The following is a 69,633-nucleotide window of genomic DNA, read 5'->3' on the forward strand; positions in this document are numbered from 1 at the left end:
TCCTTACCCAGCGTAAGTTGTACTCCCGAGGGGGAACAATATAATGTCGCATGTAATCTCTTTAACAAATCCAATCCTAACAGGTTTTCACCACATCCTGTCGTTAGGATAAGGGGTGCTTTCAGCTCACAAGGTCCAACAGAAAGGGCCATAGGACTTGAGATCGGGTTCCTAACCGGGGTGCCAGAAAAACCTACTGAAACATTCATTTTGCCAGACAAAGGCGCGCCAGGGAGTTTTGAGCGCATAATAGAACTCTTTGCAGCACCAGAGTCCAGCAGAAAGGGCTCTGTTACACCCGCTGTAGTCACCTTAACATACGGCCCGCTCTGATCCACTGGCACTGAAACAACTCCCTCTCTCTGTCTATGGCTGTCCTAGTAATCATTACCGTCCGTATTATCATCTTCCACATAATAGTCATTATTATAGTACTGCGCTGTCTTGCCAGTTGCATTGGCTTGCTGATCAAAACTATTCATCGTATTTTGAGGCGGAAGAGGACGCGCGTTCTGGGGAACATTTCCACGCCCTCTACCTCTTGCAGCTTGCTGGCCACCTCCACCTTTTGCGCTATAAGCATTATTCGTGCGCTGCAACAATCTAAGACAGTTATTTTTAAAATGACCTTCCTCCTTGCAATATGAACACTGATTGGGACCAATAGGGACACGTGGTTGATAATACCCATACATTTGCTGATTATTCTGAAACTGTTGGGGTTGCTGATAGATACCCTGGGTTTGCCTATAATTATTCTGACCTCCACGTGGCGGATAAGCCTGCTGTAAAAGAACCTCCGTTTTCAATTCTTTCGTTTTCTTGTCTGTTCTATCCTTCTCATCTTGATCCCTATTTTCGTAATACTGTGCAGTAGCCAGTATTTGCGCTGAAGAGGAAACGGCCCAAGAACTCTCCGAATCTTTTAATTTTTTACACAACTCTGGAAGCAAACTATGCACAAATTTATCAACAAATAACCGTTGACCACCTTCTGTACTCATGTCTTGACCACTGTGGTCGATAAATGTTTCTTCAAACCTGGTGAAGAAATCGGACACTGTTTCATCTTTCTTCTGTTTGCATGCGGATAATTTATCCCAATTTACACGTATTGCGGGCATTAAAGTCTTCATATAGTTAATTATTCTACCAGGGAGTTCTGCTACCGCGGGTTCAGGCTTGGCACCACCAACCTGTCTATTGTCTGCATTAATGATATTAGCCCATGTGTCACCTAGTTCTGCAACATGATCTGTATTACGAATCAATCGCCACAAAGGCTGTGGAACAACATTCCAGAACAACATTTCTATGTCAGCTAGATTCATGACACAAGATTCTGCAGTCTGTGATAATTCCTTATAATATCCTGCAGGGTTCTTACGGGGGTCAGGCAATGTCTGCTTAAGCGCTAAAACTTCAGATCGTTTCCAGGGAACCCAAACACGCTGAAAATGAGCTGGCACAGCAGCAATACCATGTGTGCCATCAGCCGCAACAGCTTCCTTCCATACCGGAGGGACTTCTGTCATAGGGTACTGTCGCACCTTTTTACCTGAGGAGTCAAGCCCAAACAGTGACTGAGAAGGATCCCCAATCCTAATAGATAGCAATGTCGCAACTGCTTTCCTAACATCGGGACCCACAATCGTACCTTTTCCAAATTCAAATCGCACTTGACACAACTCCTGCGGGTTTGAGTCTAAATCATTATCTTCCAATTCCTCACATAGGACTTCACACATTTTCTCAAAAACGTATCTCTGTTGTGGTGCTTCCCATTGATGAAAAACATTTACAATGGACTCTACATCATATCTAGAAGGATAAACAATCCATCCACGCGCCATGCGGTCCAGTTCTCCTTTCTCTCTAGAACCAGGCATGTGACTGCGTAACTGCTTACGTTGTGAACCAGGGGTCGCACTAGATGACCCAAAGAGGGGCGATATAAGACTAGTGACTGCACTAGCTATTCGTTGTCGTGCAGAAGGAGAAGTCGAGGCAAGAACCGGGGGAAAAACAGAGGGAAGAAAAACGGGTGTAGATACAGATACAGAGGTAGTAGCAGGTAGGGCACCAAGGGAGGCAGCTGATGTGCTAGGTAAAGTCGCAGGGAGCGCAGAAGAGGTAGGTAGCAAAATCGGCGTCCCTTGGGTAGGCTGCGCTACAGGGATAGGAGCCGGCTGAGGAGGAGATGGCGGCTGCGGGAAAGCTTGCGGTGCATTAGCTGGAGGCTGTACATTTAATGGTTGTGGAGGTGCTGTAGCATTTTGCGCATACGGGGGTGGCGAACTTAGCAAATGCGACATTAGGGGGTCTTTCTCCTTTTCTTTTAATGCATCTTGCTGAAGGGGCGGCAAAACTGGGTAACATTTATCAATGACTAGTTTGCGTTGCCTGTGCAACTGCTCATTCATTTGGTCCTCTTCATTATCTTTAAACTGCAAAGCTGCTTGCATTATCGACATACCTCTCTCTCTTTTATTTTTCTTTGCTAATTTAATTTCTTTTTTTTTGGCTTCCTTTCGCCATAGGCGGAAAGAATCAAACATCGCCGGCCGGGCTTTCTTCTTGAATAATTTAACCTCTAGGTTATCTAGGATCTCTGTGTCGAAACTACATTTTGGGGCCATTTTAAAACACCATCCTTTCTGGTGGTATCGGGTCCATACTTCATTATACGTAATGGGGCCCACGCCATGTTTCACATAAAGCTCATAAGTTGGAGTTCCGATTGGAGGAACCGGACACGAATCCTCCAATCGGGAATCCCTTTTACAACCAAAACAAAACAAATTTCCAAATGTACTAGAACCAGGCATCTTCGCTCACTAGTCTAGTTTCAAACTTCAAAGGATTATCGAATACGATAGTCTCGTGAATACACGAGTCCTCTGGCTTTGGCACTTGCAAGACCCAAATCAAAGCGATCCCGAAGGATACCAAAATCCCGAAGGATACCAAACAAACTGGGAGACGCTCCACTTATACTTAACTGAGGTATCGATGACTTCACCAGAAGACTCTCTCAATTGTTTCGCTCTACCAAATCGTCAAGGGTCCAAAACAGGGCGATAGTCAGGGCAGCAGTCCTTCGTAGCCGTCGGGACGCGGAGAACCTCGCAGAGAAGACTTTCGGACCACGTCGACATGCAGGGGTCGATGAAGGGGCGGCCTTCCTCCATAATTTCCACTCGAAGCTCCTCACGAACCTCTGGCTTGGACCAGTACTGCTGAAATCGCCCCGAGTTGGGCGCCAACTGAAGTACTGGGTTTTTAGAACCCAGCGGTGCAGGGGAACACACCCTAAGACTTCGGGTTCTTCCTGTTTCAGACCCACAGAAACACAGAGTCTTCTAGATGAAATCAAAGATCGTATTTATTGGCTGCAGACCAATCACAGGTATCCGAGAAGTACAACATGATGTATGTTCTCAGGAGACTGCTCCCGAATCAAAAACCAGTCTTTACTTATATACACAAAATTACGCTTGGGGGCAACACCGCCCCTATTTTACAAGTGGTCATTCAAATATTTTAGTTTCAAAGAAACAGCAGAGTCATAAAGACAATCCCACATTTCAGTTCATTAAGCATACAATCATTGTACCCAGCAAGGCTCAGAACCCTCATCAGATAACAGCGGACCCCTAATAAAACGGGCACCTCCTGCTCGTAAAACAAGCCATAAAGTAGGAAACAGAGTCAGGTGTGAAATAGCTTAGTCAGAGATCGTGTGCGAACAAGGACTTTATGATGGGTCGAGCCCTGATGCTAATCACATTAGGCCGCAAGAAATGGAACTGGCCGGACAGGATTGACCTCGGGCAGCAGAGTCAGTTTGCACAGGTCAGAGAGAAGTCACAGAAGGTGTACGTGTCCTTTAGGCCTAGGCATGGCCTTAGTGCGCAGCCTATGTGAGGGCAACCACAAAAAGGCTACTGTTCTAAAATGGAACCCAAGGGTTCAATATGTGGTATCGTATGGACGGTGAATTCATCAGTGAAACATGGCGAAAACACTCATGCATACTGCGTTACTCATTTGCGGTTCGATGATACCAAAATTGGCATGGTGGGACCATGCCACCTACACGGTTCCGAATTTTACAGTACCACACCACATATCACGAAAACCCGATGCACAGTCAGAATGTTAAAATAATTTGAAATAAGGTCACTTCTGCTGTGTGGTGGTGTGCATATCAAAAATGAGGTACTCCGTGGCTCACAAGGTTGAGAACACTGTGGAATGCACTCAAATGCCAACTCTAGGGTAGATGTACAGTGCTCAGCCAATGTATACTGCTGCAGCTGGTCAACTTGTTTGAGTCCTAGCATCAAGAGACCACCGACACATTGTATGCACACACAGAGGGAAGTGCAATGTAATAGGAAATAAAATAAATAAATCACAGGGTAAGAAAGTGCAAGCAGAATACAAATACAATACAAAATACTAGTAATTGTGGGAAGTAAGTCGCTAAGTGGGAGATTTATAGATGCGTGGCTCATACCCGGTAAGAATTATGTCATTTACTTATACACAGAATACACATCGTGTAGTGAGGCCTTTCTTATTGGTCATGGCGAAGGGTAGAAGTCAGAGGTTCGTCATTATCTTACCAAAAGCCAGGATTACATGGAGAAAATCACATCTGGAACACAAGCAATGAGCTTAACATACCTAGGGGGGAGTAGGAAAAAGTGTTCGTGTGGGCATAGGCCTTCTCAGAGACTGATACTTCATTACGTTTCAGGTGATCTTGGTCAGTTTTTCTTTGGAGTTTGCGGAGAGGCACCTAAATCTGACCCTTAAGCCTGACAGAGAGTTAAAAGTGTATCTTAAGGTAATGAAATGGGACACAAGGGCCCTGGTAGAATGCCAGGAAAGAATAGACATATTCACTATGATTCAACTTTTCATTTTCATCCGTCCTGACATTTTATGGTGGTAAATGTTCCGTTGTCGTGTTAGGAAAACATTTGAGAAGAATGGATTAGCCCACGACAGAGGTAGGAGGGTGGTTGTAAAAGTAACAAAAGAACTCCTCCCTTGCTGTGCTGCCAAAATGATAACTATGCCAAGACAGAAGGCTGTATTGCAGTAGGGAAATACATTTTAATGAATTATGTTTTACCATTGTTGTCACTTCTTATAACCGGGCATACTTTCAGAATCAATGGGCTTTAGGGGTCTATATACATTATAATATTCTATGCTAATATTTGTAATATGTCAATCTTGGTGTGAAGGGCAATATGCCGAAATCATTTAAATAAAATGCCAAATTCTCGTATGACAGAATACCCTGTAGACCTCAGCCTCTATTCTCACCAATAAATGACAACAAAGAATCAATTTGGGAGTACTGTTTTTAGCCCCGAGAGATAACCTGGTCCATGATTTAGGTACAAAGCATAACAAGCATTGGCATAGCCAATAGGTCTCGCCTTTGGGACCTTATAAGTGTTTAGCCAGGCAACAGTTGCATAACTAAATACTTATAAGGTCCCAAAAGCGAGACCTATTGGTTATGCCAAGCTGTGTGATCGCAATCGCGATCAAACATCAAAGCGGCCCTGCGGCCGCGAAAGTGAAAGTAATTGCGGTAAAGCGCGGCGCGCGCGCCCGCGCACATGCACTGTAGCTCTAGGCTGGCCTGGCAGCACTTTTTGGAGCCCTCTCAATAAGTCTCGCCAGACCAGCGCATGCGCTGGGTCAGGCGAGACCTAAAAAACAAAGAAGGGGTACTTCGTCTCTCGGGATAAGGCTCAATTCAAGCCAGACCCTCTAAATGAGGGTGCAAGAGCGAAAACTTGAAGAGGAGCTTGGCAGGCCTGCCAAAGGGAACTAATAGGTCAGTGTTTCTCATTTTTCGCAATTTTCAAGTACAGTGACAATGGGACTCTTCTAAAACAAACTCATCCTAAAGAATTTTGAGTGAGAAGGTCAATGTCGGAATATGCCCACGTTTTGGCTTCATTTAAGTAACTGGCAAGTTCAGGCTTTGTAAGCAATAAAGGAAACTAAGCAGACTGATATGAGGGAACATACTTTTTCTAAAGCTGTGGTATGCTGAGAACCATGCAGCTTAATATGAAACTAAACTTGGATTCTCAAATCCGGCTGCACATCCCTATACATTTGCTCCAACATTCAACGCAAAGTTACTACCTTTTCGAAACTGAATTATGTTTCCAAAGAAATCCTCCGGAGGCAGATCTAACACATGATAGAGGGCGCGAAGGTTTAAGGATGCTGGGCAAGGCGCAGGTAGGAGGTAGGAGTCCAATGAGGGAGGGTGTGTTCAGCCACAAGCGAGGGTGTGCTATCGAACAATATACAAGGCTTTGCACAGAGCATCGGAGGACTTGTAATTCTCATTTGTTTCTTCGGGTGCTTCACTCAGGGCAGCAGAGCACACATGGATCCTATTTGTTTGTCTTTGTTTATTCTAACTGAGTCTTCTTCCCGCCTTACTCTAGGTGGTCTGTTCGGGGTCAGCCAATCCCCCTCCCCCCCCTGTACTCGCAGGCACAACATGGCCCTGGTGTAAGCCCTCGTGGGTCAGAAGTTTCCAGTTATGGGTCAGGGAGGGGAACTAATGTAAAACACACCCTGGCTGTGCCTGGAGGGTGTCTCGAGTGATTCACACTCCATGTTAGAGGCGATCTTTTCCTCTTTCCTTGATTGAAATCTGTAGGGAGGGGACACACGCAGACTGATCTCCCCTTTGAAAGCACAATCACTGGTGGCTCTCAGCAATGGGAGTGATTATTGTATCTATGCCCCGGAACGCCAGTGTCCAGACGCTATTCTGTTTTTAAAGTCTGCATGTATTATGCAGTTCCAATGAATGCTGTATACAGTGATACCTGTTCTATCACATTGTACTCAGTCATTCTACGAAATGTGCCAAAATATTACATTTCACAACCCAACCTAACTTAGTTTATATGCACTTAATTTTCCTTAAATGCTGAATGTAAAAGGTATCCATTGAGACATGTCGCGAGCTGCGATGACGTAATACTGGATCGTGTAATGCTGGACCAATCTTTTCTGAAGCCTTACTGGATTCTATACTGTTCTCGACAGTGCAGACTCTAAAACAAATAAAGACTAACTTCAGGAACACAACAATAGTAACTTCAAAGTCCTTGTCAATGCGCAGAAAAAGATAGACAGACAATCTATGTGGTATCAATCTACTTGTGACACCTAGAACTCTCTCCAAGACTCCTTAGTATGAAACTGCATCCTGTGACTCGAGCAAAATCAGATATAGAACACAAATGTGCAGAAAAGAATCTCATATGACGCCCATCTCTTTAACGATTTCATGAATGAACCAGATCATGTAGACACTACCAAACATCCGCTCAATTAATACAGCCCAGTTCCCTGTTTGTTCTACAGTGCAGACTTAAGAATAAAAACCAAAGGTCGGACTCATCAGAGAAGACTGATGCAGCCAAGTTCAGGCTCCTCCTCACTACACATTAGGCTAAACGATGCACATTCACCAAAACTGTCAAACTATTGTTCTGTTTAAATTATCTTTCATAAGGGGACTGAATTATGTCAGATTCGCATCACCTTTCGATCTATACTTTCGGGAAAGTTCTTACCCAGTACAAAAGTTGTTCAGCATCTGAGAACCTGGTCCTGGGATCTGCAATGGGGAAGGGACCACAAAAAAGTGATTTGTGTTTTACTGGAAGTAGGCAATACGGCCATTCAGTAGAAGGACAAAGTAGGAAAAAATCAGGAAAACATACCAGGACTAGATCGTGGCCATTTACCCTAGCAGCACAAGCACTGGCATAGCCCATAGATCTCGCCTTTGGGACCTTATAAGTGTTTAGCCATGCAACAGTTGATGTTGTTGCACCACGGATATTGTGCTGCATAACTAAATGCTTATAAGGTCCCAAAAGCGAGACCTATTGGCTATGCCAATGCTTGTTTGCTTTTGCTTCACTGGTTTTTGACTTAGATGTGGCTGTGGGCCTGCTAATCAGACCCACAGCCCATCTGTTCTCTCTCTAAATTCATACTATGTACTTTAGGTGCATAACCCAATTGATAAGGATCACCTTATTGGGCCCTGTACAGTGTACCCTAGGTACCCAGAGCATAGGTGTACCCTAGGCCTACCAGGGGCTGTAGCATGTATTATGCCACCCCTGGCCTGGCCTTCCAATCAGACACAACTGGCTGATCATTCAGCTGGGGCAAGGTTGTGTAATCACCCCTTGCTTAGGTATAGTATATCTATATCTACACATAAAATAGACACATGTGTACCTATCAGCCACTCCTATGGCAGGCCTTAACAATCCTGGAGGCAGAGTGCTTGGTAACATGTAAGATGGTGCTCTAGCATGAGCTGAGCTTGTCTGCAGCTTTCGGAACCATGTCCTTATAGCTGTTCTATGATATCGCCTACCATATACTCTTAAAGTACCTTATAATCTTAAACGGTTATGGTAACTATGGTTTGGCTTTATCAAAACATGTCGTGTAAGGTGTCTAACACTTTGGAATAATACCTCCATACCATTTCTGGCGATGAGGATATTATTCCTCCCTTCTAGAGGGAGAAGACATGTTAAACCTTACTTACCCGGTTAAAGTTAACCAGAGCCCAAGCATCACAAAATGGATGCTGCTGCCACAGACACTAGTCTGACCTCCTGCTGCTGGGAGTCCTTCCAGCGAGGGAGGCTTGGACAATAGGTTTCCTGCCTTGGGAGGTGCTAGCACCACCCCAGACAGGACTTAGTGTATTGGGGCAGGGAGGGATGAAAGAAACGAGACACTGCCTGGGGCACACCAGGTGTCCCATGCATAGTCCAGTTCAAACCGGCGCTGGGGCACTGCAGCCCCAGCTCTGGTGCAAAACTGGACAAAGGAAAGGGGGTGTAACCACTCCCCTTCCTGGTCCCACCCATAGGAGGGACCTTGCAGGTAGCCCAGCCCACTAGCCCAGTATATTAGAAGGTAGCTGAGCCCTGCAGAATTAAATTATCCTGAAATCTGCAACTTGAACAGAAACTCTGGACCTTCGACATTCGACCTCAGGAAGAAGACTGAAGAATCTCCCTTGTGGCCAAGGAGTGACCACCCTGGGCAACCAGGCACCATCCAGCGCCCGCTGCTTGCTTTGCGACTGATCCTACGAGGGACGACTGCAGCGATTGACCAGCGCCGTGACTTCCAGACACCTCTGAACCAGATCCACCTCTACAGCAAAGCTGAGACCCGTGGAGGCGACGAGGGACGTGGGACTGGCGACTTGGGAAAAGTGGCTAGTAACTGACTAGCGTGACTTCTGAGGCGTCCTCGAGGCTGTGCTTGGGGGATTGAGAAGCCCCAATCCCGAGCACCATCTGCAAAGAAGATCAGCTCCCCACACTTCACGTGTTCTGCGTGTGGCCCTTCTGCACCTGAGTTGCTCGACGTGTTGTCTGGTTGATGGCCCGTTGGCTAGTGGCCTTTGTGACGACGAACCTTCAATTTTGCTTTACTGGTCCGGCTCCCTACAGACTGGCACTCGCTCCCCTGTGAAAGGGAAGCACCCCAGACCTTCCTGGTCTGCACCAGAAGCAAGTCCTCCATCCTGCGTGGGTTACGCTTGCCAAGGCTTGTTGGGTCCTAACTCGACATCGACGCCGCCGACAGCAAGAGCCTTCGTGGGACAGCTTGACTCCTGGTCCTGGTCATCCTCGACACCTCCTGGTACCCGTGGCTGCTGCGACAAGCTTCACCTCTTCACCTGCATCTTCACGACATCGCCTGGTTTCTTCCTGGTTCCTTTCCGGCTCCTGGCTGGTGACCTAGACTCTGTCCCTTCTGCTTGCAGGTATCCTTTCTTCTTGGTTCCAACCTAGGAATCCACCGGACACTCTTCACTGACTGCCTGTTAGCAACTTTTCTTCAGGCATCCATAGGAGTCAACGACGAAACCCGAAGTTCACACCTATGCACCCGCAGCCCGTGGGCTAGGTAACTTGAGTACTCCGATGCTCACAAGGGAATTGACTATCCTAGGGTCTAGTTTCCAAGTCTCTAACTCCTAGCTACTTCAGAAGTGTCCTAAAACTCTTAATTTCTAACTGTTACTGTTTCTATCGACTTTTAAGCATTACGCGTAACCTGCACCTGAATCCCGTGGGCCTCCCACTGCCTAACCTTTGGTAGTATAGTGTAGCCCCAGCGATTCCCTAGGCCTAGGCCTATCCCATGTTCGTGACAGTGGTCCTTATGCCACTTACTTAGTATATGGTTTGCGTGGCCCCTAGGGCCTAACTGTATTACTTACCTGTGTGACTTATGTATGCTTGAATAAGATTGTGTTGTACTTACCTCGAATCTCATAAAGAGTGCTGAGGGTATTTTGACTAGAATAAATACATTCTATTTTTATATATATCTGTTGTGGTGTCCTTTCATTTGGTATTCAAGGGATTACAAATGGTATAGCAGCTGGCTTCACATGCCATACAGAGTTTAGCCTAAGGCTGCTCTTGTCCATGCTACCACTAGGATAGTTGGTCTATAAGGTTGACTTTACAACCAATCACCATGAGGGTTGTTTGGACTGATACAAGGTGTACACTAGAATTAGTGACATCATATATCAGGCCAACTTCTTACATTGGTGAGCAGCGGTTGGGATCTGAGCTTGCTGTTGTTAATACCATTGTCATCTTGAGATACTAAATTGAAAGGTCACAAAGATATTGTCAGGTACATATAACATAGCTTATAAATACTTACGTTCTACTGAACTTAGTTGTTGTAGGTTGAAGGGCCTAGCACACCCTGACTACAACTACTAGAGAGGTTTAGTAGATACAACTAGTGTAGGTAGGTGCACACACCACACCCTCACTAGATCATGTCTCTGAGAGGAGATCAAGGTGATTCTCCCCCAGTAGAGGGATATCCTAGAAAGATACCCTCCAGATATGATACCCTAATTTTCAGGAGATGAGACACTTGTGTACCTCCAGAAAGTTAAAACAAGGTTCAAACCCTACCCTCATTTATCTAGTGGAGCTCTTAGAAGAGTATGATGCTCAGAAAGCCTCCCAGGGTGTTGCCCTAGGTACCACTGAGGGTCTGCCCTCTGCAAGAGACTCCCCTCACCAGACTGAGCAAGATGAGTCAGAAGGGACTTCAGAAGATGAGGTAGACAGCCAGGTCCAAGTTAGGAGACTTAGCCAGGCTAAATTAAGCCTACATGGGGCTCAGGGTGGGATCCCCCCATTCAGACCCTCAAGTAGACTTAACCAGAGAGGTGGGAGAGGAAGATCCCCTTCTAGGGAATCTGTCCACTCCCATGTCTCTAATAGCTCCACTGCCTCTTCTCATAGGGGGATGACTTCCCCCCAGAGAAGAGAGCATCAGGCCAGAATGAGGGAAGCCAATCTGAGGATTGAAAGGGAAGAACTTGCCCTTGTCAAAGAGAAGCTTGCTCTGGCCAGAGAGCAACAGTTAAGTGGATTAGACTCCACTGGTGGCAGCAATATCCCTAAGGATAGAGATAGGACCTATGATAATAGAAACCTGAGCAAGATTGTCCCTCCCTACAAGTGTGGGGATGACATCCACAAATGGATAACTGCTTTGGAGAGAGCCTGCAAAGTACAGCAGGTACCCCAAAGTCAGTGGGCAGCTATCTTGTGGCTCTCCTTCTCTGAGAAAGGTAGAGACAAGCTCCTCACAGTTATACATAAACAAAGCAAACCCAGTGACGGACCAAGGTCAAGCACTTGAATTCCAACTGTTTTCCTTCTTAATAGAGAACACTATGTTTGTGTACGTGGTGCAATAACTTCCAACATCCGTCGTTGTTAGATGCGGAGCAGAACCAAAACATTTTAACACAAAGGAAGGTGCACTCAAATAACAAAGTCCAAATTGATATATATTCCAAAGAATTTTTCTTGATCTTCTTGTTTATTAAAGAGAATAGACAGCCAACGCGTTTCGTTGCTAAAACACAGGAACTTCTTCAGGGCAAGGAGTAGGTAACACGAGAATAATCCTGGTTTTGCTGTGTTGCTCTTTTGCCGGTTATCATGCCGTCGGATATCTTCTGAATACTAGGATTATTTGGTCCAACAATGGATTCCTTATCACTATGAGTGAATATTGTGCACAACACGCGACTTAATATTAACAAGAGATTTTGCCTTCACTTTTAAGTTTGTAGACGTGCTATTATACACCAAATATGCGATACGTCATTAGGATCTGGGTATTCCCTGACTCAACGAATATGGAATAAGATTATTCTCGTGTTACCTACTCCTTGCCCTGAAGAAGTTCCTGTGTTGTAGGAACGAAACGCGTTGGCTGTCTATTCTCTTTAATAAACAAGAAGATCAAGAAAAATTCTTTGGAATATATATCAATTTGGACTTTGTTATTTGAGTGCACCTTCCTTTGTGTTAAAAAGCTCCTCACAGTTCGTGATGAGGATGCTGACAATTACACTGTCCTGAAGAGTGCTCTGATTGATGGGTTTGGCCTAACCACTGAACAATACAGGTTGTTGTTCAGGGATACCCAGAAGACACAGACTCAGGACTGGACTGACTTTGTAGATTGTGCCACTAAGGCTTTGGAAGGCTGGTTATTGGGTAGTAAGGTTAAGGACTATACAGGATTGTATAATTTGATCATGAGAGAGCAAATCCTTAACAACTGTCAAAACCAGCTGCTGCATCAACACTTGATTGACTCTGACCTAACTTCTCCACAGGTATTGGGAAAGAAGGCAGATAGGTGGGTCAGGACTAGAGTTAAGCAGAAAAACCAGAACCAGGGCGGTGATCAGAAAAAGGCAGACCAGAAGGGTAATGAGCAGAAAGCAAAAGACCAGAAGTCTTCACCAGGCCCCCAAAAGGCTCAGGGGGAGGGTGGTCCCAAAAAGGATAAAAAGAAAGATGGCCAAAAGAAACCTTGGTGCAACTATTGTAAGTCAAATTCCCATTGGTTTAGTGAGTTCACCAAAAAGGACAAGCCCCCAACCACCCTTGCCCCTAAGGCAACTGTATCCCCTAATCCAGCTGTAAGTGGTGGTTCCCAGCAAAAGGGTGTAGTAGGGTTAACCCTGGGAACTGAGGAGGATTCTGGCCTAGTCAGGATACCAAGTCAGGCTGTTCTGATCTGTGATGGGGACATAGCTTTGTCCTCTACTGTGGGTCTCAGTAACCTGGGCAAGTACAGACAGACTCCTTTTATCAACCATAGAATTTCTCAGACCTACAGGGACACTGGGGCTAGTGTCACAATGGTGACAACTGCCTTTGTGGACCCTGGACAGATCATGCTAGGTGAAAAGTACCTAGTGACCAACGCTAGCAATGCCACTACCTCCCATAGTGTGGCAATTGTTAACTTCTCCTGGGGAGGGGTAACTGGCCTCAAGAAAGTTGTGGTGAGTTCAGACCTTCCTGTAGAGTGTCTGTTGGGAAATGACCTTGAAACTTCAGTTTGGTCTGAAGTGGAGTATAGGACCCATGCAGAGATGCTGGGAATAGATGCACATGTCCTTGCTGTGACCCGGTCACAGGCCAAAAAGTGCAACACTGAACAAGTGCTGGATCCTGGGACGATGGACCAGACACATCCCAAGAGAAAGAGCAGTAGGGTAAAGGCTGTGCCTTCACCCCTGCCTCAGGTGGAGGATCAGCCCTCACAGGAGGATGATTCTGAGAGCCCTGAAGGAACTGTCCTAGAAGAACTGGAACCTGATCAGGTTGACTTTCTTGGGACAGGGGGACATTCAAGGGCAGATCTGAGGCAGGCACAATTAGACTGTCCTTCTCTTGAACCCCTCAGACAACAGGCTGCTGCTGAGGCTGCAGGGAATGCTCAAGGTACCCATAGAGTGTATTGGGATGAAGGGCTGCTGTACTCAGAGGCTAGAGACCCCAAGCCTGGTGCATCCAGGAGGTTGGTCATACCATTGAGTTTCAGAGGCTTCCTTCTTACCTTGGCCCATGATATTCCCCTTGCAGGACACTTATGCCAGAACAAGACTTGGGACAGGCTTGTCCCTCACTTTCACTGGCCTCACATGTCAGAAGATACCAAGGAGTTTTGTCGCTCCTGTGTCACCTGCAAAGCCAGTGGCAAATCAGGTGGCACCACAAAGGCCCCCCTAATACCACTACCTGTGGTGGGGGTTCCCTTTGAGAGAGTGGGGATAGACATTGTAGGACCAATGGACCCCCAAACAACATCTGGGCACAGATTCATACTGGTGATAGTGGACCATGCCACCATGTATCCAGAAGCTATACCCCTGAGGACCACAACAGCACCTGTTGTGGCAAGGGCCCTACTTGGAGTATTCTCCAGGGTGGGGTTCCCAAAGGAGGTTGTTTCTGACAGAGGTGCCAACTTCATGTCAAGATATTTTACTGCAATGTGGAAGGAGTGTGGTCTAAACTACAAATTCACTACACCCTATCACCCACAATGCAATGGGCTTGTTGAAAGGTTCAACAAGACCCTAAAAGGGATGATAAAAGGTTTACCAGACAAGCTTAGGCGAAGATGGGACATTCTTTTACCCTGCCTTCTGTTTGCTTACAGAGAGGTCCCACAAGAGGGGGTTGGCTACAGCCCTTTTGAGCTTTTGTTTGGGCATCCTGTAAGGGGACCCCTATGTCTAGTAAGGGAAGGATGGGAGAGACCTCGCAGACAACCCAAGCTTGATATAGTGGATTATGTGCTTGGCCTCCGCTCAAGGATGGCAGAGTACATGAAGAAGGCTTTTAAAAACCTTGAGGCAAGCCAAGAACTCCAAAAAGCTTGGCATGACCAAAAGGCTGTGCTGACTGTATACCAGCCAGGGCAGAAAGTGTGGGTGTTGGAGCCAGTGGCCCCAGCAGCACTCCAAGACAAATGGTCTGGACCCACACTATTGTTGAACAGAAGGGAGAAGTCACCTACTTGGTGGACCTTGGGACTCCCAGAAGCCCCCACAGGGTGCTTCATGTCAACAGATTGAAGGCATATGTTGACAGGGCAGACATGGGCTTACTCATGGCTACAGATGAGGGGCAGGAGGAAGAGAGTGACCCTCTCCCAGACCTGTTGACTCAGAACCCTGATGATGGTTCAGTTGATGGTGTGGTCTTTTCTGACAGCCTCACTGACCATCAGCAACAGGACTGCAGACAAGTTCTGCAGGCCTATAGACATATGTTCTCACTGACCCCAAGTCAGACAAACTGGTACACCCATGAGGTGGACACTGGTGACAGTCTGCCTGTGAAGAGTAAAATCTACAGGCAACCTGACCATGTCAGGGACTGCATAAAAGTTGAGGTACAAAAGATGTTGGAGCTGGGAGTCATTGAACCTTCAGAGAGCCCTTGGGCTAGTCCTGTAGTTCTTGTGCCAAAACCTCACACTACTTGCGTGGATTACAGAGGTCTCAATGCTGTCACTAGGACAGATGCCCACCCAATACCCAGGGCAGATGAGCTCATTGACAGATTGGTAGCTGCCAATTTTTTGAGTACATTTGACCTCACAGCTGGCTACTGGCAAATCAGGCTAGCTGAAAATGCAAAAGCCAAAACTGCATTCTCAAACCCAGGAGGACATTATCAATTTGTGGTAATGCCCTTTGGCTTGAAGAATGCACCTGCCACTTTCCAAAGGTTGGTGAATCAAGTCCTTACAGGCCTGGATGACTACTGTGCAGCTTATCTTGATGATATTGCTGTCTTTAGCTCCACCTGGGAGGATCACCTGGTCCACCTGAGGAATGTTTTAGAGGCCCTGCAAAAGGCAGGCCTCACTATCAAGGCCACTAAGTGCCAGATAGGGCAGAGCAAGGTTGTATACCTGGGCCACCTAGTAGGTGGGGGTCAGGTTCAACCACTGGAGAGCAAGATCCAGACCATAAAGAACTGGACTCCTCCAATTACCCAGACTCAGGTCAGAGCTTTCTTGGGCCTGACTGGGTACTACAGAAAGTGTGTTAAGAACTATGGGTCCATTGTGACACCACTTAACGACCTGACCTCTAAGAAAATGCCAAAGAAAGTTCAGTGGACAGTAAGCTGTCAAAAAGCATTTGATGACCTGAAGCAGGCCATGTGCAGTGCACCTATTCTGAAAAGTCCAGACTACTCCAAAGAGTTCATTGTCCAGACAGATGCTTCTGAGTTGGGTGTGGGAGCTGTTCTTTCACAACTGAATGTAGATGGTCAAGACCAGCCCATTGCTTTTATTAGTAGAAGGCTGACCCCTAGAGAGAAACGTTGGTCAGCTATTGAGAGGGAGGCCTTTGCTGTGGTTTGGGCCCTGAAGAAGCTGAGGCCATACTTGTTTGGCACTCACTTCAAGAATCAGATGAAGGGTGAAAATCCCAAACTTCTTAGGTGGTCCATTTTCCTACAGGGGATGGACTTCACATTAGAACATAGACCTGGGACTGGCCATGCCAATGCAGATGGACTCTCCAGATATTTCCACTTAGAACATAAAGACTCAACTGGTCAAGGTTAGTTTAATGTCCCTAAGTTTGGGGGGGTTGTGTAGGAGAGTAGGGTCTGCTTTCTATGGTCACCCCCATTTTTTGCTTTTCATCATCATCATTTCAACTTTATTTCGGCCACTTGGGCCATAAAAGAATAAAAGAGATAAACATACAATAAATAACATGTTATGCACCACATTAAAATACTCATTTAGAGTTAGCAGCATAGCAACATTCAGATCAGTCCATCCTCAATTTTTGGGCTTTACATGACGGTTGCGGCTGATCCACATAGCTGTTAAAAATTTCGCTACCGCAAATACTATTGGTGGTGATAAGTCAGTTTTTAAAATCCTATAAGCTGAAATGTAATGCTTAAAACCCAGGTTTTTTAAAAGTGGAAGAAGCCAGTATCTCCGTGGTCTGTGGTAGGCTTGGCAGAAGAAAATTATATGCAAGTCAGACTCTGATGGGTGGCCACACGCTGGGCATAGAGTTGTTGAGTTAGGTGACCAGCTGACAGTATGGGCTCTAAGAGGCAAAGTACCGTAGCGCCATTGTAGGTAAAGCTTCCTGGTTAATGTTGGTTCAATATCATCTAGGACTGGTTCCCGGGTGTATGTATCTTTAAATGCCAGGAACTGTTTAGTAAGGGACCCAGCCCTAGCCTTCATAACTAGGGCACGTAAATTGTGCTCATAGTAAGCTGAGGAGATAGTTTTGCGGGAAGACATTGGGCATGTATTAACTGGGTCAGTCCACAGATCAGATCTTCCTATTAATTCACAGGAATGTTTAATATAAGCAAGCCATGGTACTTGATCAATTCTTATAAGGCGCAGAATATCTTGTAGCTCTTTTCTGTAATTCTCAAGCTCTGGGGTACGCCAGAGGTTTGAGGCCTAGTTCCACCGCAATGGGTTTTAAGCCCAAGTCCAATCTTAAGGGTAATAGCGGGGTGCTTGATGGTAGAGCTGTCAGCTGCCTCAAGAAGTTGTTCTCTACAACCTGTATTTTCTGGATAGGTACATGTCCCCAGATTTCGCCCCCATATAGCCCAGCCGCCCTAGCCTGGGTTTTGTAAATGTGAAGGCGTGGGCCTAATGGTTTGTAGCTCAGCCCACTCAGCATCCTGGAAATGGCGCCCGTCATCTGGGTTAGCTTCAGATTCACTTTTGTCTGATGTGAATCCCACCTCATTAGGGGATTAAAGATAACCCCCAAGTATTCAAAGGTGTACACCCTCTCAAGACTGGAAGTCCCTATCCGCGGGCTAGATCGGGTAGAGGCAGGTGGGTTGAAGATCATATATTTTGTTTTTGTAGTGTTGATCTCCAAACCATGCGACTTGCAGAAGTCGACAAAGCCGTCAAGGACCCTTTGTATACCCATAGGTGATTTGGAGAGCAACAGGGTATCATCAGCAAACATAATTGCCGGTACCCTGTTGCCCGCCAACCTTGGGGCGTCGATGTTACTAATCCCGTCAAGATGGTTAAAGATCCCGTTGACAAAGAGGCAAAAAATGGTGGGTGCAAGCACACAACCCTGTCTAACCCCCCTGTCAACGGGAAAAGGATCTGAAAGGGTACCTCCTCTGCCACATCTTACCCTTGCATAGTTGCCCTGATGTAGTTTTTCCAGAATAAAGAGTAGATCAGCAGGAACCCCTGTAGCTGCCAAAACTGCCCAGAGTTTGTCCCTAGGGACTAAATCAAACGCCGCCCGCAGGTCGACGAATATTGTGTATAGACTGCCCCCCTCGATTGTTACTGTTTTCCAGTAGAGAAGATTCAATCGGAAGATCTGGTCCACCGTCGAAACCCCCCTTCTGAAACCTGCCTGAAAGGGACTCAAGATGTTATTGTCATCGATCCAGTCCTGAAGCCGGTTCAGAATCACTCTACCAAAGATCTTTTGTGAGACATCTATGAGGCTTATGGGTCTGTAATTGGCTGGGAGCAGAGGAGAGCCCTTCTTAAAAATGGGAACAATCTCTGCGCCCAGCCAAGTAGCAGGAATCTCCATGCCTCGCAGAATGTGGTTAAATAATAAAACCAGATATGGAGTCCAGACATCCACCTCCTGCTTAAAAAGGTCACCTGGGATACCATCCAACCCTGGGGCCTTGCCTGAAGCTAATCCAGCTATAGCCGCTCTAACCTCCTTGAATGTAAACAGGGAGATTTCTTTAGGATCCTCAGTGCATAAAGGGTAGAAAGCAGCCTGCTCCCCATCTGGTAGTTGGTATAGCCATTTAAAATGATCAGACCATGCACTAGGTGAAATGTTCGGCTCCAGTGCAGGGGCCAATTCCAGTGAGCCAGTGTTCACTGTTCGCCAAAATGTTCGTGAGTCCCCCCTGGCTAATGATACAGAAAGGGATTCCCATTTCTGGTGTTCCCATTCTCTTTTCGCATTACAGATTAAAGTTTTGTAAGCGGATCTCTTGGCTCTAATTATCTCGCTTCCCAGACCTGCTTTGATAGAGGTCAAGAGGCTTGATTTTGCAGTACGACAGGTCCTATTATACCAAATTGGGCCAGCTGCACAGGCAGTTGGCCTCCTTAGGGTACGAGTAAGTGTTGCAGATACTGTCTCAGAGAGGGTTCTATGGCACTGCCCTACTTGTTCATGGTTACTCTGGTTTATATCATTAACCATGATTTCCTGAACTTTTTCGAGTATAGGGACAACCCTTTGATAGAGTATGGGTATCCTCTCTGGGTTAGAGATGAATATCTCCCACTTTACTCTTCGTTTATTTTGAGTCAGGCCAAGACCGGTTTCCCGGGAATCCCTCAATTCCAGCCTAGAATCTATACCAGGATGAGCAAATTCTAGTTTCAGTGCATTATGGTCACTGTCATCCCTAGGCAATACCCAGAAGTCAATGATACTTGACCACATTGGTAGTGGGGCCAGTATATGGTCCAGTCTTGACTCCCTACCCTTGCTGTTAAAAGTGAAGCTAGCTGGGTTATCTGAGGTAGACCTGCCGTTACATGCCCTCAGACCAAATTTTAAGGTTAAGGCGGTAACTTGTGTAGCTAGGGGGGTCCAAGCTCTGGGGGCTGTTGCTCGCAGGGGGGGTATGGACCACTCCATGTCCTCCTCCATTGCTAAATCCAACAGTAATCCCGGAAGGGGCTCATAATGGGAGTTAAGATCTCCTCCTATCGAGAAGTGAGTGCCCTGTGGAATGTCATCTAAAACTCCTGAGAGCTCCTCTATCGTACTTGAAGTCTGGGAAATCTTGGTTGGCCTGGAGTATACATTAATTAGCAGAAGGCTGTTTGCGTTCGGCCAGTCAAGCCGAACCATAAGAATGTTCGGCGAATTTTGTGGATATACAATAGCCTTACAGCCCAGATCGGTGGCTACCCAGGTAGCCAGACCACCTGAGGGGCGTCCAATGCCGGCCCATGTTGCCTGCACAGAAAATGCAGCGAAGCCTGTTTGGGTGAGATGTTCTCTCGCCCAGGTTTCCTGAAAGAGGCAAATGTCTTGGGCCTGGATAAATTCTCTCCATTCTGGGCAGTTGGCTTTATTTACCAAACCTGCCACATTCCAGGACAGGATCTTGAGGGAGGGACGGTTAGATATTTCCGGAGCAATAATTGCAGAGACATCGTTCTCCCCCCTATCCTGGCCTGGAAATTCCAAAGCCCGTGATTTCGCCAGTTGGGGTGCAGATACCTCATGCGGGCAACACGTTGGGAGAAAAGAACCCATGTTTTTATCCCTAACTTGATGTACTCCAAGTATTTTTATATTTTCAGAAGGAGTAGTTGGCCTAAACGGTTTGTTAATAATGTCATTGGGCCCTGTTGTTACCGCCCCTTTCGACTTTATTGGTCAATCGACCATATCAAGACTGCTAAATCTATTATGAGTTAATAAGCAGTCAAAGCGTGGAGGCTTGGGGTGTGGAATTGCTCTAAAAACTGAGGGGGCCTGATTTCTAGACCTTCTGGACACAAGTTCCCAACAATCTTCTCCCCGTTCAGGATCAACGGTTGGATAAACAAAGGATAGAGGGAGGGAATGAATCTGTGATCCTTGGCGCTGATAGGGCCAACTGCAAATGTGCGAGACAGTAAGAGGATCTCTAAAATTAATCAGTGCACAATCTCCCTGGATTGACTTCCTGGTATGTCCTATCGAGGGGATTCGTCTTACCATCAAAATCTCGCTAAATATTCCTTCTGGCAACGGCCTATTCCTAGAGAGCCAGTGGATTACCTTATTCTTCAGTGCCTCCGCCGGCTCTCTAGTAGAGGAATTTAATTTGGGGATGCCAGCTAAAATTACAGTATAAGGCATTGCTTCTGGTGGTAGATCGATAGTTCTATAGTTATGATCAATGCCATTAGTGCCCATAGAAGGTGTGTCTTTCTTCAGTGGGCCACTTGAGCCGAGGGCTTTAGTTATGGGGCTATAGTTTGGGGGCACTGCAGGGACGTTGGAAAGCTGCTGCAATTGGCTGGGATGTAAGGTCGAGCTACCCAGCGCCCCTTTGGTGTCAGATGTAGAGATGTTGATGGGATGTGTGGATTTATTTTGTGGGATCTGGTTTATTGTGCCAGAGCCCTCGTCGACACGGGTAAAATCCATCTTACGCTGCACTAAGGCCTTTTCTATCTTAACTAGACAGTTTAAGATGGGGTTAAGTAAATCCCTCAGAAGTGTACCTATATTCGATAGTGTTAAGCCCTCATCTCCCGCGGCATCAAATGTAATTAGTTTATTTTTGGACTGAGCGCCGGAGGATGAGTTGGCTTGCTTTAGGGGTTTCGTCGTGGCTTTTCTGGCTATACTAGCAGTATTGTTGCCTCGAGGAGGGATATGTTTGAAATTCTTAGTTTTAACTCATCTTATGCTTTGTGCCCCTTTTTTTGTCTTAGGGATTGCCCCTTCCCTCTCGTAAGCGGTAGTTAATTTATGCTGGTCTGTGGAGATTGGAGTTGGTCAGAAAGACTAGGTTCGATAATGGTAGGAATTATGGACGAACTAGGTAGTGGGAGGGATAGTAGACTGGGATCAGAATGGATGGAAAAATCATGAGTTGTTAAAGAGTCATTTAGAGTAACAAGTAACGAATCTTCAACTGTATTAGTCGCTATTTCTGTTGCCCCCCCCCCATCAAACGTTGTGGCCCTGGCAAGAGGGGCCGGAGATGTTACATGTTGAAGAGGGCCCAAAGAGGATCTTCTAGCCCACTCTAACTTTTGGGAAATTCGCCTTTATAATATTGAGATTTCATCTATGAGAAGGGATCCCGCTTTCACAAAATATGTGTCCAGAGTACCTGAGGGGGCCCCCTTGGCCGCCGAGGATTTGCTCCTAGTTGTCCTTGATGACATCCTCAGTCTCTCGGGTGTAGGGAGCGTATCAATAGGGATCAGCGATTGATCGTGGTCCCTCACCTTCCTCATCCGTCCTCGAACGGCCTCAAACGGCCCGCTCTTTGCCCGGTCTTAGCCCCGTGCTGAGACCCGCGCGCGTCCCGCTAGCGCGTGTAGGCAGGGAGACGTACATATAATGGAGGGCAACGGTGTTGGGGGAGGAGTTGATTTCAAGAAAGCTGGGATGAAAGTCCAAGGAATCCCTCCAATGGGCAGCAGCACCAGCCAAGTTCACAGACGGAGCCCACGATACTGGGGCTACACCGCCTGTTTAAGGTGTTGGGGGAGGAGTCAGGAAGAGGACCAGGTGCGGCTGATCTGCTTCGTGCACAGCACCCTGGTCCTCGCAGTCCTGAATACGCCGGTTCTTGCAGGGTCAGCACACCAACAATGCCCCAAGTGACAGCAGCAGAGTCCCGGTCCCTCGAGCGGCACCCGCGCGGTGTTGATTTCAAGAAAGCTAGGATGAAAGTCCAAGGAATCCCTCCAATGGGCAGCAGCACCAGCCAAGTTCACAGACGGAGATGTGGCTGTGGGCCTGCTAATCAGACCCACAGCCCAGCTGTTCTCTCTCTAAATTCATACTATGTACTTTAGGTGCATAACCCCATTGGTAAGGATCACCTTATTGGGCCCTGTACAGTGTACCCTAGGTACCCAGGGCATAGGTGTACCCTAGGCCTACCAGGGGCTGTAGCATGTATTATGCCACCCCTGGCCTGGCCTTCCAATCGGACACAACTGGCTGATCATTCAGCTGGGGCAAGGTCGTGTAATCACCCCTTGCTTAGGTATAGTATATCTATAGCTACACTTAAAATAGGCACATGTGTACCTATCAGCCACTCCTATGGCAGGCCTTAACAATCCTGGAGGCAGAGTGCTTGGTAACATGTGAGATGGTTCTCTAGCATGAGCTGAGCCTGTCTGCACCTTTCGGAACCATGTCCTTATAGCTGTTCTATGATATCGCCTACCATATACTCTTAAAGTACCTTATAATCTTAAACGGTTATGGTAACTATGGTTTGGCTTTATCAAAACATGTCGTGTAAGGTGTCTAACACTTTGGAATAATACCCCCATACCATTTCTGGTGATGAGGATATTATTCCTCCCTTCTAGAGGGAGAAGACATGTTAAAACCTACTTACCCGGTTAAAGTTAACCAGAGCCCCAGCATCACAAAATGGATGCTGCTGCCACAGACACCAGTCTGACCTCCTGCTGCTGGGAGTCCTTCCAGCGAGGGAGGCTTGGACAATAGGTTTCCTGCCTTGGGAGGTGCTAGCACCACCCCAGACAGGACTTAGTGTATTGGGGCAGGGAGGGATGAAAGAAACGAGACACTGCCTGGGGCAGACAAGGTGTCCCATGCATATTCCAGTTCAAACCGGCGCTGGAGCACTCCAGCCCCAGCTCTGGCGCGAAACTGGACAAAGGAAAGGGGGTGTAACCACTCCTCTTCCTGGTCCCACCCATAGGAGGGACCTTGCAGGTAGCCCAGCCCACTAGCCCAGTATATTAGAAGGTAGCTGAGCCCTGCAGAATTAGATTATCCAGAAATCTGCAACTTGAACAGAAACTCTGGACCTTCGACATTCGACCTCAGGAAGAAGACTGAAGAATCTCCCTTGTGGCCAAGGAGTGACCACCCTGGGCAACCAGGCACCATCCAGCGACCGCTGCTTGCTTTGTGACTGATCCTATGAGGGACGACTGCAGAGATTGACCAGCGCTGTGACTTCCAGACACCTCTGAACCAGATCCACCTGTACAGCCAATCTGAGACCCGTGGAGGCGACGAGGGACGTGGGACCGGCGACTTGGGAAAAGTGGCTGGTAACTGACTAGTGCAACTTCTGAGGCTTCCTCGAGGCTGTGCTTGGGGAATTGAGAAGCCGCAATCCCGAGCACCATCTGCAAAGAAGATCAGCTCTCCACACTTCACGTGTTCTACGTGGGGCCCTTCTGCACCTGAGTTGCTCAACGTGTTGTCCGGTTGCTGGCCCGTTGGCTAGTGGCCTTTGTGACAACAAACCTTCAATTTTGCTTTGCTGGTCCGGCTCCTCCAGACTGGCCCTCGCTCCCCTGTGAAAGGGAAGCACCCCAGACCTTCCTGGTCTGCACCAGAAGCAAGTCCTCCATCCTGCGTGGGTTACGCTTGCCAAGGCTTGTTGGGTCCAAACTCGACATCGACAACGCCGACAGAAAGAGCCTTCGTGGGACAGCTCGCTTCCTGGTCCTGGTCATCCTCGACGCCTCCTGGTACCCGTGGCTACTGCGACAAGCTTCACCTCTTCACCTGCATCTTCACAACATCGCCTGGTTCCTTCCTGGTTTCTTCCCGGTTTCTTCCCGGCTCCTGGCTGGTGACATAGACTCTGTCCCTTTTGCTTGCAGGTATCCTTTCTTCTTGGTTCCAACCTAGGAATCCACCGGACACTCTTCACTGACTGCCTGTCAGCAACTTTTCTTCAGGCATCCATAAGAGTCAACGACGAAACCCGACGCAAGTTCACACCTATGCACCCGCAGCCCGTGGGCTAGGTAACTTGAGTTCTCCGGTGCTCACAAGGGTATTGACTATCCTAGGGTCTAGTTTCCAAGTCTCTAACTCCTAGCTACTTCAGAAGTGTCCTAAAATTCTTAATTTCTAACTGTTACTATTTCTATTGACTTTTACGCATTACGCGTGAGTGTTTCCACTCTGCACCTGAATCCCATGGGCCTCCCACTTCCTCACCTTTGGTAGTATAGTGCAGCCCCAGTGATTCCCTAGGCCAAGGCCTATCCCATGTTCGTGACAGTGGTCCTTATAACACTTACTTAGTATATGTTTTGCGTGGCCCCTAGGGCCTAACTGTATTACTTACCTGTGTGACTTATGTATGCTTGAATAAGATTGTGTTGTACTTACCCCAAATCTCATAAAGAGTCCTCAGGGTATTTTGACTAGAATAAATACATTCTATTTTTATATATATCTGTTGTGGTGTCCTTTCATTTGGTATTCAAGGGATTACAAATGGTATAACAGCTGACTTCACATGCCATACAGAGTTTAGCCTAAGACTGCTCTTGTCCATGCTACCACTAGTATAGCTGGTCTATAAGGTTGACTTTACAACCAATCACCATAAGGGTTGTTTGGACTGTTACAAGGTGTACACTAGAATTAGTGACATCATATATCAGGCCAACTTCTCACACTCAGCAAACCACCAAATTTGGAAGACTATAATCTCTACTGATGACGGTTAAAGAACCAGAAACATGTGTCTAGAGATCAGCACTATCTGCGCGAACTGTGGCGAAACACTTGAACACTCTTGAAGCAAGCAAGTAACTGAATCTGCATTTACCACAATGCCAGGGGCGAACCTTGCTGGGAGCTGAAGCGGTGTGCTCCCACCCCTATTCCTGTTTATTAGTACTCCCGTGAGTCATTGAGCTGACGAGCTCGTGGATGAAGCAACCGCATGCCTGTGAGAGGTACCTAACCTGAGAAAGTTGTTGGCAGCCTACTCAGCAAACCCCAAATTTGAAAGACTGTAATCTCTACTGATAACGGTTAAAAAAACCAGAAACACGTGTCTAGTGATCAGCACTATCTGCACCAACTGTGGCGAAACACTCGAATACTCTTAAAGCAAACAAGTAACCGAAACTGTATTTACCACAATGCCAGGGGCAAATCTTTCTGGGAGGTGAAGCGGTGTTCTCCCAACCCTGTTCCTATTTAATAGTACTCCTGTGAGTCATTGAGCTGCCGAGCTCATGGATGAAGCACCCGAATGCCTGTTAGAGGTACCTGACCTGAGAAATATGTTTGTAGCCTACTCAGAAAACCCCAAATTTGGAAGACTATCATCTCTACTGATGACGGTTAAAGAACCAGAAACATGTGTCTAGAGATCAGCACTATCTACGCCAACTGTGGCGAAACACTTGAACACTCTTGAAGCATGCAAGTAACTGAATCTGCATTTACCACAATGCCAGGGGCGAACCTTGCTGGGAGCTGAAGCGGTATGCTCCCACCCCTATTCCTGTTTATTAGTACTCCCGTGAGTCATTGAGCTGACAAGCTCGTGGATGAAGCAACTGCATGCCTGTGAGAGGTACCTGACCTGAGAAAGTTGTTGGCAGCCTACTCAGCAAACCCCAAATTTGAAAGACTGTAACCTCTACTAATGACGTTTAAAAAAACAGAAACACGTGTCTAGAGATCAGCACTATCTGCACCAACTGTGGCGAAACACTCGAAGACTCTTGAAGCAAGCAAATAAATGAAACTGCATTTACCACAATGCCAGTGGCGAACCTTGCTGGGAAGTGAAGCGGTGTGCTCCCACCCCTGTTCCTGTTTAATAGTACTTCCGTGAGTCATTGAGCTGACGAGATCGTGAATCAAGCACCCGCATGGCTGTGAGAGGTATCTGACCTGAGAAAGATGTTGGCAGCCTACTCAGCAAAACCCAAATTTCATAGACTGTAATCTCTACTGATGCCGGTTAAAGAAACAGAAACACATGTCTAGAGATCAGCACTATCTGCGCCAACTGTGGCGAAACACTTGAACACTCTTGTAGCAAGCAAGTAACTGAATCTGCATTAACCACACTGCCACGGGCGGACCTTGCTGGGAGCTGAAGCGGTGTGCTCCCACCCCTGTTCCTGTTTAATTGTACTCCTGTGAGTCATTGAGCTGACAAGCTCGTGAATGAAGCACCCGCATGCCTGTAAGAGGTACCTGACCTGAGAAAGATCTTGGCAGCCTTCTCAGCAAACCTCACATTTGAAAGACTGTAATCTCTACTGATGACGGTTAAAGAACCAAAAAAACGTGTCTTGAGATCAGCACTATCTTCGCCAACTTAGGTGAAACACTCGAACACTCTTGAAGCAAGCAAGTAACCGGAATTGTATTTACCACAATGCCAGGGGCGAACCTTGCTGGGAGGTAAAGCGGTGTGCTCCCACCCCTGTTCCTGTTTAATATTACTCCCGTGAGTCATTGAGCTGACGAGCTCGTGCATGAAGCACCCGCATGCCTGTAAGAGGTACCTGACCTGCCAAAGATGTTGGCAGCCATCTCAGGAAACCCCACAGTTGAAAGAATGTAATCTCTACTGATGACGGTTAAAGAACCAGAAACACGTGTCTAGAGATCAGCACTATCTGCGCCAACTGTGGCAAAACACTCAAACACTCTTGAAGCAAGCAAGTAACCGAAACTGTATTTACCACAATGCCAGGAGCGAACCATGCTGGGAGGAGAAGCGGTGTGCTCCCACCCCTGTTCCTGTTTAATAGCACTCCCATGAGTCATTGAGCTGATGAGCTCGTGGATGAAGCACCCGCATGCCTGTGAGAGGTACCTGACCTGAGAAAGATGTTGGCAGCATACTCAGTAAACCCCAAATTTGAAAGACTGTAATCTCTACTGATGACGGTTAAAGAACCAGAAAAACGTGTCTAGAGATCAGCACTATCTGCGCCAACTGTGTTGAAACACTCGAACACTCTTGAAGCAAGCAAGTAACCAGAACTGTATTTACCACAATGCCAGGGGCGAACCTTGCTGGGAAGTGAAGCGGTGTGCTCCCACCACTGTTCCTGTTTAATAGTACTCATGTGAGTCTTTGAGCTGACGAGCTCGTGCATGAAGCACCCGCATGCCTGTGAGAGGTACCTGACCTGACAAAGATGTTAGCAGCCTACTCAGCAAACCCCACATTTGAAAGACTGTAATCTCTACTGATGACGGTTAAAGAACCAGAAACACATGTCTAGAGATCAGCACTATCTGCGCCAACTGTGGCGAAACACTAGAACACTCTTGAAGCAAGCAAGTAACCGGAACTGTATTTACCACAATGCCAGGGGCGAACCTTGCTGGGAGGTGAAGCGGTGTGCTCCCACCCCTGTTCCTGTTTAATATTACTCCTGTGAGTTATTGAGCTGACGAGCTCGTGCATGAAGCACCCGCATGCCTGTGAGAGGTACCTGACCTGACAAAGATGTTGGCAGCCTACTCAGCATACCCCGCATTTGAAAGAATGTAATCTCTACTGATGACGGTTAAAGAACCAGAAACACATGTCTAGAGATCAGCACTATCTGCGCCAACTGTGGCGAAACACTAGAACACTCTTGAAGCAAGCAAGTAACCGGAACTGTATTTACCACAATGCCAGGGGCGAACCTTGCTGGGAGGTGAAGCGGTGTGCTCCCACCCCTGTTCCTGTTTAATATTACTCCTGTGAGTTATTGAGCTGACGAGCTCGTGCATGAAGCACCCGCATGCCTGTGAGAGGTACCTGACCTGACAAAGATGTTGGCAGCCTACTCAGCATACCCCGCATTTGAAAGAATGTAATCTCTACTGATGACGGTTAAAGAACCAGAAACACATGTCTAGAGATCAGCACTATCTGCGCCAACTGTGGCGAAACACTCAAACACTCTTGAAGCAAGCAAGTAACCGAAACTGTATTTACCACAATGCCAGGGGCGAACCATGCCGGGAGGTGAAGCGGTGTGCTCCCAACCCAGTTCCTGTTTAATAGTACTCACATGAGTCATTGAGCTGACGAGCTCGTGGATGAAGCACCCACATGCCTGTGAGAGGTACCTGACCTGAGAAAAATGTTGGCAGCATACTCAGCAAACCCCAAATTTGAAAGACTGTAATCTCTACTGATGACGGTTAAAGAACCAGAAAAACGTGTCTAGAGATCAGCACTATCTGCGCCAACTGTGTTAAAACACTCGAACACTCTTGAAGCAGGCAAGTAACCAGAACTGTATTTACCACAATGCCAGGGGCGAACCTTGCTGGGAAGTGAAGCGGTGTGCTCCCACTCCTGTTCCTGTTTAATAGTACTCCCATGAGTCATTGAAATGACGAGCTCGTGCATGAAGCACCCGCATGCCTGTGAGAGGTACCTGACCTGACAAAGATGTTAGCAGCCTATTCAGCAAACCCCACATTTGAAAGACTATAATCTCTACTGATGACGATTAAAGAACCAGAAACACGTGTCTATAGATCAGCACTATCTGCGCCAATTGTGGCGAAACACTCGAACACTCTTGAAGAAAACAAGTAACTGAAACTGCAGTTACCACAATGCCAGGGACGAACCTTGCTGGGAGGTGAAGCGGTGTGCTCCCAACCCTGTTCCCGTTTAATAGTACTCCCGTGAGTCATTGAGCTGACGAGCTCGTGCATGAAGCAACCGTATGCCTGTGAGAGGTACCTGACCTGAGAAAGATGTTGGCAGCCTACTCAGCAAACTCCAAATTTCATAGGCTGTAATCTCTACTGATGACGGTTAAAGAACCAGAAACACATGTCTAGAGATCAGCACTATCTGCGCCAACTGTGGGGAAACACATGAACAGTCTTGAAGCAAGCAAGTAACTGAATCTGCATTTACCACAATGCCAGGGGCGAACCTTGCTGGGAGCTGAAGCGGTGTGCTCCCACCCCTGTTCCTGTTGAATTGTACTCCTGTGAGTCATTGAGCTGACGAGCTCGTGGATGAAGCACCTGCATGCCTGTGAGAGGTACCTGACCTGAGAAAGATGTTGGCAGCCTTCTCAGCAAACCTCACATTTGAAAGACTGTAATCTCTACTGATGACGGTTAAAGAACCAGAAAAACGTGTCTAGAGATCAGCACTATCTGCGCCAACTGTGGTGAAACACTCGAACACTCTTGAAGCAAGCAAGTAACCTTAATTGTATTTACCACAATGCCAGGGGCGAACCTTGCTGGGAGGTAAAGCAGTGTGCCCCCACCCCTGTTCCTGGTTAATGTTACTCCCGTGAGTCATTGAGCTGACGAGCCCGTGCATGAAGCACCCACATGCCTGTAAGAGGTACCTGACCTGAGAAAGATGTTGGCAGCCTACTCAGCAAAACCCAAATTACATAGACTGTAATCTCTAATGATGACGGTTAAAAAACCAGAAACACATGTCTAGAGATCAGCACTATCTGCGCCAACTGTGGCGAAACACTCAAACACTCTTGAAGCAAGCAAGTAACTGAAACTATATTTACCACAATGCCAGGGGCGAACCATGCTGGGAGGTGAAGCGGTGTGCTCCCACCCCTGTTCCTGTTTAATAGTACTCCCATGAGTAATTGAGCTGACGAACTCGTGGATGAAGCACCCGCATGCCCGTGAGAGGTACCTGACCTGAGAAAGATGTTGGCAGCATACTCAGCAAACTCCAAATTTGAAAGACTGTAATCTCTACTGATGACGGTTAAAGAACCAGAAAAACGTGTCTAGAGATCAGCACTATCTGCACCAACTGTGTTGAAACACTCGAACACTCTTGAAGCAAGCAAGTAACCAGAACTGTATTTACCACAATGCCAGGGGCGACCCTTGCTGGGAAGTGAAGCGGTGTGCTCCCACCCCTGTTCCTGTTTAATAGTACTCCCGTGAGTCATTGAGCTGACGAGCTTGTGCATGAAGCACCCGTATGCCTGTGAGAGGTACCTGACCTGACAAAGATGTTAGCAGCCTACTCAGCAAACCCCACATTTGAAAGACTGTAAACTCTACTGATGACGGTTAAAGAACCAGAAACATTTGTCTAGAGATCAGCACTATCTGCGCCAACTTTGGCGAAACACTCGAACACTCTTGAAGCAAGCAAGTAACCAAAACTGTATTTACCACAATGCCTGGGGCGAACATTGCTGGGAGGTGAAACAGTGTTCTCCCAACCCTGTTCCTATTTAATAGCACTTCCGTGAGTCATTGAACTGATGAGCTCGTGGATAAAGCACCCACATGCCTGTGAGAGGTACCTGACCTCAGAAATATGATTGTAACCTACTCAGCAAACCCCAAATTTGAAAGACTGTAATCTCTTCTGATGGCGGTTAAAGAACCAGAAACACGTGTCTAGAGACCAGCACTATCTGCGCCAGCTTTGGCGAAACAATCGACCACTCTTGAAGCAAGCAAGTAACCAAAACTGTATTTACAACAATGCTAGGGGAGAACCTTGCTGTGAGGTGAAGCGGTGTGCTCCCAACCCTGTTCCTATTTAATAGTACTCCCGTAAGTCATTGAGCTGACGAGCTCGTGGATGAAGCACCCGCATGTCTGTGAGAGGTACCTGACCTGAGAAAGATGTTGGCAGCCTACTCAGGAAACCCAAAATTTCAAAGACTGTAATCTCAACTGATGACGGTTAAAGAACCAGAAACACGTGTCTAGAGATCAGCACTATCTGCGCCAACTGTGGCGAAACACTCGAACACTCTTGAAGCAAGCAAGTAACCGGAACTGTATTTACCACAATGCCAGGGGCGAACCTTGCTGGGAGGTGAAGCGGTGTGCTCCCACACCTGTTCCTGTTTAATATTACTCCCGTGAGTCATTGAGCTGACAAGCTTGTGTATGAAGCACCCGCATGCCTGTGAGAGGTACCTGACCTGACAAAAATGTATGCAGCCTACTCAGCAAACCCCACATTTGAAAGAATGTAATCTCTACTGATGACCGTTAAAGATCCAGAAACACGGGTCTAGAGATCAGCACTATCTGCGCCAACTGTGGCGAAACACTCAAACACTCTTGAAGCAAGCAAGTAACCAAAACTGTATTTACCACAATGCCAGGGGCGAACCATGCCGGGAGGTGAAGCGGTGTGCTCCCACCCCTGTTCCTCCTTAATAGTACTCCCATGAGTCATTGAGCTGACGAGCTCGTGGATGAAGCACCCGCATGCCTGTGAGAAGTACCTGACCTGAGAAAGATGTTGTTAGCATACTCAGCAAACCCCAAATTTGAAAGACTGTAATGTCAACTGATGACGGTTAAAGAACCAGAAAAACGTGTCTATAGATCAGCACTATCTGCGCCATCTGTGTTGAAACACTCAAACACTCTTGAAGCAAGCAAGTAACTGGAACTGTATTTACCACAATGCCAGGGGCGAACCTTGCTGGCAAGTGAAGCAGTGTGCTCCCACCCCTGTTCCTGTTTAATAGTACTCCCGTGAGTCATTGAGCTGACGAGCTCGTGCATGAAGCACCCGCATGCCTGTGAGACGTACCTGACCTGACAAAGATGTTAGCAGCTTACTCAGCAAGCCCCACATTTGAAAAACTGTAATCTCTACTGATGACGGTTAAAGAACCAGAAACACGTGTCTAGAGATCAGCACTATCTGCGCCAACTGTGGCGAAACACTCGAACATTCTTGAAGCAAGCAAGTAACTGAAACTGCATTTACCACAATGCCAGGGGTGAACCTTGCTGGGAGGTGAAACGGTGTGCTCCCACCCCTGTTCCTGTTTAATAGTACTGCCGTGAGTCATTGAGCTGACGAGCTCGTGGATGAAGCACTTGCATGCCTGTGAGAGATACCTGACTTGACAAAGATATTGGCAGCCTACTCAGCAAACCCCAAATTTCAAAGACTTTAATCTCTACTGATGACGGTTAAAGAACCAGAAACACGTGTCTAGAGATCAGCACTATCTGCGCCAGCTTTGGCAAAACAATCGACCACTCTTGAAGCAAGCAAGTAACCAAAACTGTATTTACAACAATGCCAGGGGCGAACCTTGCTGGGAGGTGAAGCGGTGTGCTCCCACACCTGTTCCTGTTTAATATTACTCCCGTGAGTCATTGAGCTGAGAAGCTTGTGTATGAAGCACCCGCATGCCTGTGAGAGGTACCTGACCTGACAAAAATGTATGCAGCCTACTCAGCAAACCCCACATTTGAAAGAATGTAATCTCTACTGATGACGGTTAAAGATCCAGAAACACGGGTCTAGAGATCAGCACTATCTGCGCCAACTGTGGCGAAACACTCAAACACTCTTGAAGCAAGCAAGTAACCGGAACTGTATTTACCACAATGCCAGGGGCGAACCTTGCTGGGAGGTGAAGCGGTGTGCTCCCACACCTGTTCCTGTTTAATATTACTCCTGTGAGTCATTGAGCTGACAAGCTTGTGTATGAAGCACCCGCATGCCTGTGAGAGGTACCTGACCTGACAAAAATGTATGCAACCTACTCAGCAAACCCCACATTTGAAAGAATGTAATCTCTACTGATGACGGTTAAAGATCCAGAAACACGGGTCTAGAGATCAGCACTATCTGCGCCAACTGTGGCGAAACACTCAAACACTCTTGAAGCAAGCAAGTAACCAAAACTGTATTTACCACAATGCCAGGGGCGAACCATGCCGGGAGGTGAAGCGGTGTGCTCCCACCCCTGTTCCTCCTTAATAGTACTCCCATGAGTCATTGAGCTGACGAGCTCGTGGATGAAGCACCCGCATGCCTGTGAGAAGTACCTGACCTGAGAAAGATGTTGTTAGCATACTCAGCAAACCCCAAATTTGAAAGACTGTAATCTCTACTGATGACGGTTAAAGAACCAGAAAAACGTGTCTATAGATCAGCACTATCTGCGCCATCTGTGTTGAAACACTCGAACACTCTTGAAGCAAGCAAGTAACTGGAACTGTATTTACCACAATGCCAGGGGCGAACCTTGCTGGGAAGTGAAGCAGTGTGCTCCCACCCCTGTTCCTGTTTAATAGTACTCCCGTGAGTCATTGAGCTGACGAGCTCGTGCATGAAGCACCCGCATGCCTGTGAGACGTACCTGACCAGACAAAGATGTTAGCAGCTTACTCAGCAAGCCCCACATTTGAAAAACTGTAATCTCTACTGATGACGGTTAAAGAACCAGAAACACGTGTCTAGAGATCAGCACTATCTGCGCCAACTGTGGCGAAACACTCGAACATTCTTGAAGCAAGCAAGTAACTGAAACTGCATTTACCACAATGCCAGGGGTGAACCTTGCAGGGAGGTGAAACGGTGTGCTCCCACCCCTGTTCCTGTTTAATAGTACTGCCGTGAGTCATTGAGCTGATGAGCTCGTGGATGAAGCACCCGCATGCCTGTGAGAGATACCTGACTTGACAAAGATATTGGCAGCCTACTCAGCAAACCCCAAATTTCAAAGACTTTAATCTCTACTGATGACGGTTAAAGAACCAGAAACACGTGTCTAGAGATCAGCACTATCTGCGCCAGCTTTGGCAAAACAATCGACCACTCTTGAAGCAAGCAAGTAACAAAAACTGTATTTACAACAATGCCAGGGGCGAACCTTGCTGTGAGGTGAAGCGGTGTGCTCCCAACCCTGTTCCTATTTAATAGCACTCCCGTGAGTCATTGAACTGATGAGCTCGTGGATGAACCACCCACATGTCTGTGAGAGGTACCTGACCTCAGAAATATGTTTGTAACCAACTCAACAAACCCCAGATTTGAAAGACTGTAATCTCTTCTGATGACGGTTAAAGATCCAGAAACACGTGTCTAGATATCAGCGGTATATGCGCCAACTGTGGCGAAACTCTTGAACACTCTTGAAGCAAGCAAGTAACTGAAACTGCGTTTACCACAATGCCAGGGGCGAACCTTGCTGTGAGGTGAAGTGGTGTGCTCCCAACCCTGTTCCTATTTAATAGTACTCCCGTAAGTCATTGAGCTGACGAGCTCGTGGATGAAGCACTCGCATGCCTGTGAGAGGCACCTGACCTGAGAAAGACGTTGGCAGCCTACTCAGGAAACCCAAAATTTCAAAGACTGTAATCTCAACTGATGACGGTTAAAGAACCGGAAACACGTGTCTAGAGATCAGCACTATCTGCGCCAACTGTGGCGAAACAATCGACCACTCTTGAAGCAAGCAAGTAACCAAAGCTGTATTTACAACAATGCCAGGGGCGAACCTTGCTGGGAGGTGAAGCGGTGTGCTCCCAACCCTGTTCCTATTTAATAGTACTCCTGTAAGTCATTGAGCTGACTAGCTCATGGATGAAGCACCCGCATGTCTGCGAGAGGTACCTGACCTGAGAAAGATGTTGGCAGCCTACTCAGGAAACCCAAAATTTCAAAGACTGTAATCTCAACTGATGACGGTTAAAGAACCAGAAACACGTGTCTAGAGATCATCACTATCTGTGCCAACTGTGGCAAAACACTCAATACTCTTGAAGAAAGCAAGTAACTGCAACTGCATTTACCACAATGCCAGGGGCGAACCTTGCTGGGAGGTGAAGCGGTGTGCTCCCACCCCTGTTGCTGTTTAATAGTACTCCCGTGAGTCATTGAGCTGACGATATCGTGAATGAAGCACCCAAATGCCTGTGAGAGGTACCTGACCTGACAAATATGTTGGCAGCCTTCTCAGCAAACCCCAAATTTGAAAGACTGTAATTTCTCCTGATGACGGCTAAAGAACCAGAAACACGTGTCTAGAGATCAGCACTATCTGCACCAACTGTGGCAAAACAATCGAACACTCTTGAAGCAAGCAAGTAACCGAAACTAAATTTACCACAATGCCAGCGGCGAACCTTGCTGGGAGGTGAAGCCGTGTGCTCCCACCCCTGTTCCTGTTTAATAGTATTCCCGTAAGTCATTGAGCTGATGAGCTCGTGGATGAAGCACTCGCATGCCTGTGAGAGGTACCTAACCTGAGAAAGACGTTGGCAGCCTACTCAGCAAACACCAGATTTCAAAGACTGTAATCTCTACTGATGATGGTTAAAGAACCAGAAATACTTTTCTAGAGATCAGCACTATCTGCGCCAGCTTTGGAGAAACAATCGACCACTCTTGAAGCAAGCAAGTAACCAAAACTGTATTTACAACAATGCCAGGGGCGAACCTTGCTGTGAGGTGAAGCGGTGTGCTCCCAACCCTGTTCCTATTTAATAGTACTCCCGTAAGTCATTGAGCTGACTAGCTCGTGGATGAAGCACCCGCATGTCTGTGAGAGGTACCTGACCTGAGAAAGATGTTGGCAGCCTACTCAGGAAACCCAAAATTTCAAAGACTGTAACCTCAACTGATGACGGTTAAAGAACCGGAAACACGTGTCTAGAGATCATCACTATCTGTGCCAACTGTGGCGAAACACTCAATACTCTTGAAGCAAGCAAGTAACTGCAACTGCATTTACCACAATGCCAGGGGCGAATCTTGCTGGGAGGTGAAGCGGTGTGCTCCCACCCCTGTTGCTGTTTAATAGTACTCCCGTGAGTCATTGAGCTGACGATATCGTGAATGAAGCACCCAAATGCCTGTGAGAGGTACCTGACCTGACAAAGATGTTGGCAACCTTCTCAGCAAACCCCAAATTTGAAAGACTGTAATTTCTACTGATGACGGCTAAAGAACCAGAAACACGTGTGTAGAGATCAGCACTATCTGCACCAACTGTGGCAAAACAATCGAACACTCTTGAAGCAAGCAAGTAACCGAAACTGAATTTACCACAATGCCAGCGGCGAACCTTGCTGGGAGGTGAAGCCGTGTGCTCCCACCCCTGTTCCTGTTTAATAGTACTCCCGTAAGTCATTGAGCTGACGAGCTCGTGGATGAAGCACTCGCATGCCTGTGAGAGGTACCTAACCTGAGAAAGACGTTGGCAGCCTACTCAGCAAACACCAAATTTCAAAGACTGTAATCATCTCCTGATGACGGTTAAAGAACCAGAAATACGTGTCTAGAGATCAGCACTATCTGCGCCAGCTTTGGCGAAACAATCGACCACTCTTGAAGCAAGCAAGTAACCAAAACTGTATTTACAACAATGCCAGGGGCGAACCTTGCTGTGAGGTGAAGCGGTGTGCTCCCAACCCAGTTCCTATTTAATAGTACTCCCGTAAGTCATTGAGCTGACTAGCTCGTGGATGAAGCACCCGCATGTCTGTGAGAGGTACCTGACCTGAGAAAGATGTTGGCAGCCTACTCAGGAAACCCAAAATTTCAAAGACTGTAATCTCAACTGATGATGGTTAAAGAACCGGAAACACATGTCTAGAGATCATCACTATCTGTGCCAACTGTGGTGAAACACTCAATACTCTTGAAGCAAGCAAGTAACTGCAACTGCATTTACCACAATGCCAGGGGCGAACCTTGCTGGGAGGTGAAGCGGTGTGCTCCCACACCTGTTGCTGTTTAATAGTACTCCCGTGAGTCATTGAGCTGACGATATCGTGAATGAAGCACCCAAATGCCTGTGAGAGGTACCTGACCTGACAAAGATGTTGGCAGCCTTCTCAGCAAACCCCAAATTTGAAAGACTGTAATTTCTCCTGATGACGGCTAAAGAACCAGAAACATGTGTCTAGAGATCAGCACTATCTGCACCAACTGTGGCAAAACAATCGAACACTCTTGAAGCAAGCAAGTAACCGAAACTGAATTTACCACAATGCCAGCGGCGAACCTTACTGGGAGGTGAAGCCGTGTGCTCCCACCCCGGTTCCTGTTTAATAGTACTCCCGTGAGTCATTGAGCTGGCGAGATTGTGGATGAAGCACCTACATGCCTGTGAGAGGTACCTGACCTGAGAAAGATGTTGGCAGCCTACTCAGCAAACCTCACATTTGAAAGACTGTAATCTCTACTGATAACCATTAAACAACCAGAAACACGTGTCTAGAGATCAGCACTGTCTGTGCAAACTGTGGTGAAACACTCGAACACTCTTGAAGCAAGCACGTAACTGACACTGTATTTACCACAATGACAGTGGTGAACCTTGCTGGGAGCTAAAGCGGTGTGATCCCACCCTTGTTCCTGTTTAATAGTACTCCCGTGAGTCATTGAGCTGGCGAGATCGTGAATGAAGCACCCGCATGGCTGTGAGAGGTACCTGACCTAAGAAAGATGTTGGCAGCCTACTCAGCAAACCCCACTTTTGAAAGACTGTAATCTCTACTGATGATGGTTAAAGAACCAGAAACACGTGTCTAGAGATCAGCACTATCTGCGCCAACTGTGGCGAAACACTCGAACACTCTTGAAACAAGCAAGTAACTGAAACTGCATTTACCACAATGCCAGGGGCAAACCTTGCTGGGAGATGAAGCGGTGTGCTCCCACCCCTGTTCCTGCTTAATAGTACTCTTCTGAGTCATTGAGCTGTCGAGCTCGTGGATGACACACCCGCATGCCAGTGATAGGTATCTGACCTGAGAAAGATGTTGACAGCCTACTCAGCAAAACCCACATTTGAAAGATTGTAATCTCTACTGATGACGGTGAAAGAACCAGAAACACATGTCTAGAGATCAGCACTGTCAGCATCAACTGTGGCGAAACACTCGAACACTCTTGAAGCAAGCAAGTAACTGAAACTTCATTTGCCACAATGCCAGGGGTGAACCTTGCTGGGAGGTGAAGCGGTGTTCTCCCAAACCTGTTCCTGTTTGATAGTCGTCCCTTGAGTCATTGAGCTGACGAGCTCGTGGATGAAGCACCCGCATGCCTGTGAGAGGTACCTGACCTGAGAAAGATGTTGGCAGCCTACTCAGCAAACCCCACATTTGAAAGACTGTAATCTCTACTGATGACGGTTAAAGAACCAGAAATACGTGTCTGATATCAGCAATATCTGCGTCAACTGTGGCGAAACACTCGGACACTCTTGAAGCAAGCAAGTAACTGAAACTGCATTTACCACAATGCCAGGGGCGAACTTTGCTGAGAGTTGAAGCGGTGTGCTCCCATCCCTTGTTCCTGTTTGATAGTATTCCCGTGAATCATTGAGCTGATGAGCTCGTGGATGAAGCACCTGCATGCCTGTGAGAGGTACCGAACCTGAGAAAGATGTTGGCAGCCTACTCAGCAAACCCCAAATTTCAAAGACTGTAATCTCTACTGATGACGGTTAAAGAACCAGAAACATGTGTCTAGATGTTACGCTCCTCCCCACCCCTCGAGCGCCAGACGACCCGATTATCGATGCAGTCTCACCTCGAGGTGGTGGGGGCGCTCTTCGGAACGTCAATGCGGAGGTACTCTGGTGGTGGCTGGTCGGGTGGTGGAGCCGGGACAGCAATATCACGGCGACAAGAAGCCTGGAGATAAACGGGTGCTACGGCGCCAAACAAACTGCAACTCCCATGACACCTTGCAGCACTTCCGGAAACCTTCCCGGTCACGTGGAAACATGTCGGAAACGGAAGACGGTTTAAAGACGTCGCCCTGTCTTCCAAACACTGCTGGTTATTCCTTCCTGAAGCAGCCTTGGATCGTGATTCCTGCTAATAACCCGCGTAGGGTAAGGGTGCACATGCACCACTAGAGAACTTGGAAACAGGTTCCGTTCGTGATTCTGAAAACGGAGTACCTGTATGTTGTTATAGACCTTTCCACCGTCCCGGTGGAGAACCCTGCAATTATTTCGTACTAAATTGTTATTGAACCTCTACATTCAAGAACTGCAAAACGCCTTGCTTGCTCGAACTATTGGGGTCTAATAGGTGTTTAGGTGTGCGACAGCACGTACAGCGACATTAAGCTATACCTGGTATGTTGGATGCTTCTTGTGTAAACCGGAGTTAAAAGGCGCATTTTGACTCTATTCCTTTATGTTTTAACAGGGGGTTTAAGAGGAAGTCTCCTGCTCTTCCCCTGTGAGGTGAAGCACTACAAAACTTATGGTGTGTACGATTATATGTGTGAGGGGTGTGATTGACTCATTGGGCAACAGCGTGTAATAGTGTGTGTTTCATGTAGGGGGTGTAGGAAGGTGGATATCTGACTATGGTTACCCCCAATTATTGCCTAGTGTCTAGCTGGTTTTTCGACTTAGTTGGCCTGAGATCCTGCCATTCAGGGTCTCAGGCTGTCTGCTCTCTCTTTAAAATGGACTCCATGTACCCTAGGTACATACCCAATTGGTAAGGATCACCTTATTGGACCCTTCACAGTGTACCCTAGGTACCCAGGGCATAGGTGTACCCTAGGCCTACCAGGGGCTGCAGCATGTATTATGCCACCCCTGGCCTGGCCTTACAATCAGACACAACTGGCTGATCACTCAGCTGGGGCAGGGTCGTGTAATCACCCCTTGCTTAGATATAGTATACCTATATCTACACTCACAATAGACACGTGTACCTATCAGCCACTCCTATGGCAGGCCTTAACAATCCTGGAGGCAGAGTGCTTGGTAACATGTGAGATGGTGCTCTAGCATGAGATGAGCCTGTCTGCAGCTTTCGGAACCATGTCCTTATAGCTGTTCTATGATACCGCCTACCATATACTCTTAAGTACCTTATAATCTTACAGAGTTATGGTAACTATGGTTTGGCTTTATCAAAACGTGTAAGGTGTCTAACACTTTGGAATAATACCCCCATACCATTTCTGGTGATGAGTATATATTTCCTCCCTTCTAGAGGGAGAGACATATTAAAATCCTACTTTGCTGTTTAACTCTGACCAAAGCCTCAGCATCACAAAATGGATGCTGCTGCCACAGACACGAGTCTGACCTCCTGCAGCTGGGAGCCCTCCCAGCCAGGGAGGCCTAGACAACAGGTTTCCTGCTTGGGGAGGTGCTAGCACCTCCCCAGACAGACTTTAGTGTATTGGGGCAGGGAGGGCTGAAAGTAATGAGACATGCCTGGGGCACACAAGGTGCTCCATGCATAGTCCAGTTCAAACCGGTGCTGGGGCACTCCAGCCCCAGCTCTGGTGCGAAACTGGACAAAGGAAAGGGGGTGTAACCACTCCCATTCCTGGTCCCAACCATAGGAGGGACCTTGCAGGTAGCCCAGCCCACTAGCCCAGTATATCAATAGGTAGCTGAGCCCTGCAGAACTAGATTATCCTGAATCTGCAACTTGAACAGAAACTCTGGACCTTCGACATTCGACCTCAGGAAGAAGACTGAAGAATCTCCCTTGTGGCCAAGGAGTGACCACCCTGGGCAACCAGGCACCATCCAGCGACCGCTGCTTGCTTTGCGACTGATCCTACGAGGGACGACTGCAGAGACTGACCAGCGCCGTGACTTCCAGACACCTCTGAACCAGATCCCCCTCTACAGCAAAGCTGAGACCCGTGGAGGCGACGAGGGACGTGGGACCGGCGACTTGGGAAAAGTGGCTAGTAACTGACTAGCGTGACTTCTGAGGCTTCCTCGAGGCTGTGCTTAGGGAATTGAGAAGCCCCCATCCCGAGCACCATCTGCAAAGAAGATCAGCTCCCCACACTTCACGTGTTCTGCGTGGGGCCCTTCTGCACCTGAGTTGCTCGACGTGTTGTCCGCTTTCTGGCCCGTTGGCTAGTGACCTCTGTGACGACGAACCTTCAATTTTGCTTTGCTGGTCCGGCTCCTCCAGACTGGCACTCGCTCCCCTTTGAGAGGGAAGCACCCCAGTCTTTCCTGGTCTGCAACAGAAGCAAGTCCGTCATCCTGCGTGGGTTACGGTTGCCAAGGCTTGTTGGGTCCTGACTCGACATCGACGCCGCCGACAGCAAGAGCCTTCGTGGGACAGCTGGCCTCCTGGTCCTGGTCGTCCTCGACGCCTCCTGGTACCCGTGGCTGCTGCGACAAGCTTCACCTCTTCACCTGCATCTTCATGACATCGCCTGGTTCCTTCCTGGTTCCACACGGTCACTGGCTAGTGACCCAGACTTTGTCCCCTCTGCTTGCAGGTGTCCTTCCTCCTTGCTTCCAACCTTGGAATCCACCGGACACTCTTCACTGACTGCCTGTCAGCAACTTTTCTTCAGGCATCCATAGGAGTCAACGACGAAACCCGACGCAAGTTCACACCTATGCACCCAAAGCCCGTGGGCTAGGTAACTTGAGTACTCCGGTGCTCACAAGGGTATTGACTATCCTAGGGTCTAGTTTCCAAGTCTCTAACTCCTAGCTCCTTCCAAAGTGTCCTAAAACTCTTAAATTCTAACTACTACTATTTCTATCGACTTTTACGCATTACGCGTGAGCGTTTCCACTCTGCACCTGAATCCCGTGGGCCTCCCACTTCCTAGTAACTGATAGGGTAGTGTAGCCCCAACGATTCCCTAGGCCTAGGCCTATCCTGTGTTCGTGACAGTGGTCCTTATACCACTTACTTAGTATATGGTTTGCGTGGCCCCTAGGGCCTAACTGTATTACTTACCTATGTAACTTATGTATGCTTAAATAAGATTGTGTTGTACTTACCTCGAATCTCATAAAGAGTGCTGAGGGTATTTTGACTAGCATAAATGTAGGAGAGTAGGGTCTGCTTTCTATGTTCACCCCCACTTTTTGCTTTTGCTTCACTGGTTTTCGACTTAGATGTGGCTGTGGGCCTGCTAATCGGCGCTGGGGCACTCCAGCCCCAGCTCTGGCGCGAAACTGGACAAAGGAAAGGAGGTGTAACCACCCCCCTTCCTGGTCCCACCCATAGGAGGGACCTTGCAGGTAGTGAAGTGTGGGGAGCTGCTCTTCTTTGCAGATGGTGCTCGGGATTGGGGCTTCTCAATTACCCAAGCACAGCCTCGAGGAAGCCTCAGAAGTCGCGCTAGTCAGTTACTAGCCACTTTTCCCAAGTCGCCGGTCCCACGTCCCTCGTCGCCTCCACGGGTCTCAGCTTTGCTGTCGATGTGGATCTGGGTCAGAGGTGTCTGGAACTCTCGGCGCTGGTCAGTCTCTGCAGTCGTCCCTCGTAGGACCAGTCACAAAGCAAGCAGCGTTCGCTGGATGGTGCCTGGTTGCCCAAGGTGGTCACTCCTTGGCCACAAGGGAGATTCTTCAGTCTTCTTCCTGAGGTCGAATGTCGAAAGTCCAGAGTTTCTGTTCAAGTTGCAGATTCAGGATAATCTAATTCTGCAGGGCTCAGCTACCTACTATTATACTGGGCTAGTGGGCTGGGCTACCTGCAAGGTCCCTCCTATGGGTGGGACCAGGAAGGGGAGTGATTACACCCCCTTTCCTTTGTCCAGTTTCGCGCCAGAGCTGGGGCTGGAGTGCACCAGCGGCGGTTTGAACTGGACTATGCATGGGACACCTTGTGTGCCCCAGGCAGTGTCTAGTTTCTTTCATCCATCCCTGCCCCAATACACTAACTCCTGTCTGGGGTGGTGCTCGCACCTCCCAAGGCAGGAAACCCATTGTCCAAGCCTCCCTCGCTGGAAGGACTCCCAGCGGCAGGAGGTCAGACTTGTGTCTGTGGCAGCAGCATCCATTTTGTGATGCTGGGGCTCTGGTTAACTTTAACCGGGTAAGTAGGTTTCAACATGTCTTCTCCCTCTAGAAGGGAGGAATAATACCCTCATCGCCAGAAATGGTATGGGGGTATTATTCCAAAGTGTTAGACACCTTACACGACATGTTTTGATAAAGCCAAACCATAGTTACCATAACCGTTTAAGATTATAAGGTACTTCAAGAGTATATGGTAGGCTATATCATAGAACAGCTATAAGGACATGGTTCCGAAAGCTGCAGACAGGCTCAGCTCATGCTAGAGCACCATCTCACATGTTACCAAGCACTCTGCCTCCAGGATTGTTAAGGCCTGCCATAGGAGTGGCTGATAGGTACACATGTGTCTATATTTAAGGTAGGTATAGGAATACTACACCTAAGCAAGGGGTGATTACACGACCTTGCCGCAGCTGAGTGATGATCAGCCAGTTGTGTCATAATGGAAGGCCAGGCCAGGGCTGGCATAATACATGCTGCAGCCCCTGGTAGGCCTTGGGTACACCTATGCCCTGGGTACCTAGGGTACACTATACAGGGGCCAATAAGGTGATCCCTACCAATTGGGTTATGCACCTAAAGTACATAATATTAATTTAGAGAGAGAACAGCTGGGCTGTGGGTCTGATTAGCAGGCCCACAGCCACATCTAAGTCGAAAACCAGTGAAGCAAAAGCAAAAAGTGGAGGTGAACATAGAAAGCAGACCCTACTCTCCTACACAACCCCCACCCCCCCAAAAACTTAGGGACATTAAACTAACCTTGACCAGTTGAGTCTTCAAGTTTTTATGTGGAAATATCTGGAGAGTCCATCTGCCTTGGCATGGTCAGTCCCAGGTCTATGTTCCACTGTGAAGTCCATCCCCTGTAGGGAAATGGACCACCTAAGAAGTTTGGGATTTTCACCCTTCATCTGATTTAGCCACAAGAGGGGCTTATGGTCTGTCTGAATCTTGAAGTGAGTGCCAAACAAGTATGGCCTCAGCTTCTTCAGGGCCCAAACCACAGCAAAGGCCTCCCTCTCAATAGCTGACCCACGTTTCTCTCTAGGGGTCAGCCTTCTACTAATAAAAGCAATGGGCTGGTCTTGACCATCTACATTCAGTTGTGAAAGAACAGCACCCACACCCAACTCAGAAGCTTCTGTCTGGACTTTGAACTCTTTGGAATAGTCTGGACTTTTCAGAATAGGTGCACTGCACATGGCCTGCTTCAGGTCATCAAATGCTTTTTGACAGCTTACTGTCCACTGAACTTTCTTTGGAATCTTCTGAGAGGTCAAGTCATTAAGTGGTGTCACAATGGACCCATAGTTCTTAACAAACTTTCTGTAGTACCCAGTCAGGCCCAAGAAAGCTCTGACCTGAGTCTGAGTAGTTGGAGGAGTCCAGTCCTTTATGGTCTGGATCTTGCTCTCCAGTGGTTGAACCTGACCCCCACCTACTGGGTGGCCCAGGTACACAACCTTGCTCTGCCCTATCTGGCACTTAGTGGCCTTGATAGTGAGGCCTGCCTTTTGCAGGGCCTCTAAAACATTCCTCAGGTGGACCAGGTGATCCTCCCAGGAGGAGCTAAAGACAGCAATATCATCAAGATAAGCTGCATAGTAGTCATCCAGGCCTGTAAGGACTTGATTCACCAACCTTTGGAAAGTGGCAGGTGCATTCTTCAAACCAAAGGGCATTACCACAAATTGATAATGTCCTCCTGGGGTTGAGAAAGCAGTTTTGGCTTTTGCACTTTCAGCTAGCCTGATTTGCCAGTATCCAGCTGTGAGGTCAAATGTGCTCAAAAACTTGGCAGCTGTCAATCTGTCAATGAGCTCATCTGCCCTAGGTATTGGGTGGGCATCTGTCCTAGTGACAGCATTGAGACCTCTGTAATCCACGCAAAACCTCATCTCTCTCTTACCATCTTGGGTGTGAGGCATTGGCACAAGAACTACAGGACTAGCCCAAGGGCTCTCTGGAGGTTCAATGACTCCCAGCTCCAACATCTTTTGTACCTCAACTTTTATGCAGTCCCTGACATGGTCAGGTTGCCTATAGATTTTACTCTTCACAGGCAGACTGTCACCAGTGTCCACCTCATGGGTGTACCAGTTTGCCTGACTTGGGGTCAGTGAGAACATATATCTATAGGCCTGCAGAACTTGTCTGCAGTCCTGTTGCTGATGGTCAGTGAGGCTGTCTGAAAAGACCACACCATCAACTGAACCATCATCAGGGTTCTGAGTCAACAGGTCTGAGAGAGGGTCACTCTCTTCCTCCTACCCCTCATCTGTAGCCACTAGTAAGCCCATGTCTGCCCTGTCAACATATGCCTTCAATCTGTTGACATGAAGCACCCTGTGGGGGCTTCTGGGAGTCCCAAGGTCCACCAAGTAGGTGACTTCTCCCTTTTGCTCAACAATAGTGTGGGGTCCAGACCATTTGTCTTGGAGTGCTGCTGGGGCCACTGGCTCCAACACCCACACTTTCTGCCCTGGCTGGTCCACAGTCAGCACAGCCTTTTGGTCATGCCAAGCTTTTTGGAGTTCTTGGCTTGCCTCAAGGTTTTTAGAAGCCTTCTTCATGTACTCTGCCATCCTGGAGCTGAGACCAAGTAGATAATCCACTATATCAAGTTTGGGTTGTCTGAGAGGTCTCTCCCATCCTTCCCTTACTAGACATAGGGATCCTCTTACAGGATGCCCAAACAAAAGCTCAAAAGGGCTGTAGCTAACCCCCTTTTGTGGGACCTCTCTGTAAGCAAACAGAAGGCAGGGTAAAAGGATGCCCCATCTTCGCCTAAGCTTGTCTGGTAAACCTTTTATCATCCCTTTTAGGGTCTTGTTGAACCTTTCAACACGCCCATTGCATTGTGGGTGATAGGGGGTAGTGAATTTGTAGTTTACACCACACTCCTTCCACATTGCAGTCAAATATCCTGACATGAAGTTGGCACCTCTGTCAGACACAACCTCCTTTGGAAAACCCACTCTGGAGAATACTCCAAGTAGGGCTCTTGCCACAACAGGTGCTGTTGTGGTCCTCAGGGGAGTAGCTTCTGGATACCTGATGGCATGGTCCACTATCCCCAGTATGAATCTGTGCCCAGATGCTGTTTGGGGGTCCATTGGTGCTACAATGTCTATCCCCACTCTCTCAAAGGGAACCCCCACCACAGGTAGTGGTATGAGGGGGGCCTTTGTGGTGCCACCTCATTTGCCACTGGCTTGGCAGGTGACACAGGAGCGACAAAACTCCTTGGTATCTTCTGACATGTGAGGCCAGTGAAAGTGAGGGACAAGTCTGTCCCAAGTCTTGTTCTGGCCTAAGTGTCCTGCAAGGGGAATATCATGGGCCAAGGTAAGAAGGAAGCCTCTGAAACTCAATGGTATGACCAACCTCCTGGACGCACCAGGCTTGGGGTCTCTCGCCTCTGAGTACAGTAGCCCTTCATCCCAATACACTCTATAGGTACCTTGAGCATTCCCTGCAGCCTCAGCAGCAGCCTGCTGTCTGAGGGGTTCAAGAGAAGGACAGTCTAATAGTGCCTGCCTCAGATCTGCCCTTGAAGGTCCAGCTGTCCCAAGAAACTCAACCTGATCAGGTTCCAGTTCTTCTAGGACAGTTCCTTCAGGGCTCTCAGAATCATCCTCCTGTGAGGGCTGATCCACTACCTGAGGCAGGGGGGAAGGCACAGCCTTTACCCTACTGCTCTTTCTCTTGGGTTGTGTCAGTTCCATTGTCCCAGGATCCAGCACTTGTTCAGAGTTACACTTTTTGGCCTGTGACCTGGTCACAGCAAGGACATGTGCATCTATTCCCAGCATTTCTGCATGGGTCCTATACTCCACTTCAGACCAAACTGAAGTTTTAAGGTCATTTCCCAACAGACACTCTACAGGAAGGTCTGAACTTACCACAACTTTCTTGAGGCCAGTTACCACTCCCCAGGAGAAGTTAACAATTGCCACACTATGGGAGGTAGTGGCATTGCTAGCGTTAGTCACTAGGTAGTTCTCACCTAGCATGATCTGTCCAGGGTCCACAAAGGCAGGTGTCACCATTGTGGCACTAGCCCCAGTGTCCCTGTAGGCCTGAGCCATTCTATTATTGATAAAAGGAGTCTGTCTGTACTTGCCCAGGTTACTGGGACCCACAGTAGAGGACAAAGCTATGTCCCCATCACAGATCAGAACAGCCTGAGTTGGTATCCTGACTAGGCCAGAACCCTCCTCAGTTCCCAGGTTTAACCCTACTACAACCTTTTGCTGGGAACCACCACTTACAGCTGGACTAGGGGGTACAGTTGCCTTAGGGGCAATGGTGGCTGGGGGCTTATCCTTTTTGGTGCACTCACTAAACCAATGTGAGTTTGATTTACAATAGTTGCACCAGGGTTTCTTTTGGCCATCTTTCTTTTTATCCTTTTTAGGACCACCCTCCCGCTGAGCCTTTTGGGGGCCTGGTGAAGACTTCTGGTCTTTTTGTTTCTGATCATTACCCTTCTGGTCTGCCTTTTTCTGATCACCGCCCTGGTTCTGGTTTTTCTGCTTAACTCTAGTCCTGACCCACCTATCTGCCTTCTTTCCCAATTCCTGGGGAGAAGTTAGGTCAGACTCAATCAAGTGTTGATGCAGCAGCTGGTTTTGACAGTTATTAAGGATTTGTTCTCTCATGATCAAATTATACAATCCTGTATAGTCCTTAACCTTACTACCCAATAACCAGCCTTCCAAAGCCTTAGTGGCACAATCTACAAAGTCAGTCCTGAGTCCTGAGTCTGTGTCTTCTGGGTATCCCTGAACAACAACCTGTATTGTTCAGTGGTTAGGCCAAACCCATCAATCAGAGCACTCTTCAGGACAGTGTAATTGTCAGCATCCTCATCACTAACTGTGAGGAGCTTGTCTCTACCTTTCTCAGAGAAGGAGAGCCACAAGATAGCTGCCCACTGACTTTGGGGTACTTGCTGTACTTTGCAGGCTCTCTCCAAAGCAGTTATCCATTTGTGGATGTCATCCCCACACTTGTAGGGAGGGACAATCTTGCTCAGGTTTCTATTGTCATAGGTCCTGTCTCTATCCTTAGGGATATTGCTGCCACCAGTGGGATCTAACCCACTTAACTTTTGCTCTCTGGCCAGAGCCAGCCTCTCCTTGGCAAGGGCAAGTTCTTCCCTTTCAATCCTCAGATTGGCTTCCCTCATTCTTGCCTGATGCTCTTTTCTCTGTGGAGAAGTCATTCCCCTATGAGAAGAGGCATGGGAGCTGTTAGAGACATGGGAGTGGACAGATTCCCTTGAAGGGGATCTTCCTCTCCTGCTTCCCTGGTTAAGTCCACTTGAGGGTCTGAATGGGGGGGCCCCATTCAGACTCCCATGTAGGCTTAAGTTAGCCTTGCTAAGTCTCCTACCCTTAACCTGGCTGTCTACCTCATCTTCTGAACTCTCTGACTCATCTGTAGGGTGAGGGGAGTCTCCTGTCGAGGGTAGACCCTCATTGGTACCTGGGGTACCATCTTGGGAGGCTTTCTGAATATCATATTCTTCTAGGAGCTCCACTAGATAGATGAGGGTAGGGTTTGAACCCTACTTTTGACTTTCTGGAGGTACACAATTGTCTCATCTCCTGAAAAGTTAGGGTATCATATCTGGAGGGTATCTTTCTAGGATGTCCCTCCCCTGAGAGAGTATCATCTTGATCTCCTCTCAGAGACATGATCTAGTGAGGGTGTGGTGTGTGCACCTACCTACACTAGTTGTATCTACAAAACCTCTCTAGTAGTTTTAGTCAGGGTGTGCTAGGCCCTTCAACCTACAACAACTAAGTCCAGTAGGACTTAAGTATTTATAATCTATGTTATATGTACCTTAACAATATCTGTGTGATCTTTCAATTTAGTATCTCAAGATTACAATGGTATTACAACAGCAAGCTCAGATCCCAACTGCTGCTCACCAATGTGAGAAGTTGGCCTGATATATGATGTCACTAATTCTAGTGTACACCTTGTATCAGTCCAAACAACCCTTATGGTGATTGGTTGTAAAGTCAACCTTATAGACCAGCTATCCTAGTGGTAGCATGGACAAGAGCAGTCTTAGGCTAAACTCTGTATGGCATGGGAAGCCAGCTGTTGTAACATTTGTAACCCCTTGAATACCAAATGAAAGGACACCACAACAGATATTTATATAACAATAGAATTTATTTATTCTAGTCAAACCCTCAGCACTCTTTATGAGATTAGAGGTAAGTACAACACAGTCTTATTTTAGAATACATTAAGTCACACAGGTAAGTAATACAGTTAGGCCCTAGGGGCCACGCAAACCATATACTAAGTAAGTGGTATAAGAACCACTGTCACGAACACAGGATAGGCCTAGGCCTAGGGAATCGCTGGGGCTGCACTATACTACCAAAGGTTAGGAAGTGGGAGGCCCACGGGATTCAGGTGCAGAGTGGAAACACTCACGCATAATGTGTAAAAGTCGATAGAAATAGTAACAGTTAGAAATTAAGAGTTTAAGGACACTTCTGAAGTAGCTAGGAGTTCGAGACTTGGAAACTAGACCCTAGGATAGTCAATACCCTTGTGAGCACCGGAGTACTCAAGTTACCTAGCCCACGGGCTGCGGGTGCATAGGTGTGAACTTGCATCGGGTTTCGTCGTTGACTCCTATGGATGCCTGAAGGAAAGTTGCTGACAGGCAGTCAGGGAAGAGTGTCCGGTGGATCCCGAGGTGGGGATCAAGAAGGAGGGAACCTGCAAGCAGAAGGGACAGAGTCTAGGTCACCAGCCAGGAGCCAGGAAGGAACCAGGAAGGAACCAGGCGATGTCGTGCAGATGCAGGTGAAGAGGTGAAGCTTGTTGCAGCATCCACGGGTACCAGGAGATGTCGAGGACGACCAGGACCAGGAGGTGAGCTGTCCCACGAAGGCTCTTGCTGTCGGCGGCGTCGATGTCGATCTAGGACCCAACAAGCCTTGGCAAGCGGAACCCAAGCAGGAATGAGGACTTGCTTCTGGTGCAGACCAGGAAGGTCTGGGGTGCTCCTCTTTCACAGAGGAGCGAGTGCCAGCACGGAGGAGCCGGACCAGCAAGGTGAAATTAAAGGTTCGTCGTCGGGAAGGTCACTAGCCAACGAGCCAGCAACCGGACAACACGTTGAACAACACAAGTGCAGAAGGGCCCCATGCAGAACACGTGAAGTGTGGGGTGCTGCTCTTCTTTGCAGATGGTGTTCGGGATTGGGGCTTCTCAATTCCCCAAGCACAGCCTTGAGGAAGCCTCAGAAGTCGCGCTAGTCAGTTACTAGCCACTTTTCCCAGGTCGCCGGTCCCACGTGCCTCGTCGCCTCCACAGGTCTCAGCTTTGCTGTCGATGTGGATCTGGTTCAGAGGTGTCTGGAAGTCTCAGCGCTGGTCAATCTCTGCAGTTGTCCCTCGTAGGATCAGTCGCAAAGCAAGCAGCGGTCGCTGGATGGTGCCTGGTTGCCCAGGGTGGTCACTCCTTGGCCACAAGGGAGATTCTTCAGTCTTCTTCCTGAGGTCGAATGTCGAAGGTCCAGAGTTTCTGTTCAAGTTGCAGATTCAGGATAATCTAATTCTGCAGGGCTCAGCTACCTACTATTATACTGGGCTAGTGGGCTGGGCTACCTGCAAGGTCCCTCCTATGGGTGGGACCAGGAAGGGGAGTGGTTACACCCCCTTTCCTTTGTCGAGTTTCGCGCCAGAGCTGGGGCTGGAGTGCCCCAGCGCCGGTTTGAACTGGACTATGCATGGGACACCTTGTGTGCCCCAGGCAGTGTCTAGTTTCTTTCATCCCTCCCTGCCCCAATACACTAACTCCTGTCTGGGGTGGTGCTTGCACCTCCCAAGGCAGGAAACCTATTGTCCAAGCCTCCCTCGCTGGAAAGACTCCCAGCAGCAGGAGGTCAGACTTGTGTCTGTGGCAGCAGCATCCATTTTGTGATGCAGGGGCTCTGGTTAACTTTAACCGGGTAAGTAGGTTTCAACATGTCTTCTCCCTCTAGAAGGGAGGAATAATATCCTCATCGCCAGAAATGGTATGGGGGTATTATTCCAAAGTGTTAGACACCTTACACGACATGTTTTGATAAAGCCAAACCATAGTTACCATAACCGTTTAAGATTATAAGGAACTTTAAGAGTATATGGTAGGCTATATCATAGAACAGCTAAAGGACATGGTTCAGAAAGCTGCAGACAGGCTCAGCTCATGCTAGAGCACCATCTCACATGTTACCAAGCACTCTGCCTCCAGGATTGTTAAGGCCTGCCATAGGAGTGGCTGATAGCTACACATGTGTCTATATATAAGGTAGGTATAGGAATACTACACCTAAGCAAGGGGTGATTACACGGCCTTGCCCCAGCTGAGTGATCAGCCAGATGTGTCATAATGGAAGGCCAGGCCAGGGGTGGCATAATACATGCTGCAGCCCCTGGTAGACCTAGGGTACACCTATGCCCTGGGTACCTAGGGTACACTATACAGGGGCCAATAAGGTGATCCCTACCAATTGGGTTATGCACCTAAAGTACATAGTATGAATTTAGAGAGAGAACAGCTGGGCTGTGGGTCTGATTAGCAGGACCACAGCCACATCTAAGTTGAAAACCAGTGAAGCAAAAACAAAAAGTGGGGGTGAACAGAGAAAGCAGACCCTACTCTCCTACACAAACCCCCCCCCCCCCCTAAACTTAGGGACATTAAACTAACCTTGACCAGTTGAGTCTTCATGTTCTAAGTGGAAATATCTGGAGAGTCCATCTGCATTGGCATGGTCAGTCCCAGGTCTATGTTCCACTGTGAAGCCCATCCCCTGTATGGAAATGGACCACCTAAGAAGTTTGGGATTTTCACCCTTCATCTGATTTAGCCACAAGAGGGGCTTATGGTCTTTCAGAATCTTGAAGTGAGTGCCAAACAAGTATGGCCTCAGCTTCTTCAGGGCCCAAACCACAGCAAAGGCTTCCCTCTCAATAGCTGACCAACGTTTCTCTCTAGGGGTCAGCCTTCTACTGATAAAAGCAATGGGCTGGTCTTGACCATCTACATTCAGTTGTGAAAGAACAGCTCCCACACCCAACTCAGAAGCATCTGTCTAGACTATGAACTCTTTGGAGTAGACTGGACTTTTCAGAAAAGGTGCACTGCACATGGCCTGCTTCAGGTCATCAAATGCTTTTTGGCAGCTTACTGTCCACTGAACTTTCTTTGGCATTTTCTTAGAGGTCAAGTCATTAAGTGGTGTCACAATGGACCCATAGTTCTTAACAAACTTTCTGTAGTACCCAGTCAGGCCCAAGAAAACTCTGACCTGAGTCTGGGTAGTTGGAGGAGTCCAGTCCTTTATGGTCTGGATCTTGCTCTCCAGTGGTTGAACCTGACCCCCACCAACTAGGTGGCGCAGGTATACAACCTTGCTCTGCCCTATCTGGCACTTAGTGGCCTTGACCGTTCCGGGGCGGAACGGTCACCGGCCCCCTTCTCGGGGCACCAGGCGCGCCAGCGGCGTACCTCCGCAGCAGGACCCGGCCAGGGACCCTGCCAACGGGCGATCGGGGGGTCTGACCTTGTGGGGGGACGAAGGGGAAGCGGAGCTCACCCTGCGATGGCCCCAGCCGCGTCCCGGGGAAGCCCCGGGGCGATTGACAATCGAGCGACCCTCAGACAGGCGTAGCCCCGGGAGGAACCCAGGGCCGCAAGGTGCGTTCGAAGTGTCGATGATCAATGTGTCCTGCAATTTACACTAATTCTCGCAGCTAGTTGCGTTTTTCATCGACGCGCGAGCCGAGTGATCCAACGCCAAGAGTCACAGGCAACTTTTCGTATACATTCGCCCACCTGCGGGCGCAGGAGAGGCGGGAGGAAGGCGACACCGTCCGTCCGCCGCCCGCACGGCGAGACAGCACGGGCGCCCCATTCAAGGCTTCCCCTCTGGGAGTCAGACAGCACCGTCGTGGGGGGAAAAAAACATTGCCAGGCGCTCGGCCCGGGAGCCCGCCCCCACCCACCCGGGTGCGAGGGAGGGGGCTCCCGGAGCGATGGGAGCAGGCAGCCCCGCAGCCGCCGGTCCCTCCCGGGGTAACCCGGGAGGGACCGCGCGAGTCTTCAAACCCCTCAGCCTGGCCACATGGGACCGGGTCGGACCCGGTACCTGGCAACGAGGGAGGGTCGCTCCACCTGCACATCAGCCGTCCGTCGCCGGACCGGCCCGGAGCCGTGCCAGCAGAGGCTGGCGATCGGCCCACCACCACCCTCGCCTGGGTCGGAGGCGCCGGAAGGGAAGAGCCAGGCAGCTCCCTGTGAGAAGTTGGCCTGATATATGATGTCACTAATTCTAGTGTACACCTTGTATCAGTCCAAACAACCCTTATGGTGATTGGTTGTAAAGTCAACCTTATAGACCAGCTATCCTAGTGGTAGCATGGACAAGAGCAGTCTTAGGCTAAACTCTGTATGGCATGTGAAACCAGCCGTTATACCATTTGTAATCGCTTGAATACCAAATGAAAGGACACCACAACAGATATATATAAAAATAGAATGTATTTATTCTAGTCAAAATACCCTCAGCACTCTTTATGGGATTCGAGGTAAGTACAACACAGTCTTATTTAAGCATACATTAAGTCACACAGGTAAGTAATACAGTTAGGCCCTAGGGGCCACGCAAACCATATACTAAGTAAGTGGTATAAGAACCACTGTCACGAACACAGGATAGGCCTAGGCCTAGAGAATCGCTGGGGCTACACTATACTACCAAAGGTTAGGAAGTGGGAGGCCCACGGGATTCAGGTGCAGAGTGGAAATACTCATGCGTAATGCGTAAAAGCCGATAGAAATAGTAGTTATTAGAAATTAAGAGTTTTAGGATACTTCTGGAATAGCTAGGAGTTCGAGACTTGGAAACTAGACCCTAGGATAGTCAATACCCTTGTGAGCACCGGAGTACTCAAGTTACCTAGCCCACGGGCTGCGGGTGCATAGGTGTGAACTTGCGTCGGGTTTCGTCGTTGACTCCTATGGATGCCTAAAGGAAAGTTGCTGACAGGCAGTCAGTGAAGAGTGTCCGGTGGATCCCAAGGATGGAATCAAGAAGGAAGGATACCTGCAAGCAGAAGGTACAGGGTCTAGGTCACCAGCCAGGAGCCGGGAAGGAACCAGGAAGGAACCAGGCGATGTCGTGAAGATGCAGGTGAAGAGGTAAAGCTTGTCGCAGCAGCCACAGGTGCCAGGAGGCGTCGATGACGACCAGGAGGCGAGCTGTCCCACGAAGGCTCTTGCTGTCGGCGGCGTCGATGTCGAGTTAGGACCCAACAAGCCTTGGCAAGCGGAACCCACGCAGGATGGAGGACTTGCTTCTGGTGCAGACCAGGAAGGTCTGGGGTGCTTCTTTTTCACAGAGGAGTGAGTGCCAGTCTGGAGGAGCCGGACTAGCATGATAAAAGTGAAGGTTTGTCGTCACAGAGGTTACTAGCCAACAGGCCAGCAACCGGACAACACGTCGAGCAACTCAGGTGCAGAAGGGCCAAACGCCGAACACGTAAAGTGTGGGGAGCTGATTTTCGTTGCAGATGGTGCTTGGGATTGGGGCTTCTCAATTCCCCAAGCACAACCTTGAGGAAGCCTCAGAAGTCACGCTAGTCAGTTACTAGCCACTTTCCCTAGTCGCCGGTCCCACGTCCCTCGTCGCCTCCTCGGGTCTCAGCTTTGCTGTAGATGTGGATCTGGTTCAGAGGTGTCTGGAAGTCTCGGTGCTGGTCAGTCTCTGCAGTCGTCCCTCGTAGGATCAGTCGCAAAGCAAGCAGCTGTCGCTGGATGGTGCCTGGTTGCCCAGGGTGGTCACTCCTTGGCCACAAGGGAGATTCTTCAGTCTTCTTCCTGAGGTCGAATGTCGAAGGTCCAGAGTTTCTGTTCAAGTTGCAGATTCAGGATAATCTAATTCTGCAGGGCTCAGATACCTGGTAATATACTGGGCTAGTGGGCTGGGCTACCTGCAAGGTCCCTCCTATGGGTGGGACCAGGAAGGGGAGTGGTTACACCCCCTTTCCTTTGTCCAGTTTCGCGCCAGAGCTGGGGCTAGAGTGCCCTAGCGCCGGTTTGAACTGGACTATGCATGGGACACCTTGTGTGCCCCAGGCAGTGTCTAGTTTCTTTCATCCCTCCCTGCCCCAATACACTAAGGTCTGTCTGGGGTGGTGCTAGCACCTCCCAAGGCAGGGAGTGACCACCCTGGGCAACCAGGCACCATCCAGCGACCGCTGCTTGCTTTGCGACTGATCCTACGAGGGACGACTGCAGAGACTGACCAGCGCCATGACTTCCAGACACCTCTGAACCAGATCCACATCTACAGCCAAGCTGAGACCCGTGGAGGCGACGAGGGACCTGGGACCGGCGACTTGGGAAAAGTGGCTAGTTACTGACTAGCGCAACTTCTGAGGCTTCCTCGAGGCTGTGCTTGGGCAATTGAGAAGCCCCAATCCCGAGCACCATCTGCAAAGAAGACCAGCTCCCCACACTTCACGTGGTCTGCGTGGGGCCCTTCTGCACCTAAGTTGCTCGACGTGTTGTCCGGTTGCTGGCCCGTTGGCTAGTGAACTTTGTGACGACGAACCTTCAATTTTACTTAGCTGGTCCGGCTCCTCCAGACTGGCACTCACTCCCCTGTGAAAGGGAAGCACCCCAGACCTTCCTGGTCTGCACCAGAAGCAAGTCCTCCATCCTGCGTGGGTTACGCTTGCCAAGGCTTGTTGGGTCCTAACTCGACATTGATGCCGCCGACAGCAAGAGCCTTCGTGGGACAGCTCGCCACCTGGTCCTGGTCATCATTGACGCCTCCTGGTACCCGTGGCTCCTGCGACAAGCTTCACCTCTTCACCTGCATCTTCACGACATCGCCTGGTTCCTTCCTGGTTCCTTCCCGGCTCCCGGCTCCTGGCTGGTGACCTAGACTCTGTCCCTTCTGCTTGCAGGTATCCTTCCTTCTTGATTCCATCCTTGGGATCCACCGGACACTCTTCACTGACTGCCTGTCAGCAACTTTCCTTCAGGCATCCATAGGAGTCAACGACGAAACCCGACGCAAGTTCACACCTATGCACCCGCAGCCAGTGGGCTAGATAACTCGAGTACTTCGGTGCTCACAAGGGTATTGTGTATCCTAGGGTCTAGTTTCCAAGTCTCGAACTCCTAGCTACTTCAGAAGTGTCCTAAAACTCTTAATTTCTAATTACTACTATTTCTATCGACTTTTACGCATTACGCGTGAGTGTTTCCACTCTGCACCTGAATCCCATGGGCCTCCCACTTCCTAACCTTTGGTAGTATAGTGTAGCCCCAGCGATTCCCTAGGCCTAGGCCTATCCTGTGTTCGTGACAGTGGTCCTTATACCACTTACTTAGTATATGGTTTGCGTGGCCCATAGGGCCTAACTGTATTACTTACCTGTGTGACTTATGTATACTTGAATAAGATTGTGTTGTACTTACCTCGAATCTCATAAAGATTGCTGAGGGTATTTTTGACTAGAATAAATACATTCTATTTTTATATATATCTGTTGTGGTGTCCTTTCATTTGGTATTCAAGGGATTACAAATGGTATAACAGCTGGCTTCACATGCCATACAGAGTTTAGCCTAAGACTGCTCTTGTCCATGCTACCACTAGGATAGCTGGTCTATGAGGTTGACTTTACAACCAATCACCATAAGGGTTGTTTGGACTGATACAAGGTGTACACTAGAATTAGTGACATCATATATCAGGTCAACTTCTCACAGCAGGCGCACACCCGGGTCCCCAGGGGCCCCCCGCAGGCCGGCCCGGGCGCTGCCTTTGCCCGTCTCGCGGTCGCCGGACCTCACGGTGGTCTGACCCAGCAAACCCGGAGAAAAAAGGACCATCGGGAAGGGGCTGAGAGGTAGGTGCGTGCCCGGGCCCCTGGGGGCCCCGGAGGGCGGGCCCGGGTGCTGCCTTCCTCGTCTCGCGATCGCCGGACCTCACAGAGGTCTGACCCAGCAAACCCGGCGAAAAAAGGACCATCGGGAAGGGGCTGAGAGGCAGGAGCGTACCCGGGCCCCTGGGGGCACCAGCGGGCGGGCCCCGGGTCTACCTTCCCCCATCTCGGGATCGCCGGACCTCACGGAGGTCTGACCCAGCAAACCCGGCGAAGGTAGGACCATCGGGAAGGGGCTGAGAGGCAGGAGCATACCCGGGCCCCTGGGGGCCCCGGCGGGCGGGCCCCGGGTCTGCCTTCCCCTGTCTCGGGATCCACGGACCTCACAGGGCTCTGACCCAGAAAACTCGGAGAGAAAGGACCATCGGGAAGGGGCTGAGAGGCAGGAGCGTACCCGGGCCCCTGGGGGCCCCGGCGGGCGGGCCCCGGGTCTGCCTTCCCCTGATTCAGAATCGCCAAACCTCACTTTGGTGTGACTGACCCTCACCCTAGTAATCCGGAGGAAAATTACCCCCCTTTCTTGTAATCCGTGCGCACGAGGTGACAGAGGGGACCCTAGGCGCGAATGTACACGACCTCCTGGAGCCCTCGCTGGGATCCGGGAGGCAAATGGACCCTCATCGAGACTTCCAGGCAAGCTCGGCCATCTGGTCACCCCATAGGACAGCATTGTGTGCGACCAGATGGCCGAAGGGACAGGCGCGACCAGATGGCTGAGGGGAAAGGGGAAAGGGAAGGGGAAGCCTCCCCGGGCCCTCCGGACCCCGCCCCGAGCACCCTGCCGCGCGGCAGGACCCAGGGGCCCGGCCGGAGCTCCTGAACCCAGACGAGCGAGGGGAGGCTCCCCGGACACAACGGAACTCCATCCCGGGCCTTTGGGAGTGCCGCAGGCCAGGGGACAGGGCCTGGGGCCGGAGACCCCGACCCGGGCCCGGCCGGGCCCCTGGACCCAGCCGGGGCTCCCGGGACCGCACGCGATGGGGAAGCCTCCCCGGGCCCTCCGGACCCCACCCCGGGCACCCTGCCACGCGGCAGGACCCCGGATGGAGCCCGGGGCAGGGAGGCTGCCCTTCCTGGGGCCCCCAGGGGCCCAGACGGCACTCCTGAACCCAAACGAGCGAGGGGAGGCTCCCCGGACACAACAGAACCCCGTCCCGGGCCTTTGGGAGTGCCGCAGGCCGGGGGACGGGGCCCAGGGACGGAGACCCCGACCCGGGGCCCGGCCGGGCCCCTGGACCAGCCGGGGCCCCCGGGCCCGCAGGCACAGGGGAAGCCTCCCCGGGCCCTCCGGACCCTGCCCCGGGCACCCTGCCACGCAGCAGGACCCAGGACGGAGCCCTCCCCGGGGCCCCCAGGGGCCCAGACGGAGCTCCTGAACCCAGACGAGCAAGGGGAGGCTCCCTGGCCACAACAGAACCCTGTCCCGGGCCTATGGCAGTGCCGCAGGCCGGGGGACGGGGCCTGGGGCCGGAGACCCTGACCCGGGCCTGTCCGGGCCCCTGGACCCAGCCAGGGCTCCCTGGACCGCAGGCGATTGGGAAGCCTCCCCGGGCCCTCTGGACCCCACCCGGGCACCCTGCCACGTGGCAGGACCCAGGACGGTGCCCGGGGCGGGGAGGCCGCCCTCCCCGGGGCCCCCCAGGGGCCCGGCTGGAGCTCCTGAACCCAGACGAGCGAGCGGAGGCTCCCCGGACACAACGGAACCCCGTCCTGGACCTTTGGCAGGGCCGCAGGCTGGGGGACGGGGCCCGGGGACGGAGACCCCGACCCGGGGCCCGGCCGTGCCCCTGGACCCAGCCGGGGCTCCCGGGACCGCAGGCGATGGGGAAGCCTCCCCGGGCCCTCCGGACACCGCCCCGGTGGCACGACCCAGGGCGGAGCCCGGGGCGGGGAGGCCGCCCGGGCGTAGCCCATCCGGCCATCTGGACGCCCCATTGGAAAGCATTGCGCGCGACCAGATGGCCGAGGGGGAAGGAGTGACCAGATGGCCGGCAACTCCCGCCTGCCCACCCACCCTGCCACCAAGGGCTCAGGGGGCTCTGCTTCCCTGGGCCATAGGCACGGGGAGGACCGACGGAGCTCTCGGGGCCCGGGTCCCTTTCTTGTAACCCGCGCGCTCCGAGTGACGGAGGGTACCCTATGCGCGGACGCGCCCGACCTCCTGGAGCCCTGGCTGGGATCCGAGAGGCGAATGGACCCTCATCGGGACTTCCAGGCCGGGCCGGCCATCTGGTCGCCCCATTGGAAAGTATTGCGCGCGGCCAGATGGCCGAGGGGGAAGGAGCGACCAGATGGCCGGCAAATGAAAGGAGCCATAGCGGTAGGGCTCCCTGCCTGCCCACCCACGCAGGGCTCCAGGGCTCTGCACCCGGGACCCTTGTCCCGGGCAGACGGACACTTGTCAGGCCGCAGGACGGGGGCTCCCACGCCCCAGGCCCTGACCGAAACCCAGGCCCCGGGGCCGGTCACTGCTTCTCTACCCAGCCAGGCCGGGGAGATCGGGCAGCCTACTTTGGGCACGAGGGACTCCTGTCCCGGGCACACGGACCCTCAGGGCGTGCGCTCATTTTCCATGCATTTTTTTTCTTTTCTCCATAATTCCGCGTGGAGGCCTTACGCCGATCCCGCTCAGCCCGTTTACCTCTCGACAGTTTCACGCCCTCTTGAACTCTCTCTTCAAAGTTCTTTTCAACTTTCCCTTACGGTACTTGTTGGCTATCGGTCTCGCGCCCGTATTTAGCCTTAGATGGAGTTTACTACCCGCTTTGGGCTCTATTCCCAAGCAACCCGACTCCCGGCGCGCCGGGGGCCGCTGCCGGCCTAACACCGTCTGCGGGGTGAGCCTCGATCAGAAGGACTTGGGCCCTCTGAGCGACGCCGAGGAGTCGGTCTTCTGTATGCCACATTTCCCGCGCCCGCCGCTGGGCGGGGATTCGGTGCTTGGCTCTTCCCTCTTCACTCACCGTTACCGGGGGAATCCTGGTTAGTTTCTTTTCCTCCGCTTAGTAATATGCTTAAATTCAGCGGGTCGCCACGTCTGATCTGAGGTCGTAGTCGGAAAGAAAACGCCAGAGCGTTCGGGGGGGAGCCGGGGAAGGCCGAGCAAACCCTGCCGGAGCAGGGGGCCCGGCGGACCCGGCAGCGCGCGCCCTCTTTCCCCGGATCGCGTCTGGAGGGGTTTCGCCCTCGCCAGGAAGCCAGCCGCGGAGGAGGGCGCCCGAGGCGCTTGCGCGCGGGCAGCCGGTGGGACACCATGGACAGCCACGCACGGCACGCAGCCAGGCGCCCCGGGACGGGCGCGGGGCGGACCGGTCGCCGGGTCCCCTTCTTGGGGGGCCAGGTGCGCCGGCGGCGTACCTCCGCGGCAGGACCCGGCCAGGGACCCTGCCAACGGGCGATCGGGGGGTCTGACCTTGTGGGGGGACGAAGGGGAAGCGTAGCTCACCCTGCGATGGCCCCAGCCGCATCCCCGGGAAGCCCCGGGGCGATTGACGATCGAGCGACCCTCAGACAGTCGTAGCCCCGGGAGGAACCCGGGGCCGCGAGGTGCGTTCGCAGTGTCGATGATCAATGTGTCCTGCAATTCACACTAATTCTCGCAGCTAGCTGCGTTCTTCATCAACGCGCGAGCCGAGTGATCCACCGTCAAGAGTCACAGGCAACTTTTCGAAAACGTTCGCCCACCTGCGGGCGCAGGAGAGGCGGGAGGAAGGCGATGCCGTCCGTCCGCCTCCCGCACGGCGAGACGGCACTGGCGCCCCGTTCAAGGCTTCGCCTCTGGGAGTCAGACAGCACCATTGTGGGGGGGAAAAAACATTGCCAGGCGCTCGGCCCGGGAGCCCGCCCCCACCCACCCGGGAGCGAGGGAGGGGGCTCCCGGAGCGACGGGAGCAGGCAGCCCCGCAGCCGCCAGTCCCTCCCGGGGAAACCCGGTAGGGACCGCGCGAGTCTTCAAACCCCTCTGCCTGGCCACACGGGTGTGAGAAGTTGGCCTGATATATGATGTCACTAATTCTAGTGTACACCTTGTATCAGTCAAAACAACCCTTATGGTGATTGGTTGTAAAGTCAACCTTATAGACCAGCTATCCTAGTGGTAGCATGGACAAGAGCAGTCTTAGGCTAAACTCTGTATGGCATGTGAAGCCAGCTGTTATACCATTTGTAATCCCTTGAATACCAAATGAAAGGACACCACAACAGATATATATAAAAATAGAATGTATTTATTCTAGTCAAAATACCCTCAGCACTCTTTATGAGATTCGAGGTAAGTACAACACAATCTTATTCAAGCATACATAAGTCACACAGGTAAGTAATACAGTTAGGCCCTAGGGGCCACACAAACCATATACTAAGTAAGTGGTATAAGCACCACTGTCACGAACATAGGATAGGCCTAGGCCTAGGGAATCGCTGGGGCTACACTATACTACCAAAGGTTAGGAGTGGAAACGCTCACGCGTAATGCGTAAAGGTTGATAGAAATAGTAACAGTTAGAAATTAAGAGTTTTAGGACACTTCTGGAGTAGCTAGGAGTTCTAGACTTGGAAACTAGACCCTAGGATAGTCAATACCCTTGTGAGCACCGGAGTACTCGAGTTACCTAGCCCATGGGCTGCGGGTGCATAGGTGTGAACTTGCGTCGGGTTTTGTCGTTGACTCCTATGGATGCCTGAAGGAAAGTTGCTGACAGGCAGTCAGTGAAGAGTGTCCGGTGGATCCCAAGGATGGAATCAAGAAGGAGGATACGTGCAAGCAGAAGGGACAGAGTCTAGGTCACCAGCCAGGAGCCGGGAAGGAACCATGAAGGAACCAGGTGATGTCGTGAAGATGCAGGTGAAGAGGTGAAGCTTGTCGCAGCAGCCATGGGTACCAGGAGGTGTCGATGACGACCAAGACCAGGAGTCGAGCTGTCCCACGAAGGCTCTTGCTGTCGGCGGTGGCGATGTCGAGTTAGGACTCAAAAAGCCTTGGCAAGCGTAACCCACGCAGGATGGAGGACTTGCTTCTGGTGCAGACCAGGAAGGTCTGGAGTGCTTCCCTTTCACAGGGTAGCGAGTGCCAGTCTGGAGGAGCCGGACCAGCAAAGCAAAGTTGAAGGTTCGTCGTCACAAAGGCCACTAGCCAACGGGCCAGCAACCGGACAACACATCGAGCAACTCAGGTGCAGAAGGGCCCCACGCAGAACACGTGAAGTGTGGGGAGCTGGTCTTCTTTGCAGATGGTGCTCGGGATTAGGGCTTCTCAATTCCCCAAGCACAGCTTCGAGGAAGCCTCAGAAGTCACGCTAGTCAGTTACTAGCCACTTTTCCCAAGTCACCGGTCCCACGTCCCTGGTCGCCTTCACCGGTCTCAGCTTTGCTGTAGATGTGGATCTGGTTCAGAGGTGTCTGGAAGTCATGGCGCTGGTCAGTCTCTGCAGTCGTCCCTCGTAGGATCAGTCGCAAAGCAAGCAGCGGTCGCTGGGTCGCAGGGTGGTGCCTGGTGTCCCAGGGTGGTCACTCCTTGGCCACAAGGTAGATTCTTCAGTCTTCTTCCTGGTCCCACGTCCCTCGTCGCCTCCACGGGTCTCAGCTTTGCTGTAGCTGTGGATCTGGTTCAGAGGTGTCTGGAAGTCATAGCGCTGGTCAGTCTCTGCAGTCGTCCCTCGTAGGATCAGTCGCAAAGCAAGCAGCGGTCGCTGGGTGGTGCCTGGTGTCCCAGTGTGGTCACTCCTTGGCCACAAGGTAAATTCTTCAGTCTTCTTCCTGAGGTCGAATGTCGAAGGTCCAGAGTTTCTGTTCAAGTTGCAGATTTCAGGATAATCTAATTCTGCAGGGCTCAGCTACCTGGTAATATACTGGGCTAGTGGGCTGGGCTACCTGCAAGGTCCCTCCTATGGGTGGGACCAGGAAGGGGAGTGGTTACACCCCCTTTCCTTTGTCCAGTTTCGCGCCAGAGCTGGGGCTGGAGTGCACCAGCGCCGGTTTGAACTGGACTATGCATGGGACACCTCGTGTACCCCAGGCAGTGTCTAGTTTCTTTCATCCCTCCCTGCCCCAATACACTAAGTCCTGTCTGGGGTGGTGCTAGCACCTCCCAAGGCAGGAAACCTATTGTCCAAGCCTCCCTTGCTGGAAGGTCTCCCAGCAGCAGGAGGTCAGACTGGTGTCTGTGGCAGCAGCATCCATTTTGTGATGCGGGGGCTCTGGTTAGTGAGGTTTAACATGTCTTCTCCCTCTAGAAGGGAGGAATAATATCCTCATTGCCAGAAATGGTATGGGGATATTATTCCAAAGTGTTAGACACCTTACACAACATGTTTTGATAAAGCCAAACCATAGTTACCATAACCATTTAAGATTATAAGGCACTTTAAGAGTATATGGTAGGCGATATCATAGAACAGCTATAAGGACATGGTTCCGAAAGCTGCAGACAGGGTCAGCTCATGCTAGAGCACCATCTCACAATTTACCAAGCACTCTGCCTCCAGGATTGTTAAGGCCTGCCATAGGAGTGGCTGATAGGTACACATGTGTCTATATATAAGGTAGGTATAGGAATACTACACCTAAGCAAGGGGTGATTACACAACCTTGCCCCAGCTGAGTGATCAGCCAGTTGTGTCACAATGGAAGGCCAGCCAGGGGTGGCATAATACATGCTGCAGCCCCTGGTAGGCCTAGGGTACACCTATGCCCTCGGTACCTAAGGTACACTGTACAGGGTCCAATAAGGTGATCCTTACCAATTTGGTTATGTTCCTAAAGTACATAGTATGAATTTAGAGAGAGAACAGCTGAGCTGCGGGTCTGATTAGCAGGCCCACAGCCACATCTAAGTCGAAAACCAGTGAAGCAAAAGCAAAATATGGGGGGGACCATAGAAAGCAGACCCTACTCTCCTACATCCTGTATTGTTATTTTTCGTCACTACCTCCCTGAGTCGGGAGTGGGTAATTTGCGCGCCTGCTGCCTTCCTTGGATGTGGTAGCCGTTTCTCAGGCTCCCTCTCCGTAATCGAAACCTGATTCCCCATTACCCGTGGTCACCATGGTAGGCACAGAAAGTACCATCGAAAGTTGATAGGGCAGACATCCAAATGTATCGTCGCCGTCACGGGGACTTGCGATCGGCCCGAGGTTATCTAGAGTCACCAAAGCGGCCGTGCGAGCCCGGATTGGTCTTGGTCTGATAAATGCACACATCCCGGGAGGTCAGCGCTCGTCGGCATGTATTAGCTCTAGAATTACCACAGTTATCCAAGTAACAGATGGAGCGATCAAAGGAACCATAACTGATTTAATGAGCCATTCGCAGTTTCACTGTACCGGCCGTGTGTACTTACACGTACAAGGCTTAATCTTTGAGACAAGCATATGCTACTGGCAGGATCAACCAGGTAGCCGGACCTGCTGACAGGGTTCGGGGGGCCGCGTGCCCATCTCCCCGGCCGGACCACCATCGCGCACACCCCTCCCTCTCGGGAGCCTGGTGGGGGGAAAGGAGCCCAGCCACCTGGCAGGGAGGGCTCGCCGGAGGGGTGAAGAGAGAGGTGGCAGGTCGCATGGGCACCGGCAGGCCCAGCCGTCTCCCCCGGAAGGGAGAGGCGGGCCGAGGCACAGCCTGAGCGAGACGCAGGGGTGCCGGGGCCTGGCGGCGGCGGCAAGCCTCGGAACGGTCGTTCCGAGCTGCTGTGGAAATGTGCTGGGAGGAGAGGGGTGACGGCGTGGCGCATGGGGCCTAGTACGGACCTGCTGGGCAGCAGCGTCCGAGGGCCTGGTGCCACCCGACCCCTTCCGCTCGGGGTCAGACCACTGGGGGGCACGAGCTGCCAGGGCCGCTCGGCCTTCGCTCTGCTGGGTAGGGTGAAGGGCCTCCCACCAGGCGGCAGGCCCTCGAGTCGGACAGTCCATGCGGGGAGGAAACTAATTTCTTGAGAGGCTGGCCAAGCAGTCCATCCCTAAACGGACCGAGAGTGCCCAATCGAACAGAGTACGGCCGGGGCATCCCCTCTGCAGGCTGCCCTGCGTGGGGGGCGATGGCGGCTTCACTTCCCTGCCTGCTCCCGGGGCGAGCGGGCTCGAAGGGAGGGCCCATCGACAGGGGCCGGGAGGCAGGCGGGCGGGCCCGGGCGCTGCCTTCCCCGTCTCGCAGTCGCCGGACCTCACGGAGGTCTGGCCCAGCAAACCCGGTGAAAAAAGGACCATCGGGAAGGGGCTGAGAGGGGGGCAGCGTACCCGGGCCCCTGGGGGCCCCGGCGGGCGGGCCCCGGGTCTGCCTTCTCCGTCTCGGGATCGCCGGACCTCACGGAGGTCTGACCCAGCAAACCTGGCGAAGATAGGACCATCGGGAAGGGGCTGAGAGGCAGGAGCGTACCCGGGCCCCTGGGGGCCCCGGCGGGCGGTCCCCGGGTCTGCCTTCCCCCGTCTCGGGATCACCGGACCTCACGGAGCTCTGACCCAGCAAACTCGGAGAAAAAGGACCATCGGGAAGGGGGCTGAGAGGCAGGTGTGCGTACCCGGGCCCCTGGGGGCCCCGCTTCGGGCGGGCCCGGGTGCTGCCGTCCCCTGTCTCAGGCTCCACGGACCTCACAGGGCTCTGACCGAGAAAACTCGGAGAGAAAGGACCATTGGGAAGGGGCTGAGAGGCAGGAGCGTACCCAGGCCCCTGGGGGCCCCGGCGGGCGGGCCCCGGGTCTGCCTTCCCCTGATTCAGAATCGCCAAACCTCACTTAGGTCTGACTGACCCTCTCACTCGTAATCCGGAGGAAAATTACCCCCCTTTCTTGTAATCCGTGCGCACGAGGTGACAGAGGGGACCCAAGGCGCGAATGTACCCAACCTCCTGGAGCCCTCGCTGGGATCCGGGAGGCAAAGAAACCCTCATCGAGACTTCCAGGCAAGCTCGGCCATCTGGTCACCCCATTGGAAAGCATTGTGCGCGACCAGATGGCCGAAGGGACTTGAGCGACCAGATGGCCGAAGGGACATGCGCGACCAGATGGCCGAGGGGACAGGCGCGACCAGATGGCCGAGGGGAAAGGGGATAGGGTAGGGGAAGCCTCCCCGGGCCCTACGGACCCCGCTCCGGGCACCCTGCCAAGCGGCAGGACCCAGGACGGAGCCCGGGGTGGGGGGGCGCCCTCCCCGGGGCCCCCAGGGGCCCGGCCGGAGCTCCTGAACCCAGACGAGCGAGGGGAGGCTCCCCAGACACAACGGAATCCTGTCCCGGGCCTTTGCCAGTGCTGCAGGCCGGAGGACGGGACCCAGGGCCAGAGACCCTGACCCGGGGCCGGCCGGGCCCCTGGACCCTGCCGGGGCCGTCAGGCCCACAGACGCAGGGGAAGCCTCCCCGGGCCCTCCGGACCCTGCCCCGGGCACCCTGCCACGCGGCAGGACCCAGGACAGAACCAGGGCAGCATCCGGGCCTGTCCAGCTGCCGGCTGAGGACCGAGAGGGGTCCCAGAGTACCCTGTCCCTAGTAATCCGGAGGATGGCTACCCCCCTTTCTTGAAACCCGCGCGCTCCGAGTGACGGAGGGGACCCTAGGGGCGAACACGCCCGGCCTCCTGGAGCCCTGGTTGGGATACGGGAGGCGAATGGACCCTCATAAGGACTTCCAGACCAGCCCAGCCATCTGGCCCCCCTTATAGGAAAGCATTGCGCACGACCAGATGGCCAAGGGGAAAGGAGCGACCAGATGGCCGGCAACTGAAAGGACTCCCGTCTGCTCGCCCAGAGCCGAGTCATAGCGGTAGGGCTCCCGCCTGAACCAAGGGCTTGTGGGCTCTCTGCTTCCCGGGGTGTCTCGGGGACAGCGGCTGGGCCCCAGGCACGGGGAGGACCGACAGAGCTCTCGGGCCCGGGCGCCCCGGGGGGAGGACTGCCCGGGACCCGTGGAGCCCGTCCCTGGGCACTTTGCCATGCCGCGGGCCGGAGGAGGGAAGCCCCGGACGCCTGGGAGGATGTTGCCCGGGCGTAGCCCATCTGGTCCCCGGCAAAGAACCTCCGGCCCCGGAGGGGTCTTCCGACACACCCTGCCCCTACTAATCCGGAGGAAGGCTACCCCCCTTTCTTGTAACCCGTGCGCTCCGAGTGACGGAGGGGAGCCTAGGCGCGGACGCGCCCGGCCTCCTGGAGCCCTGGCTGGGATCCGGGAGGCGAATGGACCCTCATCGGGACTTCCAGGCCGTCCCGGCCATCTGGTCGCCCCATTGGAAAGAATTGCGCGCGAACAGCTGGCCGAGAGGAAAGGAGCGACCAGATGGCCGGCAACTGAAAGGACTCCCGTCTGCCCGCCCAGAACCGGGCCATAGCGGTAGGGCTCCCACCTGATCCTAGGGCTCGGTGTGCTCTGCTTCCCGGGGGGGCTCGGCGACAGCGGCTGGGCATCAGGCACGGGGAGGACCGACCGAGCTCTCGGGCCCGGGCGCCCCGGGGGGAGGACTGCCCGGGACCCGTGGAGCCCATCCCTGGGCACTTTGCCACGCCGCGGGCACTCCCGACCTCCTGGAGCCCTGGCTGGGATCCGCGAGGCGAATGGACCCTCATCCGGACTTCCAGGCCGGCACGGCCATCTGGTCGCCCCATTGGAAAGCATTGCACGTGACCAGATGGCCGAGGGGAGAGGAGCGACCAGATGGCCGGCAACTGAAAGGACTCCCATCTGTCCAACCCCGAGCCTTCGCGCTAGGGTTCCCGCCTGCCCACGCAGGGCTCCGTGGCTGCAGGGCTCCGGGGCTGCAGGGCTCCAGGGCTGCAGGGCTCCGTTGCTGCAGGGCTCCGGGCCTGCAGGGCTCCGGGCCTGCAGGGCTCCAGGGCTCCGGGCTGAAGGGCTCCAGGGCTGAAGGGCTCCAGGGCTGCAGGGCTCCGGGCCTGCAGGGCTCCAGGCCTGCAGGGCTCCAGGGCTCCGGGCTGAAGGGCTACAGGGCTGCAGGGCTTTGGGGCTGCAGGGCTCGGGGGCTCGTAGACCCCACCCTGGGCCTCAGGCATGGGAGGCCCAATGGAGCTCCCGGGGCCCAGACGCCCGGGGAACCCATGGAGCCCGTTCCGGGCACGTTTCCTCGCCGCAGGCTGGAGGAGGGAGCACCGGATGCCTCGGGGAAGTGTCGTCCGGGCTTTGCCCATCTGGTCCCCGCCTGAGAACCGCCATCCCCAGGAGGGGTGTCCCGGCATACCCTGCCCCTAGTAATCCGGAGGAAGGCTACCCCCTGGTAAACCGTGCACACCGAGTGACGGAGGGTACCCTAGGCCCGGACGCACCCGACCTCCTGGAGCCCTGCCTGGGATCGGGGAGGCGAATGAGCCCCCATCGGGACTTCCAGGGCAGCCCGGCCATCTGGTCGCCCCATTGGAAAGCATTGCGTGCGACCAGATGGCCGAGGGAAAGGTGCGACCAGATGGCCAGGACCAAAAGGACTCCCAGCTGCCCACACCGAGCCATAGCGGTAGGGCTCCCGCCTGCCCTTGCAGGGCTCCGGGGCTCTGCATCAGGGACTCTTGTCCCGGGCAGATGGACACTTGGCAGGCCGCAGGACGTGGGATCCCAGGCCCTGACCAAAAATCAGGAGGCCCGGGGCCGGTCCCTGCTTCTCAACGCAGCCAGGCCGGGGAGATCAGGGAGCCTGCCCAAGCACGAGGGACCCCAGTCCTGGGCACACGGTCCCTCAGGTTGTGCGCTCGTTTTCCACAATTTTGTTCAAAATTCCGCGAAGATGCATTCCGCAAATTCCGCCCAGCCCTAACCAAACTCCTACTTACACAAGGAAAAGACTTAGCCAGTCACACACCCACCTGGCCCGGTCCCTGCTTCTGATCCCAGCCAGGTCTGGGGAGCCTCCCTTGGCCCGATGGACCCCGTCATTGGCACCCAGACCCTCACCAGGCCACAGGATGGGTGCTCCCGCACCACATGGTCGTATAGGGGTGGGCAGAAAATTCCGCTCCGCCAGCGTAGCAGATAAAGCCAGCCACTCCTGCTCACCGGCCCGGTCCCTGCTTCTGAAAGCAGCCAGGCCAGGGAGAGTCTGCCCGGGCCCCGGTGGACCCCTGTCTCCAGCGCCCGGACCCTCGGCTGGCTTGCAGGACGGGGGGTTCCCGCACCCCGGGGCCTGCCGGACGGAGCACTAGCCCCAGGCCCGGTCCCAGCTTCCGAACCCTAGCCAGGCCGGGGAGAGCCTCCCCGGGCCACGGTGGACACCCTTCCCCAGCGCCCGGACCCTCGGCTGGCTTGCAGGATGGGGGGGCTCCCGCACCATGGGACACTGTGACGGAGCACAAGCCCCGGGTCCGGGCCCAGCTTCCGAACCCTAGCCAGGCTGGGGAGAGCCTCCCCGGGCCACAGTGGACACCCTTCCCCAGCGCCCGGACCCTCGGCTGGCTTGCAGGACAGGGGGCTCCCGCACCACGGGGCCTGCCAGATGGAGCACAAGCCCCAGGCCCGGTCCCAGCTTCCGAACCCTAGCCAGGCCAGGGAGAGCCTCCCCGGGCCCCCAGTGGACCCCCTGTCCCCAGCACCCGTACCCTCGGCTGGAACCAAGGAGGGTTAAGCCCAGGCCACGTCCTATACCCGAAGGCCTGCCAGGGATGCCCATTTTTCTTGACTATTAAGCCCCCACGTAGTGGGGGCT

The 69,633-nt window shown here is 51.3% G+C and overlaps 2 non-coding genes across 2 annotated transcripts; both read right to left on the bottom strand.

Moving 5' to 3' along the window:
* Nucleotides 1-52,706: 52,706 nt before the first annotated feature.
* LOC146789938 (5.8S ribosomal RNA) lies at nt 52,707-52,860 on the bottom strand. Its single transcript, XR_014970267.1, has one exon. It is a non-coding gene; the product is annotated as a 5.8S ribosomal RNA (ribosomal RNA).
* A 7,654-nt stretch (nt 52,861-60,514) lies between these two features.
* LOC146789939 (5.8S ribosomal RNA) lies at nt 60,515-60,668 on the bottom strand. The gene has a single exon (XR_014970266.1). It is a non-coding gene; the product is annotated as a 5.8S ribosomal RNA (ribosomal RNA).
* Nucleotides 60,669-69,633: the final 8,965 nt, after the last annotated feature.

This window comes from Triturus cristatus, chromosome 10 (assembly GCF_964204655.1).
Source record: "Triturus cristatus chromosome 10, aTriCri1.1, whole genome shotgun sequence".
NCBI classification, from domain to species: Eukaryota; Metazoa; Chordata; class Amphibia; order Caudata; family Salamandridae; genus Triturus; species Triturus cristatus.